At 41.0% G+C, this 54,164-nt stretch overlaps 2 protein-coding genes across 4 annotated transcripts; one reads left to right on the plus strand and one right to left on the minus strand.

Annotated features, from left to right (window-relative positions):
- Nucleotides 1-3,332: 3,332 nt before the first annotated feature.
- SCG3 (secretogranin III) lies at nucleotides 3,333-36,249 on the plus strand. Its single transcript, XM_028100302.2, has 12 exons — nucleotides 3,333-3,717; nucleotides 4,401-4,453; nucleotides 4,954-4,999; nucleotides 5,094-5,309; nucleotides 9,858-10,000; nucleotides 11,025-11,174; nucleotides 13,636-13,813; nucleotides 16,693-16,809; nucleotides 19,299-19,382; nucleotides 21,034-21,165; nucleotides 31,568-31,648; nucleotides 35,949-36,249. The coding sequence occupies exons 1-12, from the start codon at nucleotides 3,627-3,629 to the stop codon at nucleotides 36,065-36,067; spliced, it is 1,410 nt and encodes a 469-aa protein (XP_027956103.1). The 5' UTR covers nucleotides 3,333-3,626; the 3' UTR covers nucleotides 36,068-36,249.
- A 2,836-nt stretch (nucleotides 36,250-39,085) lies between these two features.
- On the minus strand, nucleotides 39,086-52,730 carry LYSMD2 (LysM domain containing 2). 3 transcript variants are annotated; one of them, XM_088024792.1, is made up of 3 exons: nucleotides 52,185-52,730; nucleotides 40,652-40,983; nucleotides 39,086-39,603 (listed from the first exon to the last, which is right to left on the minus strand). In XM_088024792.1, exons 1-3 carry the CDS (start codon nucleotides 52,455-52,457, stop codon nucleotides 39,561-39,563), a joined length of 648 nt encoding a protein of 215 aa, XP_087880918.1. In that variant the 5' UTR covers nucleotides 52,458-52,730; the 3' UTR covers nucleotides 39,086-39,560. The 3 variants fall into 3 exon arrangements, with proteins under 3 accessions (XP_087880918.1, XP_027956263.1, XP_027956261.1); XM_028100462.2 differs by lacking the exon at nucleotides 52,185-52,730 and adding an exon at nucleotides 51,608-51,713 and having other exon boundaries at nucleotides 39,088-39,603; XM_028100460.2 differs by lacking the exon at nucleotides 52,185-52,730 and adding an exon at nucleotides 47,037-47,981 and having other exon boundaries at nucleotides 39,088-39,603.
- Nucleotides 52,731-54,164: the final 1,434 nt, after the last annotated feature.

A 54,164-nucleotide genomic window follows, 5' to 3' on the forward strand; every position in this document is an offset into this window, starting at 1 on the left:
TCTGAGAAACAAACTGAGGGTTTTAGTGGGATAATAGCTAGATGGCTTAGCCTAGTGATGGGTATTAAGGAGGGCACGTATTGCATGGAGCACTGGGTGTTATACACAAACAATGAATCATGGAACACTACATCAAAAACTAATGATGTGGGGCGCCTGGGTGGCTCAGGCGTTATACGTCTGCCTTCGGCTCAGGTCATGATCCCAGGGTCCTGGAATCGAGCCCCACATCGGGCTCTCTGCTTGGCGGGAAGCCTGCCTCTCCCTCTCCCACTCCCCCTGCTTGTGTTCCCTCTCTCTCTGTGTCTCTCTCTGTCAAATAAATAAATAAAATCTTTAAAAAAAAACCTAATTATGTAATGTATGGTGACTAACGTAACATAATAAAATAAAATTAATAAAGTTGGGTAATGAACACATGGGCGTTAATTTCAGTATCTTCTCTACTTTTGTGCTTGTTTGAAATTTCCTATCATAAAATATGCAATAATTAATATAATGATTTTTCAATAATGAATAAAAACATCCTTTAAATATCTCTATCTTCAAGACTCAGCTCAAAAGACATCTTCTACACCAGTGAATGAGAGTGTGACAATCAATCCATGGGTGTGTTCACCTATACACAAGAAGCAATGACAAAATACCTGTACATTGTATGTTGTCTATTTTATGATCATATGATCTGTGTCAATGATACTTGTAATCTCAACATGTATTTTTGACACTAGTCAATGTTTATAGTGTACATATACACAATAATCAAATATTTAATCTTTTTATTATTAAGAAAAAAGATATCTTCTCTTTGAAACCTTGCCTGATCACTCATTCCATTGTTTGCACCCAACCTGAGCTCTGCACATAAAAGAGAAGACCCGTAACATAACACACTTTTGTGTTTATTTGTTCACTTATATTTAAATGAGATCACTGTGTAGGACATGAAAACTACTCAGTAAATAGTTGTGTTTATTGTTGTTATAATCACAGTTCTTTCTCTTTATTAGGCTATAAGACTAGCAGTGGCCATCTTATCTTTGTATACCCAGCAATTATCTCAATACCTGCTACATTTCAAGTGCTTGATAAACGTCTGCTAAATGAATAAATGAAACTTAGGATCACTCCATTCAGACCTACACTGTGTCCAGCAGAAACATCCTTAAGACTGAGGAATGTAAATTAATTCATGCCTTGCAGTTTACTCAGTGTTCCACAGCGCATTTGATCAGAAACATAACGTGTTCTTAGATTCGGTGTCCATTTAACATAGTCACTTGGAGTCCAAATGGCAGAGGAAGGTCAAATACCTTTTTTAAAAAAATTTTTGGCAAGCAATGCAATGTGCTCAGTAGCCATCCCTTACCTTCATTCTATCCTGAACCTCTCTCAACTGCAAACATATATGGAGCAGAGAGGTGAGTCAGAAACAGGTAAAATAAAAGAGTGAGGCTGAATGGGTGAAGGGGAATGGGAGGTACAGGCTTCTTGTTATGAAATGAGTAAGTCACTAGGATGAAAAGCAGAGCATAGGGAATATAATCAATGGTATTGTGATAGTGTTATATGGTGACAAATGGTAACTACACTTGTGGTGAGAATGGCATAATGTATAGAGCTGTCAGATTACTATGTTGTACACCTGAAACTAATGTTACATTGTGTGTCAACTGTATTTCAATAAAAAAATAGGGGAAAATGATTTTTAAAAATAGTGTGAGACAGAGGAATCAGGTAAGTGAGTATCAGTATTGGCAAATGGTTATTTCACATAATATTCGGTAATGTTTCTTAAGTGCTGAAAACATTTCATGACTTATTTTTTTAGGCTGTGTCAAATTATTCTTGGTATCAAAATGACTTGATCAAAATATGTACCATTTGATCCCCACAATAACATTATGAGGTAAACAGAGCCCATCATCTCTGTTTTAAAGAAGAGGAACCTAAGGAAATTTACCCTTCACTCAGCTGGGATCTTAAATTGTACCAATTTTTTAAATGCAGTATACTAGTATACTGGGATAATAATGCTATGTTATCACTGCCAAGAAACAACTATTTGTTTTGAAATAGCTGTTAGATTGAGAGTACTCTTCAGGTTCATAAGAGAAGTATTTGAGTGACTTCCAAACTCAAAAACCTTCAGAACAAGGGAGATTTGTTTGTTAGCTTGTTTGTTTGTTTGTTTTTAGGTATTTGAATGACTAACTTGCTCCTTGAAAAGCAAGGGAGCAGAAATCAAAGGCCTGATTGTGCTGAATCCTTCTATTTGGTCATTATTCAGATTGGTTCCCAGAATGCCACAGTCCAAAGGAAAGATTCCAAGCTCTGTTTAAAAACCAGAAACTAAAGAGCCTACTCAACATCCTGCTCACATTACTGGTGCTTGTATTCATCATTTAAAAGTCTTTTGATAACTCCTTTTATGCAATAATGTTAGGCTTCGGGGAATATTCTCAGAACATAGGAAGCACCTCCTGACCTAGTTATGATGTAAATGCTTTTTGTGACTATCCCCTCTCTTCAAAGACCTCTGAACAGCCAGGCCCTTAGGCATAATTGAACCCCGGGGAAGAATTTTACCGGAATGCAGGTTTGTTTGTTTTGTGGTGCTGGTGGTGATGAAGAGGGAGCTTTCCCCTTAGTTGGGAAGGGGGAATTTTACAATGAAACTGGCCCTTGATGCTTACTTACCCCAGACTGACGAGGACATCCATGCTTGGGGAAACAGGTAATAATTTTTTTAGTTCTGCTCCAGTATCTAGGAGAGTGAGAATGTGTAGTAGCAATCTACTTAAAAGAACGTTCCTTGAATTTCCCAATTCAAAAGACTGCATAGAGCTAAGACAGAAATAAGAGCACTGAGGGACGAGGGACGTTTTATATGTCAACCCAAATCACAAAGGCAGGACTTTTCTAAGGATGTAAAAATTATATCTACCTTTTGGGTACAGGGGGTGGAGTGAAAAGAAGGGATTCTGGAGCAGATATCCCAGAACTATCCCAAAACAGAAACCTTCACACAAGGTTATCCAGCTCTCCTTAACAGGTGCAAGGGCAGGGACGGCATTTGGTCCTTGAGGTAACGTTTGGTTGGGAAGTTACGACAATGACGTCCACGTTTATAGCAATCCAGGTGACCCTGAGCGGAGGAGCACCCGTAGGACTGCGGCACAGAAAATACGCTAGCCTGCCAGTCGCCCCTCCCCCCTTGCATTCTCGGGGGATTGGAGTAGCATCGGAGTCGCTGACGCCATCCCTTCCCGCCTCTGGCTCTCAGGGAGCATGCGCTTCCTTCCTCACTTCCTCTCAAGGAGGGAGAGAGAGTAAGGCTACGCCCTAGCCGACCCGAGGCCGGCTTCGCGTCACAGGAACTTCAGCACCCACGGGGCGGACAGCGCTCTCCACCTGAAGACCTGACTTCCGAGCGCCCGGAGCCTTTCTAATCCCTTTACTGGGTAGCCGCGCGGAGCTCCACCGGCCGCTGGATCCCTGCCACTCTCCCTCCCCTCACCCGCCCTCCTAGCTCTTCCTGTTTTTACTCCTCCTTTTCATTCATAACAAAAGCCACTGCTTTGGGAGCCCGGCGCCGGGCTGTTTCTGAAGCCAAGCGTGGAAGAATGGGGTTCCTTTGGACCGGCACTTGGATTCTGGTGTTGGTGCTCCAAAGCAGCCCAATTCAAGCTTTCCCCAAGCCGGGAGGCAGTCAAGGTACGTGGGCACTTTTCTTCCCACCTCCCTTTTATTTCGCCACGAAGAGGTAAAGCTTGGCAGAATCCCTTGAACTGTAAATCACCTTGCCTCTTTTCTGATCAGGTCGTATCCGTGCTTATTGGCAGAGAAATCAGTTCGAATTTAGAGACAGGAAGACAGATTTTTCCCCCCACACTTTTTGAATGATAGAGCAATAACATGGGTTGTTTTGAAATACCTTATTTTGAAACTGGCGAGGGGGGTGGTTTTCCTCCTTAAAAAGTGGCATTTTTTTTCTAGTTGTCTTACAACCGTTCTCAGATATTATTCTTAATATGTGCAGCAGATGATAAAAGAGCTTTTAATGTGCCAGTAATGCTAATCCAAATTATGCTCTATCTAGCTGGAAACAGCTGGTAAGAGAAGTGTTGGAACTAAATGTTAGATTTCTGGGCAGAAAAATAAAAGTGTGATTCTATTAACTCAGGAAGTACACCAGGATAATAAGCAAAGAGACATTGATAATCATTGTTATTGTATAATCTTGATTATCTTTGTTAATACATATTTTTGATTCACAGACACCCAAAAAAAATTTCTCCTAATATTTGTTTTTCTTTTTTGGAGATTTTATGTAGTAAGAGACATATTGTGTCTTTCCACTGCATAATTAAATTTATATTTGTGTTTGGTTATTCTAGACAAACCCCTACATAATAGAGAATTAAGTGCAGAAAGACCTTTGAATGAACAGGTAGGTCAAAAGTAAAATTATAAATGCTATTTCATTTTACTTTAGTTATTATATTTAATGTAATTATGCTGTGACATTTTAGCCATTTTGAATTCACAAACTTCAGGAGCTTAATAATAAATTGACAGAAATTAGGATGGAAAATATAGTTTGGGAAATTGCATGTCTTAACAGTTATATACATAGAATTCTGTATAATACACAGAAATGACTATATCACAGAAAGCCCAACATCACATCCACTCTATTTTAAGACTGCTTAATTTATCAGATTTATCTTTCACCAATATTACAGGAGAAGGGAATTAATATTTGTAGACCATCTGCCCTTTATTTTATCTCATTTAATCTTTATGGCAATGCTTTGAAATAGAAATTATTATCTACATTTTACAAATAAGAAAACTAAATCCCACAGAGATTAAATCATTTAGCTGTCATATTTGGTAAGTGGTGGAACAATGATTTAAAACCAGGTCTATCTCCGATTTACTTCCCAGATTGCTGAAGCAGAAGCAGACAAGATTAAAAAAACATACCCTCCAGGTAAAAAGAAATTATGTTGATATAATTTTTTTAGAAACGGTTATGAAAATCTTAACTAAAATAGATGTGTTGGGCTTGGGGGCTTTTCTTCCAGAAAACAAGCCAGGTGAAAGCAATTATTCCTTTGTTGATAACTTGAACCTGCTAAAGGCAATAACAGAAAAGGAAAAAATTGAGAAAGAAAGACAATCCATTAGAAGCTCCCCACATGATAATAAATTGAATGTGGAAGATGTTGATTCAACCAAGAATCGAAGACTGATTGATGATTATGATTCTACTAAGAGTGGACTGAATCATAAATTTCAAGGTAAATGAGGAAAAAGAACTTTTGCTTCCTATTTTCTCTAACTTGGAGTCTCCCCATTGTGGGTTAAGAGAAAATCCTATGTTTTAAAAATAGCCTTTGTATATTCTTGGTCCTTTATTAGTCAGGACCAAAATTAAGACAAAGCCCAAATATTTCTGTGAGGGCTTAGCTTCACAGAAGCCCAGATTTTATTTTCTCATTTTAAGGTTCCTTTACTGATGCTTTGAAAACAATTTAAATCTGCTATCTATATTTTATGTGATTGAATTCATTTTAACATTCCAATTTTTTTAACTATTAGTACAAAGAAACTATCATAATTCTCAAGTAATTAAATCAATAAAATACTCCTCACAAAAGCTGAAATATCCATTACTTTCTTTTCAGTATTCATTTCCTAGTCATATCTGTCTCCGTGGGTCATTCTAACCTTTCCATGACTCTTAATTACCATCTATAGCCTGATGTCTTATAACACTAGCCCACACTTCTCCTTCTCTGAAATATATATATATATTACCTATACATAAAATAGTTTTTTTCTCTACCTTGATCACCACCATCCTTGTCCAAATTCTAATCATGTCTCACTTGAACTACAGCAAGATCTCCTAATGAATCTTCCAGCACCCACTCTGCCCTTTTCCAACTCAGAGCAGCCAGAGTGATCTTTTCAACACACAAGTATGAACTTGTCACTCTTGCATAAAACCCATTAGTAGATTCTTATTTCTCTCAGGATAAAAACCCAAACCTTTAATGTGGCTTCCGTAGTCCTGGAAGGACAGATTCCTGTGTTCATCCAGCACACATGATCTGATAGAAACCTGTTCCTTTCACTCATGACACTTAATGTAATTTGTAATTTTACATTCCTAAGTGTGACTACTTATGATTTATGTCTTTCTCCTTAACTAACCTGAAAACTTCACTAGAACAGAAACAGTGTACACCCAGTGTCTGAATGCTTATGAATTCACTGCATGAATAGATGGATAAAGGAATGAATGAGCAAATAAAATAATACACCAGGGAATAAATGAACTATTGTATATGAGCATTGAGGAGGAGAGTGTGTTTTCTGTGCTGAGAACCACTGCTTAAGAGTGACTACAAATTTTCTTTAATTTGCTTATTCTGCTCCGTGGCCACAAGAGAATTAGGCTGGTCATCTCTGCCAGAAAACAACTACCGATTAAATATGATTTATTTCATTGGATATCACAGCCTGAGGAAAATTAAGAAGTGTGTTGTATATGAATGGGGTAGGGGAGATGGTTTATATTTTGAAATATTTCATATTGTATACTACTCATAGAAATGTGTTTCTCTTGAATTCTACTTTTTAACCTAAAATATTTGGACTAGAAATAGATAGGCACTGGGGGGCGCCTGGGTGGCTCAGATGGTTAAGCGTCTGCCTTTGGCTCAGGTCATGATCCCAGGGTCCCGGGATCGAGTACCACATCGGGCTCCCTGCTCCTTGGGAGCCTGCTTCTCCCTCTGCTTCTCTCTCTCTCTCTCTCCCTCTGTCTCTCATGAATAAATAAATAAAATCTTTAAAAAAAATAGAAATAGATAGGCACTGGGTATAGGGGCATACAAAACAATTTCAACTACTTTGACTGAACCGACCATTTGATTTAATAAAATTTTAAAAAATAGTCTAATGTTTGTTTGGTTACATTTTTTTTTTTTCGTCAAACTGGTTGTATGTACAGGTAGAGGCATAGATCTGTTTGTGATCTGACCACTAACCTGAGTAACGTATTTTTAAATTGTTCAATGCTTTATTACCATCCCAAATGGGTTCAGAACTATCAAGTCCTAGCCCTGATGGCTCTAGGCTTACCCTAGGAGTCATTTCAAGTCCACTTGAGACTACAGAGAAGACTTTTGGAGAGAATGGTCTCCGAGTGAATTACTGGTCTCCTCTCATACCTTGGAAATTCTGGAACCAGGTGGGTTTGGGACCACCAAGTTAACGAACCTCAGAGGCAGGCTGACTTACATCCTAGAAGGGAGAGTGAAGGAGCAAAACTTCTGCAGGGTACTTTTACACATTTAGGAAACCTCCAGATGGTCTTGTAGGGCCCATCAGGTCTCCTTTCCTATGTTTTCTACAGTATAGGTGATTCAGGATTTTTCCAAGTGTCTTTTATGAAGTAGTGCTTTGGGGCTCCTGTGTGCATTCACCAAACAAAAATTCATTGAAAAATTACTATGTTTCAGACTATGAACTAGACAATAAGCTCTGTGTAGTTAGGTATCACACCTAAACTATTTATCAGTCTGTTTCCTGTTCTGGCCCAGATTAAGACTTCAATAAAAAATGTTTTGGATGAATGAATGTCAGGTGCCATAAATAGATGCCAAGGACTTAAAAAATAACTGGGAAGATTGTGACTCGGAAGATGGTCCTTTTACATTCACTTACAATGTTGTAGTTGCTTTAAAAAAGTTATGGATGTTGAACTCATGTTTGGTTTCCCTCTGAGGGTATATATAGGAGGGTAAAATACGCTTTTGTGAGCAGTACAGAAGTCACTGAGTAATTCTGTCCATTTTAGAGAAGCCAGGGAAAATCAGTGGAAGGTAAAGAGCAATGCCCAAGGGGTCAACTATTAACCCCATCTAGTAAAGGTCTGCTAGGGGAGGCCTGAACTCCTGGCTCAAGAGAATGCAGCAGTGCAACAGAACAAAAAGGCTGTTTCTTCCAAGTGTTGCTTATGTTCTCCCTGTTATGAAGTAAATGAACTGAAAAACAGTCATCTCAGTTATTTTCCAGCACCAGCAGGCAACCAGTACTCTTCCTTTTCTTCAGATCCTGAGGGATTAAGTGGGAAGGGAAATAAATTTTTCCACCTCTGCATAGACCTTAGGTGGTTTCTGCTCCACATATACCCGAGAGTCTGTCTTGCAACCCACAAATGGAAGACTCAGACCTAAATAACAGTTGAGTCTCTGCTCCTGAAAACAATGGATGAAGAACCCAATTTTCAGTCAGTCAGGAGGAGAACTGGTTTTATGGGGTTTTTTTCCTCTTAGGGAGTTTTCTATTAGTCACTAGGATACACAGGGCTCAAAGGGCTCATAGCTAATGGATTGGTCGACAGCTCAGCAATAATATATTATCAGGAAGCTTCTAGTCCTCCATGTATAATCACCCTATTCAGTTTCCTAAGCTTCTTTTCAAACAACAAGAAAATGTTCTGCCTAAGGCAGCATGTATCTTCAGCTGTATAGATTCTGGAAGAAAGGTTGTGAGAGAAATTTCTTGTGTGATTTCTCAAAGTCATGGAAGAAAAGGACAATAAAAATAGAAGTACAAGGCTCTTCTTTCTTTGAGTCAATATGATCAGAATTATTTAGGCAGAATTTGACCAGAGACTCAATTTCCATTTTCTCTAGAAGATAACCGCAGTTGGTACAAATCCACTATATATAATAATTTTTTAGTTTTCATATAATACTGCACATTAGCTTTCATATAGTAATTTGCAACTTAAAAGATGCATTTACATCTTATTCCATCTGAGCTTCATAATAATCCCACGAAACAGATAATCCTATTATCTCCCTTTACAGTGGTCTAAGGATTTAGAGATAACTAAGAGGCAACAGGGGCTAAAATTCTGATCTTTCCAATCTGCCTTGTAAATTTGCACATATTAATATATTGCTTGATGTGGTGTAGGTTAGAAAAGACCAGCTGGTTCCTGAGAGTTGTCTTGGACACTGTGCAATGCTTCTTTGTCACCAACCCTCCTGGGCCTTTCCTTCCCGATGGGCTCTTGCTTTACTTTAAAGTAGTGCTGCCAAATGTATTCCCAGGAAAGCCAAGGATACATATTTGCAAGCATCTCTGCAGAGATTTACATAGATTTACATATTGCTTTGTAAAAATCTGTTGTCTCGTTTTAAAAAGTTTAAATTTCAGACACAAAATAAGTTCCCTATTCTCTAGAGAAAGGGGCTTATCATATTAAGCTGTCTTCCGTAAAGGAGTTTTGACACACGTTCAGTTAGAAGTAAATATTTATTCCAGATAAATCATAAAATCTTCAGTACACCCTCTCTGATTCTGGGTGTAAGGCAGGTTCCCCACTCAGCCCAGGAATTTGCCAGCAGAAGAAGTACACATGCAGATATTATGAGTCTACTCCTTGTATGGAAATGGAATATCAAATTATGTTTGGACAATATGGCATATTACATAAATATGGCCCACTGTTAAATTTTAAAATACAACCTTGTTTGTATTATTAGTGAGAATAAAAAATGGAGAGGCCTTTTGTGTTGTCTTCAGATCTTCCTTTCTCTTACAATCACATAAGAAGCTTTCAGAATATCCATTACCATCTTAGCATCTCACCTTTAAAGTAAAATTTTATTTCAAACCAAGGGCTTATGTGGACCAAGCAACACCATAAATGTATTCCAAACATATCTGAGTGTACAAGAGCAAGGTACAGATTATAAATATAATATGACTCATGAAATAGGCCTCCAATAACTATGATGTGGAACTGTGATTACTCTGTCTAGATGATCCAGATGGCCTTCATCAACTAGATGGAACTCCTTTAACTGCTGAAGACATCGTCCAAAAGATTGCTACCAGGATTTATGAGGAAAATGACAGAGGAGTATTTGATAAGATTGTTTCTAAACTGCTGAATCTTGGCCTTGTAAGTCCTGCATGAGAATAAACCCATTTCTTAGTACAGTTTGGAATTTGCTAAGAATCCAAGTCACATGATCCAGTTGTAGCCAAATGTTTATAATACCTCTACTTTATATTAGGCACTGTAGGTTTTGAGGACAAATACGACAACATTCTTCTAGGAACTTACAGTCTACCAAAGGAACTACACAAATACACACATGCCCACAATGCAAAGCTGCATCAGAACCGTAAAAGCAGTTCAGCATGCCAGAGGATGAGTTATATACAGTTTGGCAATAAGGAAGAGCTTCAGAGAAGGAGGTGTTTGAAGTCAGCTTAAAAGGATGGTTAGGATTTAATGAGCAGCAGTAAAAATACGTGCGTTGTGAGAAGAGAATAACAGGAGCAAAGACATACAATGTTTGGGAAACTAAGCGATTTAATTGGATCATCCCTCAGCCTGGCTCCCAGCCCTTGTACAGCCCTGTCAGGCTTTAGTAGGGAGCTAAATTTGCCTCTTTCAGAGGTTTCCTGGCCATGACCTGTAGTGGAGGCTTGAGAAATAACCCTTTAGGGGCACCTGGGTGACTCGGTTGAGTGCCTGCCTTGGGCTCAGGTCATGATCCCAGTGTCCCAGATCAAGCCTCCCAGACTGGCAGGGAGTCTGCTTCTCCCTCTCCCCACTGCTCGGGCTCTCTCTCTCTCTTTCTCTCTCTCTCTCTCAAATAAATAAATAAATAAATAAAATCTTTAAAAAAGAGAGAGAGAAATAACCCTCAAGATATTTCTCAAAATAAGTGTTCCATGGATTCCAAAAGACAGGCCTGATTACCTGTACAGCCCAAAGGTACTTTTACCCAGGAATTCTGGGGCAGACACTAGAATGGCCAGCAACTAACAGAGGCATAAAAAAGGGTTATCTAGAAAGAGGGACCAAAAGATTCTCTTATCTTCTTAAAAATGTATTCAACTACAGAGTTTAGTCTAAATTTTTTAATCACAAGTATGAGAATACCAGTTATGTATGTTTTCACTCCTTATAACAGATCACAGAAAGCCAGGCGCACACACTAGAAGATGAAGTAGCAGAAGTTTTACAAAAATTGATCTCAAAGGAAGCCAACATTTATGAGGAGGAACCCAATAAACCGACAAGCGTGACTGAGAGTCAGGCTGGAAAAATACCAGAGAAAGTGGTATGTATGTGAGAATTCATATGCATGTTATGGGCGTGTGTATATGCATGTGCATGGGTATGTGTCTGTGTCTACTTGTATTTGTATATAATTAATGCAATCTGTATATAATTAATATCTTACTTGGTGCCAAAGAAGATTTGGAGTATGTGACATGTTTAACCCACTTAAAATATATCCTCACAAAATACCAGTAAGTTAAAAGATATAAGCCAATTCTATGTTGAAAATGAAGATACAGGTTATATTATATTACACAGTAAAGGTTACATCTTAAACTTCACAGTAAATTAACCCATAATGTTAGGTGGAAATGTTATAACCATTCCACATACAACTGCTTGTATAATGTCAGTGGACTGGAACCAAATATTCCACAGCTCTTTCAGTATACAACTTCTGTTCACAGAAAGTCATCATCTGCCTCCAGAACCCAAAAAAAGAAACTCGGGTTGATTTGATCCTCTGCCACACCAGCCTGTGTTCCCCAGAGCTCGTCACCTGATACTGCCTCTCTGTTATATCCTGAGCTCTTCCACCTGCTCTTTCCTCTTCTCATTGGTTCAGAGGCCTGGAACCATCCTTTGCTAGTCATTCATCCGTCCTTCCCCTTCCTGGACTCTGTGCCTCTTCGTCTTTTCTTTGGCATTCATTCGCCAAGCTACTAAAATCTTTCTCCCCTCTGAATTCCCTGTAAAACTCTAGATGGAGCTGACCACAGAGGGATATAAGAAAATATCAATCTCTCCACCTCTCCTGTTTTCTCCACCAGAGCATCCAGACCCCATGGCTGCTCACCCCTCCAACATTGTATCCCAAATACAAGGAAAAAGAGTGTATTGGCCTATTGTTCTGTTTTAGAAGAGGCTAGAAAACAGAAACTGGGACTGCATTTTTCTTTTCCAAGATAGCATAACAGCTCCCCTTTGGTCTCCCTACTTCCCACCACCACCAGTTTTCATTTTTTTAAACAGATTTTAAAGATCCACCCAAAACATTCTTGATTTATCAAAGAACTCATGACATTCACTCAAGCTAACCATCTGAACTGAAAGTGGCATAGCTACTGTATTTTCCTGATCTTTCACTCCCATTTTGCACTCCTTATTCACCCATCTCGAAAACATCCATATGCTTGACCTGTTCACTCATGTCATCTAAATGCATTAATGCAAATGAAATGTTCATTCAGTACATATTTATTGAGGTGCCAATTGTGAACCAAGCACTGGGGATGTAATGCTCATCTAAAAAGATAGAATCCCTGCTCTCATGAAGGTCTAATGGAAGAAGTAGATGGTTTTCAAATAGTCACCTATTTTAACTACAACTGCCTTAAGTGCTCTGAGGAAAGAAAATGGTTCTATGAGACCTTGTTAGAAAGGAACCTGTTCTGGACTTAGGCCCAGGGAAGGCATCCCTGAGGAAGTGACTTGAGCCAAAACTGAAGGCTGAATAGGAGTTAACTTGTGAATATGAGAGGCAGTATGTAGAGAAGAATGTGTGGAGTATCCAAGTAGCTCCAACAAGGGCAGGGTGGCTGGCTCACAGAGAGAGAAATAAGAGATGAGCCTGAGGATGTGGACCCAGGGCAGACCAGGCAAGGCCTTAGGTTCTGATCTTTATTGTAGGACCAATGGGAAAACACTGGATGATTTTAAGCAAAGGTGTTACATGATCATATTTTTAAAAAGATAACTCTGGCTACAACATGGAAAATGCAGTGTTGGGAATAGATTAGAAATAGTTGATGTACCAGTTAGAAGGTTAGAGATGAAAGTATCTGGACTAGAGCCAGGTAATGGAGAAAGAGAGAAATGTACAAATTTGGGACAGATTTTGAAAGTAGGGCCAACAAGGCTACTGATGAAGGAAATGAAGAGGAAGAGACAAGAAAGGCTCTTAAATTTCTGTCTAGTCCACTGAATGGACAATGGATCCATCCATCCATAACTAAGATGCAGAACACTAGAAATGGATCAGGTCTGGGAGAAAGAGTCCTGTGTACTTTTCCAGATAGTCCTTAAAATTTCACTGAGAAGTCCCCAAGGTGTGACTGTTCTGCTAGTGTTAGATATTCTGACAGGCTTTCCCATATCCTGTTGTCAATTTTATGACTTCAAAGCTCCCCTCCTTGGTGAAAGACATTTCTATGAGGAGACACTCATGAGAACTGACAGAGGGAAACTTGGCCAAGGAGGAACCTAGAAATTCCCGGTCTATTCTCCAGGAACAAGAGCCAGGGTCCTCAGGTGAAGCATATGTCTCTTAGCCCCAATGACCCTTCCATGCGGCTACATGCCCACACGCCTGGAAAAGGGTTTGATCCTGCAGGAACTTGCAAAGGAGGAGGTATTCTTGCACTTCACATTCAAGGGCACCACAGAGGAAAGAATCAAGCTGGAGCATAATTAGTTCTATCAAACTCTTAATTTTTTATTGATTTTTTCTCCCAATGGAGACTCCAATGGCAGCAATTCAAGATGGTTTTACTAATGGACAAAATGATGAAACAGTATCTAATACCTTAACCTTGACAAATGGCTTGGAAAGGAGAACTAAAATCTACAATGAAGACAACTTTGAGGAACTCCAATATTTCCCAAACTTCTACGCACTACTGAAAAGTATTGATTCAGGTAAACACTGTTTTCTGACCATGTGGAATAGAAACAGTAATTCCAGGAAATATATGGGTGGAGTTTTTCTTCCTGTTTTCATTTTCTAAATGCAGTCTTCAATGACCTATATTGTGGCCTCGGGGAAAAGAGTTCACATCAATTTTTTCAAAAGAATACTAGTCATGAAAATATTTAGGAAAGGATAGTCAGGAAAGGTGGAGCTTCTGGATAATTTAATCTTCTTGTTAACAGAGCATTCATTTATTTGTTCAACAGTTACTGGACATGTGTGGTGTTTGGGACATTGAGGTGAGCCCTGTGCAGATGAAGAGAGAAATCAATGTCCCTGTCTGACTTGCTCAGCCTCAAATCTTATTGCAAATCCTTTTTTTTTTAAAGGCTATATTCATTTTCCTCTCATAGTAGGAACAATGTGTATAACATAACTTATCCTTTTAAAAATAATTCAGGTTTTTGCTTTTTAGACATTTTCAGCTTCGGTCTTGAAATGAATTCAAATGAACTAAACACTGGACCACAGCAGGTCAGGAGCCCAAAACACACTTGGAAAATGATTTGTTTTTTTAAAAACAAAGTCCTTGATGTGCCTTTTCTCTTACATGTACACCAAAATAGGTTAGCTGAAGATTTCAATTCATGTTTAGTTTTGATTAATCTTCAAGGAAGATTATAATGGGCAAATTTTCTTTTGTTGTTATTGTCCAGACAGATGCTCTGCCCTGCTTCATGGCTTTTCCTCTCCCTGTTCAAAGATTCAGCCCCGGACTGAACATTTGTAATAAATATTTCCCCAAGAAGTGACCTCAGAGTGAGCTTTCATTTCTAGGGAACATCCATTGTCCTTCAATTCCAGACATTGGCCAGATGGCACCAGCCCCTCTGCTGGTGTCTGCAGGGCTAGTACGTCTTGAGGGTCCATTCTCAGCCATCTTGCCCCATTGAATGGCAAATGCCCAGCTCAGAAACTTTGTCATCTTGGTAAGTCACTTCTTGTCAGGGAAGAACATCAGCAGGACACCAAATACCTACACAGATGTGACCTTGAACAAATAATGTGATGGCTGAAGTTATTTACAGGCGCTTTTCCAGGATCTCATCCCCATTTCCTCTCTCATCTTTCTTCTCTCCCAACTTTGGGACTTTCATGATATTTGAAAGATTCCACTGTATGAAATGTTTTTTATTTTATTTGTTTTTATCTTTCAGTTTCCTTGACCCTATTCTTAATTTCCTTTATTTTTATAGAATTTTAATTTAAATCCTTACACTAAGGTCTTTGACAATACCCATTTTTCTCACCCAAGGTCTGAACCAACTGAGAAATAATAAAACGGGTGGAAAACCAAAATATTTCTGATACTGATAAAGACTGGGTTGTAAGGGTTGTAGAATGCAGCTTGGTTTGAGATCCAACACTGGGCTTGCTCACTCCCTGTCCTCAGTCTAGTTCTTGGAACAGTCAATACCAAGGACCGTTGGATTCTACAGAGCTGGCACTTGTCTCAGGTCCCTGCCTTCCACTGTTCCAGGGGAGCAAAAAGAAGAAAGAGTCCAAATCCCTCTCAGTTAAGAAATGAAGACTAATGGCCATTGCCTACCAACTTCATCTGTAGGAAGGATGCAACTGGGGGAGGAGGGAGGCTAGGAGTATTTAGAAGAAATCCTTAATGGTAGTTAAAAAGCTAAAAGAATAGGGAAAATGGGCTCTCTTCTAGCACCTTTCTTCAAAAATGGAAATAGATTTTTTTAAATTTTAGGATATATATACCGAATGTCTATAGAATCATTAGCCATCCTCTTCCATCAAGATGCAGAAGAATATGCCAATTATGAAGAGTTCCCAAGAAACTGTTTTTTTTTAGATTTTTTTTTTATTTATTTATTCGAGAGAGAGACAGAATGAGAGATAGCACAAGAGGGAAGAGGGTCAGAGGGAGAAGCAGACTCCCTGCTGAGCAGGGAGCCCGATGTGGGACTCGATCCCGGGACTCCAGGATCATGACCTGAGCCGAAGGCAGTCGCTTAACCAACTGAGCCACCCAGGCGCCCGAAACTGTTTTTTTTTTTTTTTGAAGATTTTATTTATTTCTCTGACAGAGACATAGCAAGAGAGGGAACACAAGCAGGGAGAGCGGCAGAGGGAGAGGGAGAAGCAGGCTTCCCACCGAGCAGGGAGCCCAATGTGGGGCTCAATCCCAGGACCCTGGGATCATGACCTGAGCCGAAGGCAGATGCGTAACGATTGAGCCGCCCAGGCGGCCTGCAAGAAACTGTTAATAGTGGTTACCTATACGGAGTAGAGTTGAGGGGTAGAAAAATGTTATTTTCACTATTATTTACTTCTGCACTGTTGGAATATTTTTACTATATGCATATATTCTTTCAAATAAAAAAAGTTTAGAAAGCAATATATACTACTATTAAAAATCAACCTTATGTTATAAAAAATAAAGATACATGTGTGTTTTTATTTTCAAATATTAAGTTTGATTAGTGAAAACAGGTCATTGTTGCCCTCAAAAACATACAGCTTAGTAAAGAAAAATTGTTCGGTCACAAATCTTCTTTCTTTTTGAGTTCGTATTACCTCAGGTTGCAAACTGTCTCTTTATCATCTAATCTATTAATAAAATATTTTAGATTAAATCTTTTTGCAGAAGTTATAATTGCCCATTTCTGGAAAAGTTCAGTATACCTGTACATTATCCTATATTCTGAATCAAGTCTTAGGCTTTCTGTAAATTAAATATATGTGGTTTCAGCTATAAATGTAGGGAGAAATATTTCAGTAAGATGCCTACTTCATAAACTGACACTGAAAGAGGAAGTTATACTCCACTAGTTTTTTTTAAAAATTATTTTGTCCTTTTGTATAGAAAAAGAGGCAAAAGAGAAAGAAACACTGATTACTATCATGAAAACGTTGATTGACTTTGTGAAGATGATGGTAAAGTATGGCACAATATCTCCAGAAGAAGGCGTTTCCTACCTTGGTGAGAGTCCTATCTGTTTTGTTTTTACTGTAATAGTTTTCATTGTCCAAAGTGAATAAGGGATTTGGCAATAATTATCTCACAAATTTGATCATTTATGCCAAAATAGCCTGAAGCATCTGAGTAACGAATTGACCAGCTTGATAATGCATATAAATAAAATTAACCAGAAGTTTTCAACTCTTTATAGATACAGCTTGAGTACAAACATTTCATTATTACATTTTGTCTTATTAACATTTTCTAAATATCTCCATGGAGACAATTTTATTAAAATTTGCCCCCCCCCTTTTTTTTCCAGTTGTGTTTGGGTGGTCAGGACTAAAAGAGTTGATTTTAACCAGTGAGGTCTGTGTGTGGTGGGAAGGAGACAGCCCTGGACTGAGCAGCAGAAAGTGATACCCCCTGATCCAGGTCGGCCACAGACAACTCCGTCCCACGGGGGAAGGCACTCACCTTGCTTGGCCTTAATCTCGGCATCTCTAAAATACAGGACTTTGTGATCAATGGTGGGGCTGACAAACTACTGCCCATGGACCATATCTGGCCCATTGCCCATTTTTGTATAGCATATAAGCTAAGAATTGCTTTTACATTTTTAAATGGTTGAAAGAAATCGAAAGGAGAATCGTATTTTGTGACAGAAGAAAAGTATGTAAAATTCACATGGCAGTGTCCATACATGAAGTCTTATTGGCACAGCCGCACCCATTTCCTTCCTGCTGTCTGTGGCTGATTTTGTGCTACATTGGCAGAGTTGAGTAGTTGCAACACAGACCACAGATGGTCCACAAAGTATTTACTATCTGGCCCTTTACTGAAAAAGTTCGCAGACCTTTGACTCCTTGAACTTTGTAGATAAGCTTGAACATTCTCTCTGCATGCAGGTTGTTTAAAAAAGAAAAAAACAGCCTTTGGTTTTTCTGCTTGATTTAGTTAATCAACAAATACCATTTATCCCTGATGTCCTTTGAGCAAGTTGACCTCATGGCCCCTTACTCTGATCTCTAACAGAGAAGGAAGAATTAGAAGAGAAAATCTCATAGCATAGAATAATCCAGAATTACTCTCTATGAATTCCATTTTTTTCCACATGAAAATAATTTTACTGTTTTTTTTTTCTGATTACAAAAGAGCATATGTATTTTAAAAAATCAGTCAATGCAAAATGATGTTAAAAAAGAAGTAAAAAGGGATGCCTGGGTGGCTCAGTTGGCTAAGCGTCTGCCTTCGGCTCAGGTCATGATTCCCAGGTCCTGGGATCGAGCACCACATTGGGCTCCCTGCTCAGCGGGGAGCCTGCTTCTCCCTCTGCCTACTGCTCTACCTGCTTGTGCTCTCTCTCTCTCTGTCAAATAAATGAATGAAATCTTTAAAAAAAAAAAAGAAAAAGAAGAATTAAAAAAAAATCACTCATAATACTGGCACCCAGGTGATATTCTGGTTTATATCCTTCCAGATGTTTGTGTATATGTGTGTGTGTATACACACACACACACACACACACATATATACCTTGGTTGTTTCTTTGTTTTACCTTGTTTAACAAAAAATGGGCTCACATTATACATAATGCTTTGTGGCCTACTTTACTCAACAGTAGATCAAAGGCATTGTTTCAGATCAATCACTGTTTCATACCAATACCCTGATTCAAAAGTCCACACTTAAGTCATTTATCCAATGGAACTAGATTAGAAATGCCACAAGGTGCAAGGTGCAAGGTAGGTATTTCCACGACTGTTCATAGCTGTGCTATCCAGTATAGTAGTGGAAAGGGAATTCATTGCCTCATGTAACTGAGGAGTCCAGGAGCAGGGGTAGTCTGATGTTGGTTAGGTTTGTAAAGTCCACCAGTAGTCCCAGCACTGACTTTCCATGTGTTGATTCATTCCAGATAAGCTGCTCCATTATGGGAAAAAGATGGCTGGCAATCTCCATCCTCACATTACAGCAATCCTAGCAGGAAAAGATCCTCTTTCCCCAGTGGCTCTAGCATTGAATCTCATGGTCCTGGCTTGCATCACAGGCTCCTCTTTGAACCAATCACTCAGGTCAGGGCGATGGAGACCCTGAGGAGCCACGCCGGGATTATTAGGCCCCGCCTGAGCCAAATGTGCTGAGAATGGGAATGGTCTGGGTTTTCTAAAGGAAAATCAAGGTGTAGTTACCAGAAAGTATTGAGGAAGCTGAAACCACAGGTGTCCATTAAAGGCTTCAACCCCAGACATGTTCTAGCAGTGGCCCCAGAGTTGTGGAAGAGACTTCTGTAATTAACTGAGTAGGAGGCTGAGTTAAGGATCCCAAATAGTGTGGAATAGTAGATTCCTAGAAATAAGATCCATGTCAAAGCATCTTAATCACAGTGTTAATATTGTGGAATTGCTTTGTGATATTTCTGTTGAGGTTTAAACAGTTTTAGTAGAAGTTTGATATCATCTTTCAAGAAATAAAATTATATTTCATATTTCTTCCCCTCCTCCCTCCAGAAAACTTGGATGAAACTATTGCTCTTCAGACCAAGAACAAGCTAGAAAAAAATGTTACTGACAATAAAAGCAAACTTTTCCCAGGTATGATTTATTTTACTATTTTTCTACCTTTTAGCACAATCACCCTTTGCATGAGTTCAATAAACATTGATCAACAATTATAGATTTCAAAAGTTTTAAAATCTGAAATCCAACCATAGGATTAAGTAGCTATAACCTTGGCTATTTCGTGGCTAGTCTCAGCATAGAAATCTGATCCCAACGAGCATTGAAAAGAAATGCAGGTCTTCGCTGAAGATTTTTAGGAGATGGCTGGTGGGGAAGGGAAGAGACTGTATCACAAAACTGAGTCATTCTTCCTGAAATTCTCCTTTAGGCATTTTTTTCTCTCTCAAGATCACCATTTCTCCAGAACACTATCCCTGGTCACCTGTCCACTCTCTGCTGCCCCTCCACTCGTTTTCCCCCTCCAAGTCTTCCTCTCTCCTCTGAGACAGTCTGTGCCCCTAGGCAGTGTGATTTACCCCCTCCTCTTGGTTTTTTCACTCATGCATCTCCACCCATTGCACCACAGAACCAAGCGGTACAAAGGAGGCTGCTTTGAGGGGGGAAGGAAGGAACAAAAAGGGAAAAGATCACACGTTCATATGCCTAATTTTGTGTCCCTATCACAGAAGTTATGTACATACGTTTGATGGAATATTATATAGCTCTTTAAAATGATGTTTCCAAGTAGTTTCTACCAACCTGGAAACATCTTTCTATAATGATGTTAATGACAAAAGCAAGGAATAAAACTGTACTGCAACTATGAAAAAAAATGACACATCAAAAAATATATACAGACCACAGCACTAGTAGTGGATGTTTTCATAATGAGGTAACAACTGACTTCTTTCTTTCCTCTTTTTTCTATAGTAATAACCCTTTTATTGAAAAAACAAAGCTTATTAGGCTGCTTGATGTTTCCTATTTTATTTACAACAGGGATGCATTATAACTGTTTTCAAGTAGTTAGCTACTTTAAGGTGTATGACATTTTTAATCCAATAGAAGATTCCTAGAAGGAAATACAGTTTTTTTCCACCCTTGTCCCCTCATTTTTTTGAAGTATAATTGATATGGAAATCAGTTATTTTTAAGTGACAAGTGAACAAAGATGACCCCATCCTGACAGCAAGTGTCCAGTTCTCTTCTTTGCATTAGGGTGACCAGGGATAAGGGACTATGAAGAAAGAGACAGAAGAAAAGTCCTGCCATAGCCCCAAATTCTTAGGTGCTACTCCGAGTTATAGAGTGTTCTTCAACAATACAACATCATAAAGAGATTGAACAACTACAGAGTTATTTTACTTTGGAATGAAGATTCAAACTTACTTAGGGACCTGACATGTCCTACTTGATTGCCTACATTGATTATAGTAAGGAAAATAGTCTATGCTCTGACACAGTAGCAGAAGGGAAAGAACACTAAACCAAAACCTGGAAAGGTGGGGGCTTTGGCCCAGCTCTTTTGCTAACTCAGTGCACATGTCTCCCCATTCTGGGCCTTGGTTTCCTCTTCTGTGAAATGGGAGGAGGAAGTTGGACTAGATAATCACTAAGATTCCTTTCAGCTCAAAAAATGATCTGACCTTAAACTGTACCTTTTCAATAAAGTTTATTTCTACATTATGAATTAATTAATAGATAGGAAATAGGGTGATAACAACAGTGCACAATCTGATTACAGCACCGTCAGAAAAAAGTCATGAAGAAACAGATAGTACCAAGGAAGAAGCAGCTAAGATGGAAAAGGAATATGGAACCTTGAAAGATTCCACAAAAGACGATAACCCAAGAGGAAAGACAGATGAGCCAAAAGGTATGGAATTAACAGCTCTAGTTTAGCAATGAAATTGGGGGAGCAAAAATTTTCACGACACATATGCTGATCAAAAGTGCAAGCCACACCAAATCTGATAAATCGGCACCATCTGTATAGAAAAGATTCAGCACATTGGTCTCTTTACTTGAATAGCAATCATTTTTAATGGTCTTGTGTCTCCTGGAATGGCAAATTGGTCTTGTCTTCTGATGGTCTCTACTGTCCAATGGACTTTTGTGCTTGGAAAGGAATATTTATGACCATTTGTGCATTGTTTAATGTCTAATTTATAATTTATTAAATAATTTTTCTTTAAACACAATTCACATTCCTCTAAATAATAATATACTACTTATTCAACAAAGTCATCAAAATTTATGGATTTAACAGAGCAAATTTCCTTAATCATTTACGGTGATTGAAATGAGACAAGCACTCTTAGGACCTGATTAAAAATCATAAATCCAATATATCGAATTTCCTTAAATAACCTGAATACCTTAAAAAGCACAAAAGCACACATTAAACTAGCCCAATAATTATAAAACTTATGTTTTTATCCTTATTCTTACATATTCCTGTGATCCAATTTCTCTGTGCCTTAGTAAGTCTATGTGATATAAAATTTACTTTTTCCTAGGATTTTAGAGATTTTACTACAGCCTTAAAGAAAAAGACCCTTTGCGGGGCAGAGGTAGTGGTGGTGGGGAGAAAGAAAAAAGAAAAAGGCCCAGGAGGATGCAAGTTCTAAGTTGCTAACCCTTCAATTTTAGGTCAGGTTGTGGGATCTGTTTGCACAGTCCAATGGTTCAAAACCCTTTCATTATGACGTGTGCTAGTTACATCATGGAAAATGTATCTACCCCTCAGATAGATATTCTTCTTCTGAAACTCAGTGTCTTTACCCAAAGTTGTGAACAGATGGCTTAAACCTACGTTATTTTTCTGTCATTATGATATATTGACCTCTATGGTATAATTGGAACGTTACTTATGTCTTATCAGTGTCTCATTAGTAGGGTCATCTAGAGGATTTATTCCATAGAAACTGGGGGAGCGGGTCAGTGCTCTCTCTTGGGGGCAGGGGAGGTGTGACATTCAGCTCATCTGTCTTCTGAAGAGACACCACTGGGCTCTCTTTTCATTACTTATTATGTATAATTATTAGTGGCAATGAACTGATGGACTTCGTTTTTCCTTTTTGGATGATATGAGACCACAAAAGCTGCTCATGTTTATGGTATAACTCTTAATTTTGAAGAGACTGCTTGGCCTACTTACAGGTTCCTAGTCTCTCCTGCTCATACAGATAGAAACAAGTTCACATTCATACTTGATAATAGATCCTGCTTTATAGTGTCTGTATATTAAGTCAAAAAGAAGCAAACTAGTTATGTATTTAATATCTTCTAACTTTTTAACAGCAAAACAACTACCATTTCCCATTTATATCACAACTACCTTTGTTAAGACTTAATATCAACCTTTTCCATTTATGTAAGATGTTCACCTTGATGATGACGATTATGATTTTATGCTTAAATTGGTATAGTTTGGGCAGCAGGAGCCCCCCCCCGACCCTGTTCCTCCTTTATCCTTTTAGCACTGTGCCCAATAGTTTGTTTTTTGTTTTGTTTTGTTTTGTTTTTAAAGATTTTACTTATTTAACAGAGAGAGAGAGTACAAGCAGGGGGAGGAGCTGAGGGAGAGGGAGAAGCAGACCCCCCGCTAAGCAGGGAGCCTGATGCGGGACTCAGTCCCAGGACTCTGGGATCGTGACCTGAGCCGAAGGCAGTCACTTAACCTAATGAGCCACCCAGGTGCCCCATGCCCAGGAGTTTTTAAAGGATCTTTGCTCTCGGCAACAACAGGGTATTCTTGACTCACTGAATTTTCTCATCCCAAGACTTAAAATCAATTCCTCTTCGAAGAGTTCTAGTTCCTTTTTGTAGAGAATATAGAGACCTGAACCTGGGTTAAATGGGTTCAAATGAGTAGTAATATGGGCCAAAAGTACTGCTTCTAGTTCAATTATTGGGACTTTGAGACAGGAAAAATACTTTTTTCTTAATATATCAAGTTCATGTTGATTTCTCCTATCTTATGAAGCTTTATATTATTGTATTTTTTCTCTAGCACAGATTTCATAGACCATCACAATTTTTTCCTACAACAACATAGCTGACATAGCAACACTAATCATATGTAGTAGCCTGTGTTGAGTAAGGTTACGATGTTGCATCTGGGCTCAGGAGGAAAAAACTTGGAAATGATTAATTAATAATGTTTGTGGGCATAAGAAGGGGGAATTGGTAATATACATGTCATGTTTGCTGACTTTGTAGACCAGTCAGTCACAATGCCTTGATACTTCTCTAGGTCTACTTTGGATGAGTGGTAAACTCCTGAGAATGTTTTTTTTTTAATTATACTAAAATACATATAACATAAAAATGATCACATTAACCATTTTTAAGTGTACAGTTCAGTGGCATTAATTCCATTCATATTATTGTGTTACCATTGCTACCATCTATTTCCAGAACTCCTTTCATCCTGCAAAACTGAAACCCTATACTCATTAAATAAAGCTCTCCATTCCCCCCCACTTTCCAGCCCCTGGCAACCACCATTCTACATTCTGTCTCTGTGAATCTGCCTATTCTAGATACCTCATATAAGTGAAATCATATAATATGTGACTGGCTTAGTTCACTTAATGTCCTCAAGGTTCATCCATCTTTTAGCGTTTGTCAGACTTTCCTTCCTTTTTCGGGCTGCATAATATTCCATTGCAGTTATATACCACATTCTGTTTATCTACCCATTTGTCTATGGATGCTTAGGTTGCCTCCACCTTTTGGCTATTGTAAATAATGCTGCTATCAATATGGGCATACAAATATCTCCTCAAGACCCTGCACTCAATTTGAGGAGGAATATCCCCAGAAATGGAATTGCTAGATCATATGTTAATTCTACTTTTAATTTCTTCAGGAGCCACCATACTGTTTTCCATAGTAGCGGCACCTTTTTACATTCCTCCCCAGAATGTGCAAGGGTTCCAATTTCTCCACATCCTCATCAGTACTAACGGATGTGAGGTGGAAGAGAAGTGGTAAACTTTTAAAAGATAGCTAATCAGGAGAAGAGTGGTCCTGTGGCCTGAGATAGAAAGCCAGGAATTGGGCAGCACAGAGCACTGCTGTTTACCCCCACAGAAAACCAGCATGCCTAGGTCATCTCCTCTGGGGGCAACCTATGTGTCATGATTGTATTTCCTGGAAGACAGTAAGCCATCATCTAAGACCTTTGACTTGCAAAGGCAGCATGCTCAGTGCTTAAGACAGCACCTTCTATCACCACTATGCAAATATCCATGGGAATGGATGCTGACAGGTGTCTTTGCTTATTTTGGGAAAACATTGTGTAAAAAAGGAATATGAAAGAGTTGATTCTTGGTAGCCTACTATTCCTGTTTAGGATGTGTTTAGAGACAAATGATGAGGTTAGATTTCTTTTCTCATTAGGAATTCCATCAGATACTAATAGGGAGAGAGGAGAGTAAAACCCCATCCATTTAGTGTTGTTGTTTGCAATGGCTCTCCTGAAACATTAGTAAGAGGGTAGGGATTTGGGGCCAAAATTAGTTCCCTCTCCATTATTTGGAGATTTAATCTACTCATGCTACCCCTGACTTCTATTACTTTGAGATAAGGAAAACTAATTTTAGTACAATTTAGAAAACACCAACCTCAGCTTAAGCCAAGGGCCAACACTTCTTGAAAAATATGTAATCTGCAAAAGGCATATTATGTCATATACCCTTGTACTGACAATTGCTTTGCTTGCACTTTTTTCAGAGGCTGTTTTCTCTGTTATAAAGTCCACTGACACAACATGTATTGTCTCTGGACAGAGAAATAAAAGCATCCATGTGGGTAAAGCAGGGTTTGCTGGGTTTCCTGAGACATTTATTCAGGTATAAATAAACACTTATTCTGATGGCATGCCTGGCATCATGCAAAGGAAGCAGACCCAGTAATATAAGAACTAATGCTTACCTCTGAGGACTCAAGCAAGCTTCAAAATGATTTGAGAATGGTTCTTAACCCATATGTAGGCAAGTGTCACACAAGGTCCATACATGTGCACATATCTCCCTGATTGATGAGTCACAAGTGTGTAGAACAGAGAGAAAGTTGGAGGACATTACAGGGCAGAGCAAAGAATGAGGTAATGGTCCAGCTAACACTGCTTTAAAAGATAATTATAAGCAGAACACATTGTCAGGAATATCTGTAAAGAGTCTGTTTTGGTCTGGTGATGTGGCATGATGGCTCCATTGAGCCACAGCAAATATTTATTAACCATGCCAAGCATATGCCGGATCCTGTGAGGAATAGGAATAATAACGGGAATAGGAATAATAATAATACCCTAAATTTATATCACCCTTCAACTTACAGAGCATGTTTCCACAGCTTTCTTTTTAGGTTTAATGTAAAAAAAAAATCCAATTTAATTACCAATGATGAAAAATGGCATATCCACCTTTGAATATAGTCAAGTTAGACTATTTAAACTCTTATATTCTACAGAATAATCTTTTAAAATACTAATTTCGAATTGGTACAGTCATTTGAATGATTCAGTAATTATTCCTAAATTTAGGGAAATGCCAATGAAATCAAATTTATTCTAATTTCAACTGCATTTATAAAGTTACCTAATTTTTCAAGTAAATTGCTCTCTGGAGACTAAAGAAAAGTACTTTAAAACTTTATTCCATGATCTCAGTGTGGCTCTATTTGCCAGTTCGATGTTTACTCATACACTTCTGCCCTATGAGTCACTGAAAATCTTTTTTTAAACCATCCAAGGGATAAGATAAGCATTATCATACCCATAAACTCATTCCAAAGCTATCCTTTGTCAAGTTTATGGCCAGATAATGGAAATAGGTGAAAAAAGTTATTTCTAAGATACCTTTCACAGAAATAGTCTACCATTCCCATATCTTCTTTACAGAAACCACAAAAGAGTAGGTAACCTGTTTAATAAGTTGGCTAACTCATGTGGATGCTGTTATTTTTAAAGCAACATAAGAGAAAATCTGTGCCTTTATTCAAGCGCTAAGGCATTCTGCTAAGAATGTCCAAAAATAGTAAGTCCAGTTTTCTCTCCATGAGTCAGCAAGTATGCCAGGAGCTAAGCGCAGGTATAGGAGACCTCCCATCAACACAGGTTTTTCGAGGAGAGCAAAGGTCTTTCCATATGCAGAAACCATAAATCTCCTTCTTAGAATTCATCCCTAAATTATAAATAAATAAACCAAGGCTCAGAAAATGAAGTGACTCACCCAAGATCTCCTAGCCAGAATGGCAGAGCCAGGCCTTGAACACTTGTCCCTTGACTCCCATCCAGTATTCCTCGGAGTATTTCTTTTGGGCAGATAAAATGTCAGCATTGTACAGAAATTCTCGAACTGAATGGCTCTGAGGCCCATGTTGGCATCAGTGATACCATCATCACTGACTTTGTTTTATGCCGTTCAAAACTGTAATCATGTCATCTTCACAGAGTTTTAAGGGTGTCAAACTTAATTTTTATAAACACTCTTAAGATCTAATATCTTTAGTATGTCCGTATTCAATAGGTTAATTCTATTGATTTCTATAGGTTTGTTGTTGTTGTTGTTTCTATGGGGCTGGGTGGGGGACAGATCAGGTTAGCATATGTCACAGTGAGGACAAATTCACGTACAAAAAGGCGTATTTCTTTTGCAGTGCTGAAAACCAGAACAGTCAGAAAAGCAGGGCTGCGTCTTGATTCTGGCCCTCTTCCCATCTGCTTCAGCATATGGTTTAAAGATTGTGCCATATTACCTCAGCCATGAGCTATTTTTTTCCAAAGAAAACTGAAATAAATTTGAAAAAAAATAGTCCAGCTTTCCAAAGTGGACTCTCATGGGCTTTTACTGCACATGGTGTAAATAAAAGATTTGCTTTACAGCTCCCCAGAAGAGAAAATGGAAATAGGAACCAGCTGCTCCTCTTCAAGAGCAGAGGGACACCTGATTTTATTCACCTTGTCACCAGTGCTCCAGTAAATGTGTGGAGGTCTCAATGCTGGTGGCAGTCGTTCCCAAACTTAGCCCCACATGGGAATCACCTCAGGACCATTTTTTTTTTAAATGATGCTTGGCCCCTACCCCCGGATAGTCTCATTTAATTGGTATTAGGAGTAACCTTGGCATCAGGATTTTTTAATTTGAAATAGAGGACTTGGCATCATCTTGTTAATTCCGGTATGCAGCCAAGTTTGAGAACCACTGCTTTGTTGGCTAGTTTGGTAACAACAACAACAGGCACTAAATTGTTCTAGTCTAAAAAGTGAACTTTACCCAAGCTACACTCAGTAGAGGCTCCGGATTCATTCAGGCTCTGAATGACCAGGCTCTCACCCTTCCTCAGCTGTGTCCCCTTGGGCATGTCACTTAACCTCTCTGAGCATTAGTTCCCTCATGAGTAAAACGGGAATGATAATGCTGATTTCATAGAGCTCTGTGAAGATTAAATGACATATGGATATAGGATGTCTAGCACATTTGTAGGTATTTTAAACTGTTTCTGCTATAACTATCATTTCAATTCAGAATTCATTAAACTTCAAGTCTTTCAAATTGAAATTTCATTTTTTGTTAAAAAAAGAAATCTATACCATTTATACTTTAAAAAAATTATATTCTTCTGATTACAATTTGGTATCTAAGAAGACTTTATCCATTCACTTATCTGACAAATATTTATTGATAGACTACTATGTGTCAGGGTTTATCAGCAAAAAAAACTATTCCTAAGGGAGGAAGACAAAAAATAAACTTACATAAATTATATGATTTGGTAGAAAGTGATAAGTGTTATGCATAAAAAGAAAGCAGAAGAGAGGGATGAGGGTTATGGGGGTGGTCTATTTTAAATTAGAGAAACTATCGGGACACCTGGGTGGCATAGTCAGTTGAGCGTCTGATTCTTGGTTTGGGCTCAGGTCAGGATCTCAGGATTATGGGATTGAGCCCCGCGCTGGGCTCCACACTCATCGCAGAGTCTGCTTGGGGATTCACTCTCTCTCCCATCTCCCTCTGCCCCTCCCCCTGCCCTCACTTACTCTCTCTCTCTCTCAAATAAATAAATCTTTAAAAATAATGAATAAACTAGAGAAACTGTCCTAATCAGATGTAGTTATAATCCACAAGATAGTAGTTTAGTTTTTTAATGGATTGCAGTGTAGATTCCTTTAAGCTGCAGTAAACTCATTCTCTGTTACGGGTTGGCAATATCAATATAGTGAATATACTTTTTAATATTTAACATTTTTATAGGAAATTTGTTCCTAAGCAAAAAGCATCTAACAAGATGATGCCAAGTCCTCTATTTCAAGTTGCCGTAGGTTGGGTTCCTTCTGAAGCAGACCCTGAGAGAAGGATTTGAGGTCAAGTTTAATGGGGGTGATGATCCCAGGAAATACCCCTGGGTGGGGGATAGGTACATGAGATAGGGAGAGGAAAGAAGCCCGTATAAGGTGGGTTCGCAAGATCGCTTCAGTTGCGGGTAACTGGGGCTCAGTCCCACTGAGGATCTTTGGGAGGCTATGTGGAATGTTCCTGAAACAAAAGGAAACTGGGGATTTACCTACCAGTTCTGTCCATTGTTAGGTGAGGGCCCCCTCTATTAGCATATCTGGAATAAGGGAGGCATGATGATGAGGAAGCAACAGTTTCTGCTACACTATGGCAAAAAGCCCTTATTTACTCTTTACTCTCCTAATTCAGATTTTTTTTTTTCAAAAATAAGGACATGCTTTTCTTAAAGATTTTATTTATTTATTTTATTTTTAGAGGAAGACAGAGAGCACGTGAGAGGGAGAGAGTGGGAGGGGGAAGGAATCTCAAGCAGACAAGCAGACTCCCTGCCAAGCGCAGAGCCCAACACGAGGCTCCGTCTCACGACCCTGACATCATGACCTGAGCTAAAACCAAGAGTCGGATGCTTAACCGACTGAGCCCCCCAGGCACCCCTCCTAATTCAGAATTTTTAACATAGTATTTACACAGAGACTAAGTTCAGGTTTCCTTTTTCTTGAATAAGCTTTCCACATCATGGTATATTATAAATGAGATTGTGGGATGAATGGTTAACATGATTTAAAGAGCAAGACCAGGGCACCTGGGTGGCTCAGTTGGTTAAGCGACTGCCTTCGGCTCAGGTCATGATCCTGGAATCCCAGGATCGAGTCCCGCATCGGGCTCCCTGCTCAGCGGGGAGTCTGCTTCTCCCTCTGACCCTCTTCCCTCTCGTGCTCTCTATCTCTCATTCTCTCTCTCAAATAAATAAATAAAATCTTTAAAAATAAAAAAAATAAAAAAAAATAAAGAGCAAGACCATTTTCAAACATTCTTAAAGGTTTCCGAAGTCCTAATTACTTAATGGACTGATGACAAATTCTTTATTTGTTAAAGCCTTATCAGGCCCACTAATTTGATTTAAACTCTTTAAAAACAAAGAGGCTGCATTCTTCAGAAATAGTCCACACTAAGATTTCTTTCTTTGTTCAAAATGCCTTTTGAGTTTATCTGAAATAGAGAACACCAATTTTATGTCACCAAATCCAACTGACCTTCTCAACAAACAGGCAACAATGAATATCACTATGTTCATTGTACTGTAATATGTTATAAAGTCAACCAGGAGAACTTGATCTTTCATATGCTCCAACATTTTTAAAAACAAAGCACTGAAACAAAGACTTTTTCTACACAGGTGATCGTAGCGAATTGGGGCTGAAAATTGTGGATCTCTTCTCTTGTCCACTCACCCCTTTTGCAGGGAGATTCTCTGTGCTTCTTTGCAGTCCAGATAACATGGAGCCCCAGTGGTGAGGCAAGAGTTTGGGCTTACAACATCAGGAAGAAAGATGCTCAGGAGGTCACTTAGGTAAATGCAATAGTGGAAACTGGAGCATCAGCAGATCCTAGGGCAGTGTTATCGTTCATGGACTATAGTCAGAAGCACCGGGGTTCAAGCCTGGCTCCACAACTTACTAGCTATATGATCTTCAGCATGTTACTTTGTCTCTCTATGCCTCGGTTTCTTCATCTGTAAAATGGGGATGAAATGGGAGCACCTGAAGAGGTTGTTGTGAATAGTAAAAGAGATAGTGCATTTTGGAGCACAAAGCGCAGCCCTTGGCATATCCTAAGCGCACAGTACAGATAACTCAACCAATAAGTCTGGGCAGTACACTAGAGGTAACAGGGCTCAACAGGGGCTCAGAATGAGTGGTCACCATTGAGCTTTGGCAACCATTACTTCTTGCAGAGCCCCTGGACTTGGAAGCCTTCTTTTCTCAGGCCATCCAGAATCCTCCAGACCACCTGGTCCATTGGAGCAGACACTCTGAGCACTAGGGGCTTCATCTGATTTCAGGTGTGGTTGATTTCTTCGAGACAGTGCAAGGCTACATCAGTGTCCATGTCTGAAGAAAGATCTTCTCTTTCAGGTAGTATAGGCAGCAGAAACTTGGTAAGACCAGAGTCTAAATTCTACTTCAGTTATTTTCTATGTGGTCTCTGCCAAGTCACTTAGCCTCTCTGAGCCTTAGTTTTCTCATCTCTAAGTGGGTGTTAATACCCACTTGCAGACTATAATATATATAAAGGGTTTCACGGAGCAGGTGCTTCAGTGATGCCTAGTTTCCTTTCACCACACCTGAGGCCCATGGGAGAATGTTTATATCTGGAGGAGCTTTACTAGAATGAGTCCTGAGGTTCACATCCAAACCTTGAAATGAGGCCCGGGTCACCTCTTCATCTGAGTTTTTACACACTCCCTACCAGATTGGGCAGAAGACTTATATAGCAGCCTAACAAAGCCACACATTTGGACATACTTAACATCATTTATTTGGTGATGGAGTCTTTTCAGTATCTGCCATTCCGATTTAGTTCTTGACCTGAAAATACTCCTCAGTTTGGAAGAACCATTCCTAAACAGAAAGGATGCAGTCTAAGAAGTGAAGGCACCCAGCTATCCAGTAAAGTAAATCAAAAGTCTTCTCTGCCAGGACAACAGACTGCAGTTGTGTGTGTGTGTGTGTGTATGTAATGACTCCTTGACACGAGCCTGGTCCTGTCTCTTGGAATCTTATCCCTACCCATTCTCCTCAACACCCCCACGCACACCATGCACACAAATATGCACACTATTTCATTAGAGACACCACCTCACAAGTGCTCGGCGAGTCCAATGTTTATGGTTCTAAACAAGAGTATGGTCTTTAAAAAGAAATGCGGTGATATTTTATGAGTGTTTGATATGGGTTCTCTTCCCTTTTCCAGGAAAAACAGAAGCCTATTTGGAAGCCATCAGAAAAAATATTGAATGGTTGAAGAAACACAACAAAAAAGGAAATAAAGAAGGTAAGGATTTAGTATGGTTGTAAATTGCCAGTTTCACCCATTTGTCAGGGTTCTTGTTAAATGATGTTTCTCACAATCAAACTTGTGTAAAAAGGCTCCAGGACGAAGGAATGCCGATGCAGAAATAGAATCTCCATTTCTCTTATTTTTCAAAGCAGCCTCTCAAGCAAAGGCCTTTCCTTTGACATTTTATTATGAAAAATCTCAAACAAAAGTAGAGAGAATCGTACAATGAATCCCCATGTATCCATCGACCACCTCCAATAATTATCAACATTTTGCCCTTTTCTTGGAGAATTTTTAAAAAATTTTTAAATTTTTACTTATTTTTTTGAGAGGGTGGGGTGGCAAGGGAGGGGCAGAAAGAGAGGGAGAGAGAGAGAATCCTAAGCAGACTCCACACCCAGCATGGAGCCCAACACGGAGCTTGATTTCATGACTCTGAGATCATGACCTGAGCTGAAATCAAGAGTCAAACACTTAACTGACTGAGCCACCCAGGCGCCCCTCCTTGGAGTATTTTAAACAAAGGCATTTTTGACCACATATTAGATGTACCCTGCAGTCACAAAAGCTGTCACTCACTTAAAACATAGAACACGACTATTCTGTTCTGAGTACCATAGATGTGAAAATGGAAGCTGCAGCCTCCCCCTGCCCTCCCTGGCCCCCCCAAGGAGCTCCTAGCATCACTCAAGCTACAGTTGGCCCGGCTCAGTGCTATCACAGACAGGTGAAGTGGTCCAAAGGTGGGGAGCCCATCTCTTTACAGGGAGGGGTAGCACTGGGAGAAAGGTCTGCAAGAAAGCCTTTGCTGGAAAGCTAAGTGACGAGAGATGGGGGCAGGGGAACACTGGGTGCCAAGACATAAAGGGACAAAAGAGAGTCATGCGTCCTGGGAACTGGAGCCACTCGGTTTCCCAGGAACACTGGGTGTCTGCGGGGAGGTGGATAGCCGTCAGATCAGGAAGGAGCTTGTGCACCCTGCAAAGGAGGTAAGATTTAGCCAGAAGAGCCTAAATTAGGGCTTAATTAGGTTAGGAACTGAGAAATCGATCTGGCAGCAGTGTGGTTACAGATGGGAGAAATAAGACCCCAGAGGATTGGACAGAGATAGGAGGCAAGGATCTGGAGCAGAAATGCTGGGGCTCAAACCAAGGCAAGGCAGAGGAAGTAAAGAAAGGGGAAGCTTGAGAGCAACGTGGAGACAGAGGAGTCCACTATGACTCCCAGGTGTCTGGCTGAGCAGTTGCCAAGTGATGCTTTTAAAATGAGATGAGTGGTGTTTTCAAACTTGAACGTGCATTCAGATCACCTGTGGAGCTCCTCAGGACCGCTAAATCAGACACTCCAGAGGAATGACACAGGCATCAGTATTTTAACCCACCTCTCCCATGATTCCTCTGTGTAGCCAAGTTTGAGAATCACTGAGAGCACAATGGGAGAAAGAGGTATTTTTAGCCCCTCTTTAACCTGTGATCTTGTTAAATTGAGTGAGATGGAAACAATTATCAGCTTTTCGCACACATTTTATCTTATTTCGTTCAAAATGATGTGAATTTCCAGGCTGTCAGTTCCATTCAAATTCACACGAACCATATTTCATCAAATCTGTCATTGATTGAAAAAGGCATCATTGTTTCATACACCACTAAGGAAGAAAAATTATAACGTGCCATCAGTGACTGTGAAGACTTTAAAATAAAAAAAAATGTTGATCTTAGAATCAATGTAATACAGTAGGCACCAGAATGCATTCTGAAACCAATGTCAATTTTATGGTCCAACAATTTGGAGTACTTACGTTCTTTCTTTTCCTGATTAATATGAATCAGACTCCTGGTCATAACCAACCACATCCTGCAATTTAATTTTCCACTTCCAGAAAAGGGAGGTCCATGTGATGTGATACTGAGGAGGAGGAAAAAACTTTACGCACCCTTAAAAATAAAGTCTGTTCTTTTTGAAAAGTGAATCACAGCCCTTTTCCCCTTTGAGCGTAACAACCTTAAAACCTTCTTAAGGTTAGGAAGGTGGCTCCTGACTTGTGTGATCTAACAGGCAGCCAATGGCCTTTCTTCTGCACCATGCTCATTTTCCCAGGGCACACTGTGACAGCTATGTCTTAATGATACAGTTTTTCCATTTCAAAAAAAAGCAAAATATTTTCCTGTGTGTCCGTTCAAATCACCCGGACCTCTTCACATCTGCCTTTGGGCTGCCTTTTGTCCCACTAAAGACGTTGACCCTGCAACTAGCTCAGGAGAGCCAGTATTAATCTGAACCAGCGATCAAGAGGCGCCTCTTTGTGCCCTCCGAGTCAGTCAGGAATCTGCTGGTGAGGTGCGCGCAAAATGTATGTTCAGCACGATTCTGTTTCGTCCTGACGGTAAGGGAAAGTGAAAGGGAACAATAATAACAAAAACCCCAAGCGCTTACTGAATATTGGTTCTACACCTCTTAGTTGCTTCATGTTCCCTACTTCAAGGCCGTAGATGGCCAAAGCAGAGACTACAGACAGACCAGCGTTCAGAACGTGACTCTGCCCTTACCCAAGCGAGTGACTTACCTCTGTCCTGTTTCTTCGTGTCTGAGATGGGGTTACTAATGCTTACCTCATGGAGTTACGCAAGGAGCGCGTCAGATGACAGTTGTCTCTTTAATCTTCATGGCCAAGCCCTAATGAGAACAAATGCCTTTCTTCGTGGAGAGGAAACGGGTTTTCTCTAAGCCTCGTCTCACTTGATACGATAAACACCTGGCGCCTACAGCAATGTTCTTTTTTTTTTAAGATTTTATTTATTTATTTGTTTGAGAGAGAGAATGAGATAGAGAGAGCATGAGAGGGGGGAGGGTCAGAGGGAGAAGCGGACTCCCCGCTGAGCAGGGCGCCCGATGCGGGACTCCATCCTGGGAATCCAGGATCATGACGTGAGCCGAAGGCAGCCGCTTAACCAACTGAGCCACTCAGGCGCCCCAGCAATGTTCTTTATAGTTTTCCTTCCACGGGTGCTCTGAGCTTTTGCTCCCCACTCTCTCCCTTTTTGTCTCCTTTGCAAACTGACAGAAGGCAAGGCTCTGTTCCAGGGGCTGCTACAGCCAAGGTGAACGGCACTGTCCTCAAGGAACTCAGCCTCAGGCAACTCAAAACCGGGAGGGGGGGAATCTCCCCAATAATGCTGGGGTGTAGAAGACCCACATGTCCCACCCTGAGAGATGTGAGTCATAAATTTTGGTATCACCGTAGGATGCATTGTACGTGCCCATTAAAAGCGGTGTTTCTGAAGAATATTGATGCTCGCTGGGTAAAGTGAAAGGAGCTTGTTAATAAGGTTGTATATATACTGTGATCTCAATCCTGGGTTGAGACACATATATTTGGAAAAGCGAAAAAAAACCAACTGTGGTTATTTATGATTACTAGAATTCAGGTGATTTAAATTTTATTTCCATGTTTCTGTATTTTCCATTTTTTAAAAAATAAGCCTCAAGGGAGGATGTGGGTTTTCTTTAAGCCTTCAGAAAAATGCCACAGGCAGCGTCCTTACTTGGGGATCTCTTTGTTTTTGATGGGTGGTTTAATGGTTTACACAGGTTTTTTGTTTAAGTAGGACAGAAGAGCCATAAAGAGGTTTCTCTAAAAAAAAAAGCTCCATGAATATAATTTTTTTTGCTACATGCATATAATTCTGATACTATAAAAAATCATGGTAATTCTTAATTTGGAAAAAAATAGTGGGTTGTCACATCAACAGTGACTTAACCTGTATAACAATTGCAGAAAACCAAAACACCTGGCTCTGTTTGTAACTCTTACTACCCATATGATCCTGAACAAGGTACTTAAGCTTTAGGATCTTGTTATCCTAATGTGGTTCCCGGACCAGCAGAATCAACATCTCCTGGAAACTTATTTAACATGCCGAATCTGGAGCTCCACCTCAGACCTCCTGAAAACAAACCTGCAAGAGCCCTGGGTGATTGGTATAAACATTAAGTTTGCAAAGCCCTGGTCTATGAGCCTGTTCCTTCCACGGTCAAATGAGGGTGGTACTTCCCACTTGAACACCTTGCAGGGGTGATGATGGACAGCAAATGAGATAATATCACACACATAAACATGATTTTAAACTCTAAAGACTGAACAAATGCCAAGATCTAATATGTTTTCCAATGTGAAAAACGGGGATGGAATGGTAGTTGTGTTGTTGCATTAAAAGCTTCTTAGTTAATGGTTGTCACTATAATGGGATGTCTCTTTCCTGATTGTTGCTCATGATATGCTAACGATCTTTTCTAGATTATGACCTTTCAAAGATGAGGGACTTCATCAACCAACAAGCAGATGCTTATGTGGAGAAAGGCATCCTTGATAAAGAAGAAGCTGATGCCATCAAGCGTATCTACAGCAGTCTGTAAAAATGGCAGAAGATCCAGGAGTCTTTAGACTGTTTCAGTAAACATAGCTTAAAACACTTCTAATTCTGTCATTAAAGTTATTTGACCCAAGGATTATTAGAAAGTGATGAAACTGCAGTAGTTAACCTTTTGGAAGTGGTTAAACATAGCTTTCTTGCCATAAAAACTGTCTGAAAAGTAAAGTTGTATGTAAGCTGCGATTTTGTATATAGAATCCTTATTTCCTTTTAGATTTACATTTTATAATCAGAGATATGTTGCTTTGGAAAGCCTGTCATGGATAGAACTTAAAATTGAAGCTTCTTCCCGCTGTGTCACACCCACAGACACCCGCCTGAAGAATTAGGGGGTTCTGTTTTCAAGGCATGCTGGGTACCAAAGCACCTCATAGAATATGTCTGTTACAAGATGTTGTTTCCACTACCAGTTCCCTTTGGGGAGTTAAAATAAATTAACATTTCCTCAAAGCCTCTCTAGCTTAAAGGATAACTCTCTGCTTTTTTGGCTGTTCCTGCTGGCTCTTTATCAGGCCCAGTGGTGCAAAAAGGAACCTGAAAGATAAGCATAGGATTTGCTGGATTCATCAACAATTTCTCCCGACATTTGACATTTCCAGACATTGAGTTTGTTTATTAGTAGGAATAACTATGTGCTCTCCAAGGAGAAAAATGAGGTCATAAACACTACAGAAGCAAAGTAAAAATGTCTGCCAGACCTGAGTTATCTAAACTGAATTTAATCCCGGCCAAGGTATTCTCAACAGAGAGCAAGAGGGCCAGGCAGTAGTACAGAAATAGATAAAAGTCATTCCCTTCTTTGTGGACCAAAGCTGGTAAACGAGCTTTCCTGGAAGAAAAGGTTAATGAACTTAGGGTCCCTGCAACTCCCCTTCCTCAGCTGCCCTTGCAAACACAGCCCTGGAAGCAACACACAGTGGCCCAAGGTCCTCCTGAAATGGTAATGGGCAATGCTCCCAAACCGAAGAATGCTTTGAAAATGCATTATTCAGCATAAAGTGATAACATATTTTTCTATCTATTTCAGCTTGAAATCTTAAAAATAATATAATGCTTTGTGTATTAGCTGTCATGACTTCAAACGGCCTTCTGATACTTGTCTTGAATGCTCCTACTTGGTATCTACTTTTTGGTGAGGGCTGGGGAATGTAGAGGGACAATGTTAAGAGGTTATTTTTCACGAGGAGGAAACCACTGCTGCTCCTCCCCATCCTCTCTAGAGTTGTAAAAATAAACAAAACCCAAAGCCTGACACCCACACAAACTAAACTCAGTTTGTTCTAGAAAAGCCAGTACTCCCTGGTGAGCAGTAAGAGGGAACTAAAAACACCTATGCCCAAATTATCCTTGCCAAACACAGTGAGTCAGATCATTTTAATGTCATCTTTGATAACATGACCTACCCCTTCACCCATGTCCTACAGTCCAAACAGGCTGCTTGTACATCAGGGGGAAAAAAGTCTGGCTGCAATTAAAGCATTTTTTCCATTCACTTTTCTATAATCTATCTAGATACCTATGCAGTCTATTTTTAAGTAAGACATTTATTTAGGGAGTTTATTGTAGTTTTCTGACGCACAGATATTCATTAGCTCCCAGCAGTAGCCAAGAAAAAAGAAAAGGGAGATCATCGGCCCTGTTTTAGAAATGAGGAAACTGGTTCACAGAAGAAGGGCACAGAGTGTGCTCAAACTCGGATGGCCAAGAAGTGGTTAAAAGTGGGCCTCGAACCCAGTTTCTTGTGGTGCAGTCCACTCCTCCGAGGCAGTTCTAAAGTACTCTGGTCCAAGACAGTTCAACTGTGGCCACAGCAAATCCAGAGTTTTTAATAACGTGAAGGACAGAGATGTCTTGGCCAGAAAGTGCTAAGAGTAGACCTTAGGCAACAAAGAAATACTCAGAAGAATATTTTTAAGATTGTGGTCTGAATTTTACATTTCTGCTTATATTACATCTTTTGGATAGCATTTTTGGATTACTCTCAAATTTCAGATGATGTTATGTTAAACAGCGTGATAACTTTACATTTTTTGAAAGTTCCTGTGCCTCCAGAGAGGCCCAGACCTTGTCTTATATACACAATGGTTTCCCTTCCTTTTTTGTTTTCTCCTCTTCCAACTAACTCCCCTTAGCCAGGTAGCAGCAAAGCATGATCAAGAAACCACCCTATATCAAAGACGGTAACAGCATGAGAAAAAAACCAAAACATCAGGGAGTATGTATGTTATGAATAAATAAGAAATTCAAGACAAGAGCAGATGACTAGTGTTTCCCATGCATGCACCTGTTGGTCACTCTCAAGGGCTGGAGATGTGCAGTTCTGATTCTATAAGCTCTGCTGCATTGATGTCTAAGGGCACCTGTTTCCTGCTTAATGGAAGACCTGAAGGAGGGAGATGGGGAAGAGAAAATGAGGGGAGAGTCCTGTTTGCCCCACAGAAAGCAGATTCCTTGGGGATGTAGGGGAGGGATAAATATGGGGAATTTTTGTGGAAGCTTAAAGATTTCTTTAACCTGGTACTTGAATAAAAACTGAGACCAAAAAAAGTTTAACTGTAAATAATATTTTGCTTAAGATTTATGGCTGTAACCTGTACATATGAAAAAAGACAAATTATGTAAATAAAAACTTAACCCTCAATTCAAATGAGCACAGTGCCTACGAAACGCTCTTTATAAAGTGACTTAATGAAATCTAAACTAGAATTCACCAATGTGTCATAATTTCTCCTTCTGATCATATTCTGTGTTTATACCATATCTCAAACATATCAGGTCAAATATTATGAAAATGCAAAGGTTACTAATACCCATAATGATTTGCTTTTAGATTATTGAAACTTTTTCAAAATTCCAATTATAATAATAAAAGCAATTAAAATGGAGGAGAAGCTGTCACCATTTAAAAAATAATTTTAAAAATCAGCTTTATTTTTCCATTTGTTGAAAAAATTGAAGACTCAAATATGAAAACATAGTTTATTTTCTCACTCAGGCTTTTGTAGTTTATTTTTACAAAATAGCAGACAAAATTTGGTTCTTTATATTAATACAGAATATGTAATACATATCGAAATATATATATAGCACTTAAGTTATAAACACATAGCAAAATCAGTATCACTTAAACAGCAACCATGTATTTCACATAATTATGATTTCTCAGATCAACATCATTTTCAGCTTGAATATGTATATAGTCTTTGATGCTTTATGTTAACTAGTATTTACAAAACTAGTCTAAAAACTACCATCACCTACAAAAGTGATGAGCTTTAGGATACAATTTTGCTCTCATGCCATAATAAAAACTTAAAATTATAGAAAGCCAGAGGGAAATAATCATTTCAGTGCAATTGCAGTAGGTAGAACTACTAAACTGTGATTTAACGATGTATGCTTTTGAATCTTCAGTTGTTGGTTTCTTTATGATTCAACCATCTCTTAATCCAGGTTAGATTATCACCTCTGATCATCTAACTGTGATAGAGGGAAGTTGCACAGGGGCTTTCTTCATCTCTGAAAAAAAGAAATTCAGCATAAATCAGTGTTTAAAAGCACTATTCAGAAAACTAATATGTATACTTATTATATACCTTAATATCCACTTGCCAAAGAAGGGCAGGAGTATCAATTTATAATATTTTGCATGCCCTGGAAGTTGTATGAAATGCAAATACTCATTAGGGTGTACCTTATCTGCATTTTATTGGCATCTCAATTATTGGAATAAAGAAGGGTACTTGTAAAAAATATATATATATTCTTATATATTTACATTTTTCTATTACATTTAAATAAAACATTGAATTATAAAATGATTATATTCATATTTGTTTTTATTTTTTATATTCCACCTTTTCCTCGAAAGGACTTGATGTGCCTACAACAAAAAGTATACATATAATAAGATGAATTAGATAGAAATAAAAAATCAGGACTAAGAAAAGGAGAACTGTACGAATATATTAACCATAAGAAATACTGTAGTAGTTGAACTGAACATCAGTTTTAGTTGCTAGCTTCCTGGTAGCCAGGGCAAAAAAGGAAACACAATAGCTTGTGCCATTCTTGGATTCATAAAGGAAAAAGAAAATCAATTCTGTAGAAGAGAAAAAGATTTGCCCTAGTACTAAATTAAAGAGCAAAGAAAAAAGCTCATATGAAAAACATCCAGTAACAAATAATGGACACTGTCTTTGACAAATAGCATTAGGATCACAAGGATTCCCCAGGGCAGTCCTTCCTCTGACGGGATAAACGAGACGTTTCTGCTTGGCTGCTATCCAGAATTGCTCGCTGGACAGTTACGCTACTAAACCAAAGAAGCAACTTTTTATAATAAATAACAGAGACAACAGGTAAAGCCCTATGCAGAATGCAGGAGTTCTTTTTAGGCTTCATATATTGAAAATGACTTTCTAGAATTAAAATATAGTTTTTAAAGCAAAAGGAAAAAATAGGACAGAGAAGAGCAAAGAAGAGAAACAAAACACAACAAAACCTTAGCCAAGCAAGGACATCATAAATTTATTCAGCTTCTGACATTTTACCAGCATATTTTTACCTGCTCTCTTCTTTTAGTTTCTTGGCTGCCTGCGTTGACAACTTAATCTGTAAGTCTAGTCTCTGCAGGAAATCTCTAGCTGACACTTCTTCAGGCGGTATGGGCTGAACATCGGATTCTTGAGGACTGGGAGGAGAAAGGTCTTCCCCAGCTGCTACCGGCTCTTCTTCGTGAGAAAAACTGCTACGAACAGTTTCATTTTCTGGAGAATCTATTGAGTTAAGTCCATTAAACAACAAAGCCTTCTCTGATATAACTGGGATGTTCAAAGTTTTCTTCAGAAATATACAGTCACTGGTAAACAGTTTATTTGCCCTTTTAATCTGCTCCATCTAAAATATAAAAAAGGAAATACAGAGTTATATATAAAAAAAATCCATTAGTAGGGTTTATTACACAAACAGAACTAAAAATATCCAGGCTCAAAATATGTGCAATGCTTTCTCTGGATTCGAGATTCTTAATTTGGGTTTAGTCACTTCCCCAGGTACTCCTGGTTATTTCAAGAGTTGTCAGGAAATTGTTTCCCAACTTTAAAAAAGGAAAAACGAATTTTCCCCCACTATAATATTTCCCCTACAAGGCAGCTTTTACCAAGAAGACTTAAATCCTTGAAATTTTAGCTTATCTAATAAATTCTATTCTTGTTTTAACATTTCTATTATTTGATTTAAAAAAAAACTAGTACTGTTATTTTACTTACGGAGCACTTCCCTTGTCTCTGGAATTGTGTTTGGTAAATTTAATGGATACAGGAGCTGGTACAGGGATAAATACAACGAGCATTTGTAAGAATGGTGTAGACTAGGGCTGCAGGCATTAAGAAAGGCCTCACGGAGTTGCTGGAGTGGTGGGGGGTGGGAGGGATGGGGTGGCTGGGTGATAGACATTGGGGAGGGTATGTGCTATGGTGAGCGCTGTGAATTGTGCAAGACTGTTGAATCACAGATCTGTACTTCTGAAACAAATAATGCAATATATGTTAAGAAAAAAAAAAAAGAAGAAGATAGCAGGAGGGGAAGAATGAAGGGGAGTAAGTCAGAGGGGGAGACGAACCATGAGAGACGATGGACTCTGAAAAACAAACTGAAGGTTCTAGAGGGGAGGGGGGGATGGGTTAGCCTGGTGATGGGTATTAAAGAGGGCACATTCTGCGTGGAGCACTGGGTGTTATGCACAAACAATGAATCATGGAACACTACATCCAAAACTAATGATGTAATGTATGGTGATTAACATAACAATAAAAAAATAAAAAATAAAAAACTCCTGGGGGAAAAAATAAGAAAAAAGCTCCTTGGAAAAAAAAAAGAAAGAAAAGAAAGGCCTCACAGAGAACGTGGAGCTCTGATTTTGATTCTTTTAACTTTAGATGGGCCTCAAAGAAGGGGTAGAAGCAGTACAGGTAAGGAAAGGAGGTGGGGAGCACATTACATATATTATCTCATATTTCCTACCCTATGGAGCAGGTATTTGAAGATCCACTTTACAAATAAAAGAAACAAAACTCAGAGAGACTGTGGACCATGGAACCATCATACACTGGCAGATGAAGCAGCTAGGATTTAATACAGTTTCTATACCCTCAAACTCCTTCCCAGCCTGTGGATGCCTCCCGCAGAGCGCAGAGATGGGGATGGGAGGTGGGGGTGGAAAGGGAGAATGGAATCTACACATGGGGTCTCATTTAACCTCCACAACAGTTCTGCCATCCAGATACTGTCATCTCCCTTTTGCAAATGGAGACTCCAGAGAGGTAAGTCGCATGCCTAAGTCCACAAAGCTGTGAGCGCCGACAGGACTCAACGTGCGCTGGAGAACCGCGTGCGCGTGCGTCCCCCAGCCGCGCTGCCGGTGTCTGCCCACCTGTCCGCCCGCGAGCCCCAGCACTGCCCCGCGCTGGGCTCCGCACGTGCCCCGCGCCATCTCAGTCTCTGTACAGCTCCTTCTGCTGAGGCAGGGAACCGTGACGGTTTGGTAAGAGAGCTGAGCGCGCAGACTTGGGAATGTGACAGACCTGGTTTCAAATCCCAGCTCCCCAACACCAACCGTCTCCACGTGAGCTGGTTCCTCCTTTCCCTCAGCCTGTTGCCTCTTGTGTAAAATAAGAGTCACCCACCCTTCACAGGGTTGTCTACACATCCTTGCATAGAGGAGACAGAGAAGTAGGTGGGTAAGTAGGCAGACAGACACAGATAGGAAATATATGAGACAAAGAATATTTAGCAGAGCACCTGGCAGCAGATGATACATTTTCCAACGAAGAAATTAATGCACACACAGATGACCGATTGGACCAAGTGTCTACGGCTCTTTCAATGTGAGCTGGAGGGGCATCTGGGTGGCTCAGTCGGTTAAGCATCTGCCTTTGGCTCAGGTCAGGATCTCAAGGGTCATGGGATCGAGCCCCACGCTGGGCTCCCGGCTCAGCGTTGGGTTCAGCGGGAGTCTGCTTCTCCCTGCTCCTCTGGCCCTCTCCCCTCATGCTCGTGCACACTCTCTCTCAAATAAATAAAAAAAAAAAATAAAATAAATGTGTGATCTGGGATTTCTGTCTGACTCTGAAGTCCATACAACACCAGGATAAAAGTGCATGACTAATGGGACCAAATTATGGGATCCTTTAATGCCAAATTGTGAGTGAAACAATTAGATTTCTACATCAAAGAGCCTGAAAAACAAGTCGATTCCTAAATGAACCCTGTATCTCCTGATTTCTTACTATAAGCTGAATCTGTACAAATGGTACACTTAAAGCTTTCTTTTTTTTTTTCTTTTAAAGATACTACATTAAAGTGTCTTTTGTGTAGAGTGGGGGGGTCTTTTGTGTTCTAGTTTCTGATTAAAAGAGAGAAGGTAAGGGTAAGGAAGAGAGGCATGGAATAGGCAGGTGCATTTAGGAGACAAAATTAAAAATCTGAAAACCCTAGTACCTCTGGTCTGGTTCAGGCTTTGATTTAAGAGATTTAAATAACTTGGAATACATTATCCATAGGAGGTTCAGGTATATTCTACTCTGCCTTTAATACCCCTTATTATTATTTTTTTTTACAAGCTAGCATCTACCTCCTCCATCTTAGTATGTGGGCTTCCAATGGCACTGAGCAACGCCCCCCCCCCACACACTCCAGGGTGAGCATATGACTCATGCTTGCCCTTTGGAGTGTCACAGTGTCCTGGCTTTCATGATAGGTCACAGTCCCATCTTGGAACAATTCAAAGATGCAGGGAGACTTTTGCTGGGTCTGGGAGGGGAAAGATTCTGTATTTTTTCTGCTGGAAAGAGCAGCTATCCCCCACCTCATGGAACCTGAGGCCATCTGGGAGGAGAGCAATCAGTTCTCTGAATCAAAGCCTAAAGCTAGAATACCCTAGGGCCTTTCAGTTCCATGACCCAATAAACTCCATTTTTTGTTTGTTTTTGTTTTTTGCTTAAGCCAATCTGAGTTAGGTCTTCTATCACTTGTAAATCAAAGAACCTTCATTGAATCAGTGCTCTTCAAAATGCTTATTGGCAGGGGCCTATTATTTTCTGAGAATAATGATGGAGGACAGAAACTGAAAGGAACACCAGATCTGAGTGCCGAGGCAGGGCTGAGAATATCAAGCATAAACTGAATTCCTTCAGGACAAGCACTTTTAGTTCTATATCTTCCCTGGGGCTAACAAAGACCTGTACACATTAAGTGCTTAGGATAGATGGATGGATTAATTAATTAATTAATACAGGTCAGAGGAATAGGCATAAAAGATGAACCCAGGGGCGCCTGAGTGGCTTAGTCAGTTGGGCATCTGCCTTTGGCTCAGTTCATGATCCCAGGGTCCTGGGACTGAGCACCACGTAGGGCTCCCTGCTCGGCGGGGAGTCTGATCTCCCTCTGCCTCTCCCCCTGGCTTGTGCTTGCTCTCTCTCTCTCTCTCACTTACTCTCTCTCTCTAATAAATAAATATCTTTAAAAAAAAAAGAGATTAACCCAGGGAAGTAACCAGAAAGGGACAATAAATCATCTGCTGTGCTAGTGACTCTCTCTTTCAATACACCCCCACCACCCAATCCAACCCCAACTCTTCTTGAGCCTGTTCTGAACCCCAGGAGACTGACCTCTTAAGAACTGCATTACCTAAGCCCCCTTGTCCTTGGAATGCCAGTGGGTGTTCCAAAGGAAGTCATGAGCAGAAAGATACAGCACCATGTCTCCAGTGGCTGCACTCCTCTATGGCAGAGTTCCTGCCAGGTAACCGCTCCCTCATCCATGGCTCCAGCCTTCCTCGTGTGGGGTACACCACTTCTTCCCCTTGCCCTTCAAGCCTTAGGGTAATGTCTCCCTGCTGTTGCTAGTCTCAGGTGCTTCACCATCCCTTGGTGGTTCCCTCAGCCCTGCTCATACTTCTGTAAATGTTCCTTCACTAAATTCTCTTGGCCACACACCCCCCACGCCCACTATCTGTTTCCTGTCAGAACCTTGACCCATACATCTATCATTCAAAACAAGACAGCCCGGGGCGCCTGGGTGGCTCAGTTGGTTAAGCGACTGCCTTCGGCTCAGGTCATGATCCTGGAGTCCCGGGATCGAGTCCCACATCAGGCTCCCTGCTTGGCGGGGAGTCTGCTTCTCCCTCTGACCCTCTTCTCTCTCGTGCTCTCTATCCCTCATTCTCTCTCTCAAATAAATAAATAAAATCTTTAAAAAAAAAAAACAAGACAGCCCATCACAGCTAGGCGAAGGGCCAATGACAGGGACCACAAGACAAGGTAACTGAGCCAACAGCTGGGTATAGTCAAGGAGCACAGGGAATGAAGGGCAGGGTTCCCTTAGTTCTTGTATATCATCCCATTGATTCACCTATAGAATTGCCTCTTTCACTAGCCTATGAGCTTCCTGAAGTCAGAGACTATGCCATCTCCATCTCAGTATCATCAGCAAGCATTTAAGGTGTACATTCACCCTATAGTCTAGATGGGATACAGCATCAAGGACATCGGGGATATCCAGACATAGTTAGCATCAAGGTGGGGACCAATCTAAGGACTGGCAGATTTGAGTCTGAAGATGAAATGAGCCTAATACAAGATAGTAGTTAGAAACAGGGGCTCTGGGGCCACACTTTCTGGGTTCAAACCCTGGCTTTGTAAAGTATTTAGGATAATGCATAGCCCCCAGGAAGCCCTCAAAAAAGATAATGATAATAGTTGCTATCTTATTATTACTGGTTAAAAGTGAGAAAATAACAAGTAAAGGCAGATTCTAACATGTATTTATTTAGCAAATGAGAAGGAAGCAGGAATTTCTCACAATAAAAAATATTTCTCCTACAAAGTAAGAATATATAAAAAAAATTTCATGAAACCAAGCCCAGATAATTAACATTATATGTTGTCACTGCCCTGAGGTATGCAAGCTCTTTGTTTTCTTTTTCCCCCCAAAGGTGATAAATTTGATCTTAACTTGTTTTTTCCTCTACAAGTGCTGGCTTGAACCAATTGAACAGGTTGCAAACTCTGGACTCATAATAAAGTTAAGGAATAAACTAGCCAAGCAAAAAGCCAGGGGGGAAAAAAAAAAGCAGCATTCCAGTGAGAAAGAGCAGTTGCAAGGCCCCAGCACAGGAAAAAAACAGTGTGGCTGAAGTATAGGGAGTAATGAGCAAAACTCTAGGCCACATTGGGCCTTGGATGCCAAGGTAAAAAACTGGATTTTATTTTATTTATTTATTTTTAAAGATTTTATTTATTTATTTTAGAGAGCGGGGTGGGGGAGAAAAGGAGGTGTACGCATGAGAGTGGGGAGGGGCAGAGGGAGAGAGAATTCCAAGCAGACTCCCCACTGAGCTCAGAGCCTGACTCAGGGCTCAATCCCAGGACCCCAAGATTATGACTTGAGCTGAAATCATACATAGAATAACTACAGCTGTTTCAAGTTTTGGATAGCTCAAGGATTTAATTTGTTACAGGCTTTGAAAATTGCAGTTTTCTGGTACGGTCCCAACGCTGACCTGGGTTGTGTTCGGAACACATAAAGCAGAGAACAGTAAATTAGAACTCTTAGAAGATATTATGATCCTTTTCTCCATGACCTGAGTCGAAGGCAGATGATTAACTGACTGAGCCACCCAGGCGCCCCTCAATGAAACTTTTTTTAAAAAAGAATACATGAGGATTCTTCCTCTGTGCCTCCCCCCAAAAATAAATAAAATAAAAATAAATAAAAAAAGAATTTATGAGAATCTATTAAACCCCAAGCTACTAAAGGCTACTTTACCATACTTCTCACTACATGTTGCATTGTTTATTTATAGTTCTCTTGCCTTTGATCAGCAAGGATCAACAATTTCTACCAGCAGCAGGGCCTAAAGTTATGAACACAAAAGATTTACACATACTTACATTTCTAATTCACAACACTTGTTGTCCCTAAAATGACAATCATTTCACCTTTTCTCAGCAAGGTGAGTTCTGTTCGGGGAGATGTTAAGAAGCAACTAGGTTTAGCAGCTCGCTGGAAGAAAGTGAGAAGATCCTGGGAATAAAACCGGACAGGAAGTGATTGAGGGCACTGGAAGCAACGTGGCCTCTGGAGAGGAGAGAGGGCAGGCAAGCTACCAGGAGGAAGCAAAGAGACAATGAGAAAGTTTATGCAAATAATAGGTCTCCTCACTGCCTCCTGCTCACTTTTAGTTTGTATACTGTTTTCTGGATGTTTTTCCAGGGTTTCCAAACAAAAAGTTCACAGTGGCTGCCTGGAGCCGGTGAGTTTCCTCCTGAAGCTTGCATCCAACTGAGAGGAGCTAGGATCACCACAAAGGCCATAGCTAAATCTAGAACACTGGGTTAGGGAAAGGACCTAAATGTCTCAGTAGAGATAGGCACAGCCAGGGAAATTCCAGCCCAAGCAAATAAGTGTCTGAGATCAACACGGTATTTAATAGTTTCTCAACTCAGCCCAAATAGTTTCAGTTTCCCAGACCACTTCCTCAAATGCTTCTTCGGTAGAGATGCTCAAATGTAAACCTATGTTTAATTCAATGTCAAGACTCCCTGCTGGTAGAAGGGGAGCAAACCAGCACCAATCTTTCCTTAGGCTGGAGAGCCAGCCTTAAATTACACTTTGCCGTTCCAGTCACTCAACCCCTACCCTGGGCTCCGTCTTTCAGGGTCTGCTCAACTCCAGGGCCCAGTGATTTCACTCCAGGCAGGCCTGTGGATTAGGTCCATACATATGTGGAGGGCCTGCCATGTGCAAGACCCAGGCTAGGCACAGAATGTACAGAGATGAGTCAGACAAGCGACCTGGCTTCTCGAGTAGCTACAGGCTAGTGGAAAGCAATAGTAGACAAACTCACCATAAATAATAAGAGGAAAGCACGTATTATCCTGTAGCATGTAGCACAAGGACTCAAACAAACCAGGCTCAATAAAAACAGGTAAAAAAAATAATAAATGCCAGTTATTAATAACTAATAATGACTTTAAAAGGGATGTGGGAAGGGTTCTTCAGATATTTTCTAAGGCACTGGCAGAAGAACTGGCTTCCATCAGGCGTCAGACCTGGCCAGGTTCTCCAACATCCGCATTCTTCTTTCCTATAGAGAAGCCTCCTGGATCTCTGGGCCCATCTCTCAGGCGGAGATACTCAAATGAAATAGTAAACAAATAAGCAGAAAATATATAGCGCATCAATCATCTAGAATCCAACCGCTTACCACCACTTCCTTCTCCGCTGCTTTGTTCCAAGCTGCCATCTTCTTACCCGCATTATTACAAAGCCTTTATCCTTCTGGTCTCCCTGCCTTGGCACTCGCCCCATCTACAGCGTGTGCTCAAAGCAGCAGCCAGAGGGATCCTCTTAATGCCCAAATCAGATCACGCCATTCTTCTGTTCAAATTCCTCCAACGTGTTCCAGCTCACTCAGAGAAAGAGCCAAAGTTCTTACAATGGCTTTCAAGGCCCAAAGTGATCTGGTCCAAATACACCCTACTACATTCTAAGTGCCAGGTACACTATTCCTGGAACTTGCCAATTATGTTCCCACCTCAAGGCCTTTGCATCCCTCGCTGTTCCTGCTGCCTGGAATGTTCTTCACAGATATCTGCACGCCCCCCACCCACCCCCTTGCCTCCTTCTCTGTGAGGTCTTTGTGGTCACATCATTTTAAATTACAGCCACCTCCACTAGCCCTCCTTCTCTCCTTTCCCTGCTTCATCTTTTCATTTTGCTTGTCAATCTCTGACATATATTTCATTTGTTTACTTTCTGTCTCCACTGACTAAATTATAAGCTCCATGAGGGCACAGATTTCTATTTATTCACTAACGTATCACCAAAAAGATAGAAGCTGGAAAAAAAAAAAAGGAAAATGAGATGAACAATAAACACTGCTGGGAAACAAGGCACGGAAGGGGCGGGGGGAAAGGAAGAGGGCTGTAATTTGACAGAGCAGTCAGGAAGGCCTCATGGAGGAGACATGTAAGCAAGAACTTAAAGTCAGTGAGGGAGCAAGTCACATAGCCAAGATCAGCTACATAATTTGCAGGGCCCAGGGAAAAGTGCAAACGTGGGGCCCTGTTCACAAAGTATTAAAAATTTCAAGATGGCGGGGTCCCTGGGTGGCTCAGGTGATTAAGCATCTGCCTTCGGCTCAGGTCATGATCTCCAGGTCCTCAGGATCGAGACCTGCATCAGGCTCCCTGCTCAGCGGGGAGTCTGCTTCTCCTTTCTCTCTGCCTCTCCCCTCTGTTCGTGTTGTTGTTGTTTTTTTTTCTCTCTCTCCCTCTCTCAAACGAATAAATAGAATCTTTAAACAATTCTTTTTTCAAGTTGGCAATAGTAGAGCATGACACCAAGTGCAGTGCAGCGCTCTTCTAAGCATGGGGCCCTGTGTGACTGCACAGGTCATACACCCATGACGTGAACCTTCCATGCAGCTATCAGGGAAAGAGTGTTCCATATAGATGGAACAGCAAGTGCTAAGACTCCAGGAAGGACAGTGCTTTGGGAACAAGAAACAGGCCATGCTTGTAAAACATGAAGATTCCTGGGCTCCTTTTCTGGATATTCTGATTCAGTAGGCTCAAGGTCAGTTAGGATTCTTTATTTTTAGTTTGCCCCAGGGCATTCTTCTAGCCAGGCAAGTTGGAGGAACACCTCTCTCCCCCCACATCTTGGGATGTACCCTGCTGCTAGCCATTGAGCACCGCTTCAGATAACCAGTTTCCAATTTGTTCCCCTGGAAACCCAGTGTGGAAAACCAGACATTTACCTTCACACCTTGTCAGAGTCTTTGTTCTGGGAACATCCCTCTACCTAAAATACTACTGGCTCTTACCAGTCTCTCCATGCTGAGGGACTGGAGTCCTGCCTGGACTCCCAGTTGGGGGGCTGGAGAGCTGTCATCAGCAGACAGGCTTCTCTGAGAGTTCCAGCTCCTCTAAGTAAGACAGCAGAGCCATGCTCGGCTCTTGCCAGACGTGGGATGTTAAATTCAAATGTTTGCCTGGACTGAGTCTTAATTTCCAGGTGCACTGCCTTGGGTCTCTAAATCTCCAACATATCATCACAATAATTTAAATATGCTTATGATCTTGGTAGTCAATATTAGAAACTTAACTAATTCAACTTCTTTCTGTTCAGTCAGGGAAAGAAAAAAACTTTTCTGCCTTTTTAGCATCCACCTAAAATCTCAATTTACAATGAGTAAATCCAATTAATATTTGCCTATTAAAGCAATAATATCACTTCACTGTTACAGTAAGAATTATCACTTTCACTGGTTCTATGGAATCTAAAAATGTCATCAACTATAGTTCAGGGCCTAAAGTAAATGATACACATGTAATAAACCAGTGGTTCTTAATGAAGAGTGAGTTTCTTCCTAGGGAACATTTGGCAATGTCTGGATGGGGGGTGGGGGTTGGGGGCCTTACTGGCATCTAACAGGCAGAGGTCAGAGATGCTATTAAACATACTACAATGTTTAGTATGTTTAGCCACTCAAGTGCAGCCATGGAGGGCCCTGGGCTCTAGAGACTGCTGTGGGTAGGGACCAGGGAAATAACACTTCTCCAGATACCATGGATTCCTGGTGCAGTCACCCTGGCCCAGGAGGTAGGACATATAGAAACCATACAGAAGAGACCTTCCTTCTTCAGTAACCAAGATGCTAAGAGAGCTCTTGATAAGACTAGGATAGAAATAAGGATGGAAATCAGAAGTAATACCTAGATAAAAGCAAATGCTTTATCACTGTGCTAATTCAAGCTGCTCTCAATGAATAAACATACTTAGATAATATCCTTACCTCTCATCCATCCTCCCATCTGTAAAAAGGTTAATTACACCTACCTCCAAGGCTCATTAGGAAAATCAAATTGAATAAAAACAAGATGGAACAGGACAAATGTAACACCTGGCAGGCAGCAGGCATTCAGAAGGTAGCTACGATATTCCCCAATTCTGCTTTCCTCTGGCCCTCACCCAAAACCAGGCCTTACTGATGTGCATAAGAACTGCAGTCCTATGTTCACATTTAGAAACTCCCAGGCAGAGGGAAAGGGACTATCCATGGCATGATACTATCGGTATACGTCTGCACAGCAAGATCCCTGGTCTCAAAATGTTTAAATGACCTGCTAGGTAAACATACAGTATCAGCTAGAAGGTGCAAAATAAATTAGTCTCTATCATTCTGTTAAGGGCCAGAAAGTTTCACTTCAAGAGAAAGATACAGATAAGATCCCTTTCTTCCCATTCGTGTCTAAGGTGTTTCAGGAAAGAACATTGAAAACTGATCCAGAACTCAAATGCAAAAAGGCCATCACATGGCTCAGAGTTAATTATAAGTAATTTTAATGAGAGAATATGCTCCCTCAAGTTTCCATGTTCTTCCCAGAGGTGTAATGCAATATATTTAGGACAAACACACTTATAAATTTATAATAAACATAGCTCTCCAGCTCACCTAGACCCCAGTTCTGGGCTGCAGCTTAGCGACAGGTGTCACATTCACAGTTGCCAGTGAGCCCAGGGGTGTAATTTCACTTCTAAATAAAGCAGCATAATCGATAAAAACCAGAACCATCCTGCGGAAACAAATGTACCATCGCTGACTCATCACAGCGCTTGTTTACAGAGAAAACAAAATTCTCTGCCTGAGTCCACACCTCAGCTGGACTTTGAGTAAATATGCACTACGGTGGTGTAATCTGGACTGAACATCGGGTGAACGTGGCTCCCTGGTACTCTTTGGCCTTCCTCACGGATCTGGGCAGGACACAGGGAACTCCATGCACCTACCTGGGGAGGGAGCCTCGGCGGCCTGCCCCTCTGGCTACAGAACGACCTTCGGCGACCACTGCCGCGGCCCTCAGCGCGCGCCAGGCGAGCGCAGGGGGCCAGATGGCCGCCGGCGCGACCCCCGGCGCTCCGGCCCCCGCGACCCCCGGCGCTCCGGCCCCCGCCCCGGCCCCCGCCCCGGCCCCCGCCCCGAGCCCCCGCCCGTGCCGCCGGCCCCCGCCGCCGCGGCGCGCCCTGCTCACCGTGACTCCGTACTTGAGCGCGATGCCCTGCAGCGTATCGCCGGCGCGGACCCGGTGCTCCACATGGCGCTCGATGACGCCGGCGCCCAGCGGCGCCCGCACGCTGGCGGTGCTGCCGTACGAGCGGGTCTTGGTGCGGGCCAGGCTCAGCGACAGCTCGGCCTCCTCCGACTCGGAGCCCGAGCGCGAGCGCGGCGGCGGCGAGGGGCCCGAAGGCCGGGGTGCTCGGGGGCCGCCTTCCCGCAGGGAGAGCGCGGGCGAGGAATCCGCCATGGGTCCTGCGGAGGCCGCCGGGTCGCGAAGCTCGCCAAGGGGGTGGCGCCTTCTGCGCCACCGCCTCTTCTTCCTCCTCACAGGGGCTGCGGATGGCCGTTTCGCGGGGGCGGCGGGCTGGAGGCCGCGACGCGGAGCTGCGGGCCGGGCATGGCGGGCGCCCCCCTCCTGCGCGTCCCGCCTTCCCCGGGCGCACCTGCAAGCGGAAGAGCGAGACGAGATCCCGCAGCCGCCGGGCCGAGCGCCGCGGCTCCACCCTGCTAGCCGGTGCGGGGCAGGCCCTGAGGTGCGAGGAAGCGGGGCGCACTAAAGCCCGCGGCCGCGGGGACTACGGAGGGCCCATCCTCAGGCGTCCTCGGAGCCGGTGAAACCCTGCGGCATGCCCACAGGTTCTAGAGAGCCCTGCCCCGACCACTGCAAAACACCAAAGCTTTGCTCTGCTTCCTATATTGATTCCCCAGCAGGCGCCAGCTTTCTCAGACCTCCAAGCTCTCCCATGAAGGGTACTGCCCTCCCCCCACCCGACTGCCCTGATGACCTCAAAGTCCACGTCACAGAAGACATTGAGGCCATTAAACACACACCGTTTCTCCAGACCCATCTCAACAGCCAGGAGGGTCCGGGCCTTTCAACATTACAGCAGAAGGGATAGGCCTTTGAACATTACACCAGGTGGGTGACCTCAAACCAACCCTCCAGTTGTTTGGGTTTCACTCTTCCCTGCCCGCCACCCCACCCCCGTGCCAATTTTAGTCCTGAGCTGCCTGGAACGAGTGACTAGATACAGCCAGTTCTCCAGGCTCACTAGGTACATCCATTCTCGTGGCTCGCTACTTAAAATTTACTATCTGCACCCATCTTTTTTTCTTATCGGTTTCCTCTTTAAGACACTGAAATCATAACTCCACAAAGTATTATCATTAAATCTACCGATGGCCTCTTATCTCTATTCTTTATCTGAACACTCTCTCCTCAACATGCTGGCTTCTGACAGTATTCTACATAGAGCGGGTATGCATTTACTAGAGTGTGCCGCCACGGTTTCTGTTGCACTCTGGACAGCTCTGCGGGAGGAGGTACCCAATATGCAAGTCAGGAGACTGGAAGTTTAATTCATTGGCTGAAGTTTCTGTAAGTCGCTGAGCTGGACAGAGGCAAAGACACTAGAGCTTGGAGACACCACAAAGGATGGGAGAGGAGCAAGTGGTCCTCACATCACCCTCCCACTCAAAAATTCTTCAATGGCTCCGAGGACAGCAGCATTAACATAACTCACATTGGCACCCAAAGTATTCTATTTTTATTATCCATGCTCTGATCATATCCCATCTACAACTTACCCTGTGCACATCCTGCCAGACACAGCCACTTGAACTTGCCCCTCTTCCCTACCTTCCTGTTTGCATATGCTATACATCCCCACCTGTAATGCCACTCTTCTATACCCTTTCTGTATTTTTAAAAAATTTAAGGCCCATCCCACATGATACATCCTCCAGGAAATCTTTTCTGATTCTTCCCATGTGTCTCCCTTCCTTAGCCACCCAACTGTTATTGTTTCTCCATTGAACCCCAAGGTAGTTTGTACCTCTTGTTTAGCATTTAACTTGTGTTTTGTGTCATATGCTTACTTCCTCTACATGTTCTCCAGTGAGGTGTAACTAGATCTTACTCATCTTTTTAGCACCAGCAATGCCTAGCTCAGAG

Source organism: Eumetopias jubatus, unplaced genomic scaffold (genome assembly GCF_037043125.1).
Source record: "Eumetopias jubatus isolate StellerSeaLion01/CBP00866 unplaced genomic scaffold, mEumJub1_p1.0 scaffold_7, whole genome shotgun sequence".
In the NCBI taxonomy this organism is placed as follows: Eukaryota; Metazoa; Chordata; class Mammalia; order Carnivora; family Otariidae; genus Eumetopias; species Eumetopias jubatus.

What these genes read in the sequence shown, in the direction of transcription:
- SCG3 (XM_028100302.2), top strand. Translation starts at nt 3,627, where the DNA reads ATGGGGTTCCTTTGGACCGGCACTTGGATTCTGGTGTTGGTGCTCCAA. An exon ending in AAAGACCTTTGAATGAACAG is followed by an intron (nt 4,454 to 4,953) that starts GTAGGTCAAAAG and finishes TTTACTTCCCAG; the next exon opens with ATTGCTGAAGCAGAAGCAGA. An exon ending in ACTGAAAAGTATTGATTCAG is followed by an intron (nt 13,814 to 16,692) that starts GTAAACACTGTT and finishes CCTTTTGTATAG; the next exon opens with AAAAAGAGGCAAAAGAGAAA.
- LYSMD2 (XM_088024792.1), bottom strand. Translation starts at nt 52,457, where the DNA reads ATGGCGGATTCCTCGCCCGCGCTCTCCCTGCGGGAAGGCGGCCCCCGA. An exon ending in CGCTCAAGTACGGAGTCACG is followed by an intron (nt 40,984 to 52,184) that starts GTGAGCAGGGCG and finishes TTTATATTTTAG; the next exon opens with ATGGAGCAGATTAAAAGGGC. An exon ending in AAACTAAAAGAAGAGAGCAG is followed by an intron (nt 39,604 to 40,651) that starts GTAAAAATATGC and finishes TCTTTTTTTCAG; the next exon opens with AGATGAAGAAAGCCCCTGTG.